The sequence below is a fragment of the Sinohyriopsis cumingii genome, chromosome 3 (genome assembly GCF_028554795.1).
Source record: "Sinohyriopsis cumingii isolate HCF-2022 chromosome 3, ASM2855479v2, whole genome shotgun sequence".
Lineage (NCBI taxonomy): Eukaryota > Metazoa > Mollusca > Bivalvia > Unionida > Unionidae > Sinohyriopsis > Sinohyriopsis cumingii.
The window spans coordinates 54,752,166-54,824,254 of NC_142963.1; the positions used below are offsets into that span (position 1 = coordinate 54,752,166).

At 37.1% G+C, this 72,089-nt stretch overlaps 2 protein-coding genes across 13 annotated transcripts in view; one reads left to right on the forward strand and one right to left on the reverse strand.

Moving 5' to 3' along the window:
• The first annotated feature begins 24,356 nt into the window (after positions 1-24,356).
• Positions 24,357-48,781, forward strand: LOC149802884 (18S rRNA aminocarboxypropyltransferase-like). Of its 10 annotated transcripts, none has more exons than XM_089952349.1 (8): positions 26,533-26,596; positions 30,244-30,386; positions 32,297-32,432; positions 35,090-35,303; positions 36,804-36,997; positions 38,308-38,493; positions 41,553-41,625; positions 45,235-48,781. In XM_089952349.1, exons 3-8 carry the CDS (start codon positions 32,297-32,299, stop codon positions 45,602-45,604), a joined length of 1,173 nt encoding a protein of 390 aa, XP_089808475.1. In that variant the 5' UTR covers positions 26,533-26,596; positions 30,244-30,386; the 3' UTR covers positions 45,605-48,781. The 10 variants fall into 10 exon arrangements, with proteins under 10 accessions (XP_089808478.1, XP_089808469.1, XP_089808468.1 ...); XM_089952348.1 differs by having other exon boundaries at positions 26,534-26,596; positions 30,244-30,382; XM_089952352.1 differs by lacking the exons at positions 26,533-26,596; positions 30,244-30,386 and adding an exon at positions 24,357-24,456.
• A 6,747-nt stretch (positions 48,782-55,528) lies between these two features.
• LOC149802885 (netrin receptor UNC5C-like) overlaps positions 55,529-72,089 on the reverse strand; it is a 265,894-nt gene continuing 249,333 nt past the window's right edge. For all 3 annotated transcript variants that reach the window (XM_089952355.1, XM_089952353.1, XM_089952354.1), the window contains 4 exons: positions 68,255-68,425; positions 64,764-64,891; positions 62,480-62,581; positions 55,529-61,760 (listed from right to left, as the gene is read on the reverse strand). In XM_089952355.1, the coding sequence (XP_089808481.1) occupies positions 61,589-61,760; positions 62,480-62,581; positions 64,764-64,891; positions 68,255-68,425 (573 nt within the window). In that variant the 3' untranslated portion in view covers positions 55,529-61,588. The remainder of the gene's footprint in view (positions 61,761-62,479; positions 62,582-64,763; positions 64,892-68,254; positions 68,426-72,089) is intronic.

The window sequence follows — 72,089 nt, forward strand, 5'->3', positions numbered from 1 at the left end:
GTGTGGAACTTCAGTTTGCAGAAGAACTGAAACAGACAGTGAACGTCATCCTGTATGCAGAATTCGATAATACCATAGAAATCAACAGTTTGAGAGAAGTCATTCTAGATTATTAGAAGCCATGGAAGACTGTTATCCCTCTTTACCTAGTGGAGAAACTTTAAAGATGGAATGTGAGGAGACCGTGGAAAAAGAAGAAGTGATCATGATGAAATCGAGATGGCCAGAACAAGAAGCCCATTTAGTCTCCTGTTTTGCCAAACACTTGGTCGACAAAATGACGGAATTGATCAAGAAAAATTGCTATGGATGTCAAAACGATCATCCCAGTCAAATTCAACACGATAAATGCCTGATGTTGAGTCAAGAAGAAAAATTGGACGAATATCTGGACGAAGCTTGTAGTCTCATCTCGGACAAAGACGTGTTGCATCAGTGGTATAAAGACTTGCGTGAACATTCTTGTCCACCATTAACCACTCAAGAGATCCATCGTATCGAAGCTCTCCTGAATCAGAGTGAGGAAACAGAACGAACAGCTCTCCTGAATCAGAGTGAGGAAACAACAACTCTAACATTTTTAACAATAATCCAACATGATAACATCTAACATTTTTCAAATCACAAACATTTTTTTCTCAATTAACCATCTACTTTAAACAGGGCTGACAACGTTGTGAATGAAATTGTGATTTCCACTGTTGGAAATCATTAGGCCATTGATGGACACTACGTTTCCTAGCTTGACAGTGAGTGTCATGAGAGGGATAGTAAGAAATGAAAGAGCATCAATCCAACATTCTTATAGCTAAACAAAAGACAAAGGCATTTTTTTCCAAACACAACATTTTTTATTCAAAAATCACTTAACACTAAACAACAACTCTAACATTTTTAACAATAATCCAACATGATAACATCTAACATTTTTCAAATCACAAACATTTTTTTCTCAATTAACCATCTACTTTAAACAGGGCTGACAACGTTGTGAATGAAATTGTGATTTCCACTGTTGGAAATCATTAGGCCATTGATGGACACTACGTTTCCTAGCTTGAGACAAAAGATAAGCATAATGGTCACAAAACCATCGATCTACTTTCACATCATTTCTAGCAGAAGAACGAGGATCGAATAACAAATTTAATTATGTATTTAACTATTCTCCGTCATATTTTGCTGAGTGCAATCTACTCTCAGTATATTTACTAGGACGATATGGATTACAAATAAATACATAAACAAATAAATAAATAAATAAAAAAATAAATAAATAAATAAATAAATAAGGCTTATGCATACTTAATTTTGTATCTTGCGCACCGAACATACAATATGTTAGGACTTTTCTATTGACCCTTTCTGCGGATTCGACTCTAACAGTATTTGAAAGAAATTTTGTACCTAATCTGTATATTTTAAAGAAATTTTGTACATAATCTGTACATTTTAAAGAAATTTTGTACCTAATCTGTACATTTTAAAAGAATCACGTACATTCAGTCTTGAAGAGAATAATGCTTTCATAATTGGATTGAAACGCAAAGATGGACCTAATAAACCAATATATAAAGTGCTACAGTTTAACGTTTGTTCTGTATTGCAGGCAGATTTTTCGCGGCAGACAGATGTAATCTGACAGATGCAAACTTTGAACGCTTAATGTTTGTTCGTTGTAGCAGCTACAATTGTTGATGTGGATATGATATAAACAGTGCTAAGTAGTGCTCATTTGGCATGTTAATTTGTATGTAATTGTCAATAAACATTTACAAAGAATTAAAAAATTTGTTTTTCAGTTATACAGTGTATGATATCTGCCCAGAACAATAAAGATAACAAGCAAATGCAAAGCAATTATAATCGTAATTGTAATCGTAATTATCCCTTTGTAACCGTAATCACGGTACCACATAAAGCGTATTCGTTATCGTAATCGTAATTAACCCCCCGTAACCATAATCGTAATCATGGTTTCCAGATAAAGCGTATTCGTTATCGTAATCGTAATCATTATAACCAAACAATCTGTAATCGTAATTGAAATCGACCACCTGTAATCGACCCCATCCCTGGTCGAACGTTTCTACTCTTAATACAAGAAAACAGCATATAAGTCAGACAAATTTGAGTCTTTGCCACGCACGTATGGCACGCGTACGAAACGCAGCTTTTGCGGATAAATAAATAGCAAAATTACTGCAGCAGCAATGATGATTAGAGGTCCAATAACCAACAGTCTAGGATCTGAAGGAGGTAACATTATAATGGAATCAGTTTATTATACATTTGGATGTATAAAAAGGAGAAAAAAATTTTAACAAATTTTAAACCATGGAAAATGAAGAAAAAATGGCTTAATGATTCAGTATTTAAATAACTTGTGGAATGCTTTTATTTTGATTCATCCACTCATTAGATGTGTCTATGTATTTACTCGCCCACAAATGAATGCAAAAATTGAAGAAAGAAACAAAGGTCAGCATAAACTTAATGATTTCTACCATCTTTTCGATGAACAGCTCAAATACCAGTATATGTTTCTTAAATTTCTGATGGGTGCTAGTTTGTTTATTGCTTGCAAGTTTTGTACCAAAGTTCACCTTCAATGCATAACCTTTCAATAGTACAATAAACGGAAACGTTCTGTAAACACACATTTCTTCACAAGCAAGAAGATATACTGCAATGAGTTACCTGCCTCAGTACAACACTTCTTTGTATCACCTACACAAAATTAAACCTGAACATTTTACATAAGCATTATCAAATGTATGTCCAAGTATAATGACTGTACGGCTTATTTTTCGCCTAATTTGAAATGAAGGTAAAAGATGATCGCAATTTATTGGGTCGCAATTTTGGTACAATGCTTGTGAAATACACCGTATCCTACAGCACCTTCGTGATACACACAATCTGGATTACAATTCTTGTGAAAAAACATCGTATCCTACAGCATCTTCATCTACAGGCAAATGTGAGGTTACCTGGTTCGTTTATGAGAAATAGGACTAAATAGAATTATCAACGATAGCTTCTTAAAACTGCGATCATGGACAGACTGTGCACATGATCCAGTCCTGAAGCTATACAGCTTGCAGTCGATCATTCTAAATTCAGAATGCCTCTTGACTTAACAGATTCTAATAGATCATTTTCTTTGTGCTCTTGAACAAGATTTCAGATTTAGAATAGTACTTGGAAGAAAAAAAACTTTGAGCTACAGGAAACAAGGAACATGGCCTGAAACATATTTGCCGAGTACCAGCGGAATCAAGTACCGTATATACTCGTTTATAAGTGGTCAAACTGCAAACAACAAAGATCCTGATCTGGCGCTGGATAATGCGCCTGCATATCAGGGTTTATGTTGTTTGTTCTCTTGACTACTCCTGAGAAACTGTTCAGACCCATTATGCGACGACAGATCTGGTCTGAGAAGTCAGTTGGACTCGTCTTATGCGCACCTATAAACGGTACTTCGTCAGTAAATGATACAGAAATGCAATTACTTTGTTATCGCTATAACACAAGGGAGATATTTATTGACATAGCACCTAACGCGTATTTAACAAACATCACCTATGCTGAACCCAGGATGAACTTGGTTGATAATTTGATACTTTGATTTTATCTTTTTAATTTTTTTTTAAAAATAAAATAAAAGGGGTGGGGGCGGTCAGAAAATTATCCTGAAAGTATTTCAACTCAACAAGAGAAGAGAAATCTCGGTGACTGTTAAGTTCTATTTATTCTGAATGGTTTTAATTGAAGCCACAGTTAACAGTTGCCGCTAAGAAGTTTTGATGAGCAAAACAACTGCGCTGAAATTACTAACACAAGTGTTGAAATCATTTGCACCGACAATACGTCTGTTTGGATTTCTCTGAGAAGTATGCGTGAGAGCATAGTGCATGGCAGTTGTCATAAATAAGCTTTCATTCAACAAGATCTTCACTTGCAAATCATCAAATGAAGCAAATTCAGATCTTAACAGAATGTACATTTATTTTGTTTCAGATACTGAGGCAAACATTTAAAGAATCAGCTAAAATCAATTAAATGTTAGGCATAAATAAATTTAACTAAGACAGACTGAATATTTTTTTAACCTTTCTATTCAACTATTCTGTTGGAAAATATTTACAATAGAAAATTGTTATTAAAGAATGAAAAGAAGATTAGATGGATACGGTTACTGACTGAAGTTTATCTAGGTACACAGAGTTTGTTTCTGATTGAGGACTGTGCCAATTTTGACGATCGATAACAGAAGGCAACTAACCTAACCAAACTAGCTTTCGGTTACGGATATTAGTAGTGAATAGGGATAGTATAGGGTCTATGGGACTTATCATTAAAAACACCCCTGGGACAATATAGGGTCTATGTAAATTTAACATGGAGAAAAATCGTGGGACAATATAGGGTCTATGGGAATTAACATGGCCAAAACCCATGGGACTGTATAGGGTCTATGTAAATTTAACATGGCCAAAAACCCTTGGGACTGTATAGGGTCTATGTAAAATTGAAACAGGGAGGGTCTCCATTTTTTAAAAAAAAATAAAAAAACAAAATAAAAAAAGGGGTAGGGCAATGGAAAGGCTATCTCTTTTCGAGAAATATGGGGGCCCTGAAAAGGGCCTTTGGGTTTTCTTCTTCTTCTGCTTCTAATTTCTTCTTTTCCTCAACCAACCTCTTATTTTATCTCCAACACTCTTTCTCTTCTTTTCTTTCTTTTTTTCTCCTCCTCTTCTTCTTTCTTCCTCTTCTCATTTTCTTCTTCTTCTTCAATTTTTTCGTTCCATGTTCTTACTCTTATCTTTTCCTCTTCATCCTCCTTCTCCTCCTTTATTTCCTTCATCACACCACTGATCATGTCCTTTGCTTTTCTTAAGTTGTTAATTTCCATTTTTACTCTATGCGGACTATAAGAATAGTGGTCTTCAACGAGTCGTACGAGCATTTGTTCTATCATGCCCAGATTGTCAAGGACGTCTTGCAATGATTGAAATTTATCTAGGTGGTTTGAAGCCATCTTCTATGTAGAATGGTTTGAACGACGAATACTGTGGGTTCTTATACTTAAAGCGCGTACGTGAAGGAAAACATCCCCCTAAAAACATACAATGGATCTTACCTAGATCATGACCAAACAACGCGCGGACGTGAAGGAAAACATCCCCCTACTTTCTCATTTCATATAATATAACCCTAACTATACTCTTCACATACGCTAAGAAACCCATAATCTACTATTCACACAAACATACCTGAGCTCTTACAAACACAAACACACAAACACACAAACACATACCCTCACATTTTTTAAAAAGAGTTAGTGTTTATTTTCACACTACTCTACCTACACATTGGCAAATCGATAGTTATTTCTTTTCTAGAGTATTGGATAGCCCTGAAAAGGGCTGGTTTTTTTGAACTCCAGATGCAACTATCTAATGATTGCACCTTCCTGGCCTGGCGCCACACACGCATCTTCTTCCCCAGTCTCCTTTCACCTTTCTTCTGGGGAGCGAAGAGGGAGGATGATTCGCTTCATCACCCCAATCCTCTGTCTCGGGAATATTGAACGACATCCTCTCTTCTCTTTTCTTTTCCTCCTCTTCCCTCTGTCTTCTCTCCTCCTCTTCCTTCTTTATTCTTTCTTCTTCTATTATAGCCTCCGCAGCCAGTTCATTGACCAGGCGCCTTACATATTCCAGATGTATCTGGAGTTCAAGAAGTTTGCTTATTCTGCTACTATTCATTCTTGTGTTGATCAATCAACAAGGGTAGCTAGACTGCCCAGCGAGTTTCAATTTATAGTGAAAGCGCGGACGTGATGGAAAACATCCCCCTAAAAAACATAAAATTGATCTTACCTAGATCATGACCAAAAAACAACAACGCGCGGACCTAAAAGAAACACTCACTCACTTTTTTATGCTACCCATCACTATTGTAAAATTTTTTATAAATCACTTCAATAGACTATCCACATACGCAAAGCAATCCAATCTAACCCTAAATATACACCTCTAACAGCCAAAAAAAACAAACATCATTTTTAATCTACTACCCATACCAACTTACGTAAGCACTTACAAACACTAACACACAATCACATACCCTCACATTTTTTAAAAAAAGAGTTAGTGTTTATTTTCACACTACTCTACCTACACACATTGGCAAATTAATAGTTATTTCTTTTCTAGAGTATTGGGTAGCCCTGAAAAGGGCTGTTTTTTTTTTTTTGTTTGCTATGGCATTCTTTTTTAGTTTCTAAGAATGCGATGTCCTCTGAGGATAGACTTTCTGGCGATAGGTCTGCTTCTTCGGAAAGAGAAGAAGAACTCTTTGGTGTCGATACGGCAATCGACAAAGCCTCTGTCAGCTTCAGGTTGTTGCTGTTGTTGCTGCTGTTGCTGCTGTTGCTGCTGTCTCTGAAGTCTGTACTTCTCTGTCCATTCTTCTTTTTCCCTGTTCATTTCTTCTCTGAAGAGCTCTTCTATCAGGTCTTCAGTGATTTTTAACATTCTCACATTCTCTATTTCTTCTGGCTTCGGTATCAGACTGTGTCTGACCCTATGCAAATTCACGTAGGCTTCGTTGAGCTTAGCTAGTTTGGAACACATCTTCTTAGGAGGATGAGTCGACAATGGATGGCTAGACTGGGAACAACCCCGGTTCTTAAAGTCAAAGCGCGGACGTGAAGGAAAACATCCCCCACACGGTTTTCGAGTCGCAACGTTCAGTGAGTGTCATGAGAGGGATAGTAAGAAATGAAAGAGCATCAATCCAACATTCTTATAGCTAAACAAAAGACAAAGGCATTTTTTTCCAAACACAACATTTTTTATTCAAAAATCACTTAACACTAAACAACAACTCTAACATTTTTTAACAATAATCCAACACTATAACATCAAACAATTTTTTTCAAATCACAAACATTTTTTTCTCAATCTACTTTGAACAGGGCTGACAACGTTGTGAATGAAATTGTGATTTCCACTGTTGGAAATCATTAGGCCATTGATGGACACTACGTTTCCTAGCTTGAGACAAAAGATAAGCATAATGGTCACAAAACCATCGATCTACTTTCACATCGTTTCTAGCAGAAGAACGAGGATCGAAATGAGTCACTAAATGTTCTAAGGAATAGCCCAGGCTGCGATGATGCAGAAAATACACACAGTACTGTCCACACACCAAGGAATCTGTGCCTTGTAATTTCACATTATTGAATCGGGTGGTTTGAGCATTTCTTCTCATAAAGTCGATGATATCGTCTTCCAAAGGGGGCAATCCGTACGAATCGAAATATTCCACACATCCTTCTTGAGGAAAGTAGACGGCTACCCATGATGGTCTTTAGGTTTGCGATGAGGGAGTTCATCTTTAGCACAGACGACAGGATTCCAAGAAGCTGTATACGAACTGTGGTTCAAAAGGTAATAAAGTTCCCAGGTATCCATGTTTTGTGTGTGCTTTTTTCTTCTTCACAGGTAATAATAAGTCGTCAATTCGATCCTGACTTTTTGCTTGAAAATGTCTGACGAATAAACGGTTATTCGTTCTGTTTCCTCACTCTGATTCAGGAGAGCTTCGATACGATGGATCTCTTGAGTGGTTAATGGTGGACAAGAATGTTCACGCAAGTCTTTATACCACTGGTGCAACACGTCTTTGTTCGAGATAAGACTCCAAGCTTCGTCCAGATACTCGTCAAATTTTTCTTCTTGACTCAACATCAGGCATTTATCGTGTTGAATTTGACTGGGATGATCGTTTTGACATCCATAGCAATTTTTCTTGATCAATTCCGTTATTTTGTCGACCAAGTGTTTGGCAAAACAGGAGACTAAATGGGCTTCTTGTTCTGGCCATCTTGACTTCATCATGATCACTTCTTCTTCTTTTTCCACGGTCTCCTCACATTCCATCTTTAAAGTTTCTCCACTAGGTAAAGAGGGATAACAGTCTTCCATGGTTTCTAATAGTCTAGAATGACTTCTCTCAAACTGTTGATTTCTATCGTATTATCGAATTCTGCATACAGGAGGACGTTCACCGTGTCTGGTAGAGCATTAGTAAACTGAAGTTCCACACGAATCTGGCCGGATTTTATAGGGTGGAAATGTCCCTCGTCGCTGCCTTGGTCTGGAGTGAAATCGAAAGCCCACAAAGCGTAGCCTCCTGCATAATCGTCGTACTTAATACCGTGACTGGTGTTGGTTCCTAACTGTCCGGTAGCTTCGTACAGGGACAAGTACGATCTCAAGTAATTGTTCTGGGCAAAGTTAGGCTCGAAAGGTCGGGTACACAAGGTCTTGCCGTCGCGACTGACTTCAATCTTGGACACATTGTAATGTTTAAACTCAAAAGGATTTTCATGGTAGGCTCCGTTGAAGGCTGAATTCTTGACGATACCAACAATCAAACGCTTGGGTAACTGTCCTTGGAACAGATGATCTTCGATCATGGATCGCTGTCCAGCAGGAATGGTGAAGGTTTTCACTTCCACTCTTCGTATCGGATACTTTGCGTTCGTTCTGCTCAACGTCTGACTGATGTCGTTACCTACTTTAGGCAACACTTCCACACGACGCACGTAGAGCCTGGCTTCTTGGATGATGGTTTTGTAAGTGGCATCATGAGCAGCCATCAAATGGAAAGCGGCACTGCTCTGATTCAGTCTCAGGCGGATGTCTACCCCGTTTAGCAAATACTTTTCTTGCAACCACATGTCTAGATGCAAGCGATCCGTTAGTTCTAAAACACGATTTCTAGCAATTTTCTTTTGTCGTTCTACAAATCCCGTTGGATTTGAAGCATCCCCAGCAAGTGTAATGCCGTTGAACTTAGTCGCCTGGTCAGGTCTCCATACCACGCAAGCATCCAGATGACTGTCCTTGGCATTTATTCCGTACGTCAAGAGATTCTCCAGGTAGGCTCGATAAGGGTAAGTATCCATGCTGCTGCTGACTAGTTTGTTATTCAAGTACAAGTCCACCTCGCTAAACAAGGAATGCATGAAATTGTTGACGGGAGCTACTGCTTCATCAGCGTCTATGTTAACGTTGGGTGGTTCGATCACTTTCACTTTCAAGTATAGGTAACTACTATTCAGATCGATGTAATCTTCGGGCTGTCCTTTGATTTCAAACTCGATGGGAGCGGAATCAGTCAATGAGGAGACGGGATGAAATTCCACCCACTGGGATTCTTGCATCGTCATCATGGTGGGGGGCATGGCAAACAGATCCAGTTCCGTCTTGGAACAAGCGCCAGACTCTCGGTGCATCATTTTTTGTTGCTGTGTCTCAATAATCGAAAACGTCTAGGTCTCGAACGGTTCTTCTTTTCTTGGCCTTTCTAGCCTGAAGTCTGGTGAAAGGGTGTTTTCTTCGTCGTCTCTTTCTGCCTTGTCCTTGCTGAATGCCAGACTCGGTAGCGTGCAGGGCATTTATAGGTGTGTCTCGTCGGCCTAAAATGTCTTTGCCCGTTTGCAGCAAGACATTTTTGCCTGCCCTCATGAAGGCTTCTTTAGGGTTTTGTTTGTCGATGATGACATTTTGGAGAAATTCTTTGCCTTGCGTCAGTGCCGCATCTTTCAAGGCGTGCAATCCGCGTGTCACCATCGGTTTCAACACCGGGGCCACCGAACGAAAGGCCGATTTTAACATATCTCCTAAACCGTGTCCTCGTTGTCGAGCAACCCCTCGGTACACTGGATACATGACTTACTTACGAATCGTGAGAGAACCGTTTTCGAAAATGGAGTTTCACCGTGACTTTTCCTTTGGTGAATGGAATATTTTGTCCCAAATCTCCTTTTATAGTAATGTTGACCGTGTCCAAATACGACTTGCTGACGGGCAAATAGTGAGGATGGACAAATTCGCGGTGGACGTGGTAAGTGTTTCCACCTTCCTCGTCAGCGTTTGCGGCAGAATCCACTTTGAAAGGAATGACACGCAGTAACGGCACGGAGGTGTGTCCCACCACGTTGTATTCCACCACATCGGAATACACAAACATCAAATTCAGTCCTTGGTTCAGTTCTACCGGGGTATGAAAATACTGGCCAAAAGACTCGTTGTTGTAAATGACTGATAATTCCTTTTTTTCTTGTTCTATTTTCTTCCTCATCTTCATGTTACCGCCCAACATGTCAAACAATTCATCAAAGAAATAGAAACCCATGATTTTATCCCCCTCAGGAAATTTCATCAGGAAGCGACGAGCTGTTTTGTGGTATTCTAGGGTGACACTTTTGTTCTTGACAATGTCAAAAGCTTTCCCAAACACACCATTAAACCTGGTGGCTATGGTGTTGACCAAATGTTGGCCACTAAAATAATAACCTGGGGGAATGAACAAGTGATAGTCGGTCCACTTTGGATTTTTTATGTTAGGGATTTTATGCTTATATTTGCTATTGGTATCCATCCATTGTTGCAATGGCTCGTCATAAACTTCCACCGTAAAAGTATTTTGATTGGGAAAGACATTGAGGACTTGGGTCGGGTGAATCATTTCTACTAAAGCCACTTCCCAATGGGCTTCGTGATCTAAGGGGACGGCCTGAGGTAATTTGGTCGTGTAACAGCACAACGTGTTGTTGGGAAACACTTCCATGGAACTGTCACTGGGTAAGGTTAAGTAAAATTGGTTTTGGTGACTCATAATTCCAGAGTTCTGTGGCTGTCCAAGGGGTTAGTGGATGTCAGAGGCGTGTCTCCGCCCAAAATGGGGTTCTGGTTGTGGTTGTTGTTGGAGTGGTGACTGGCACTGGCACTGGACACAACGTTCCCGTTCGAGGAGAATTTCAGGGAGGGATTGGGAAGCAGGTAACCGATGCAACTGCTCAATAAAATGGTCCACAATTGTTTGTCTCCTTGTTGCAAACTCAAATTGGCGATGGCTGCCCCGATGACACAATACACCACGAAGATTTGGCAGAAAAAGACGATTTGCGTTTTAGGCACACGTTCTCCACATCACACCCACAAGGGTTGTTTTTGTAAATCTTGCACAGAAGAACTAGGTGAAGAAGGAGTGGTCGACGTAGCTGCGTCTGCTGAGTGAAAGGGCATGATGGTCACTTCTTCTTTTTATAGTCGATGACTTGCGAAGCGTCGATCCAAGAATCAAAACTGGGTGGATATCCTTTCCAACGTACTTTGACTTCTTTGACACGTCGTTTGCCCACTTTACGGGTTCTGCGTTCGAGAATGCTTTCGATGTCGTACACGTCGTCTTCTTTTTTGGTGACACGTTGTAACTCGGGCAAATAAAACGTTCCTTTGAGCACTTCTCCGTTCATGTCTTCCAATTTATAGACGGTAGGATGACGGCCATGCACTCGTTCAGTGACGCGAAACAATTCGGTCGTCCAGTTAGGTAAGTAACCTTTGTCGAAAGTGCGTTTGGTTTTGCCAATGCGCACCCAATCTCCTACGGCCAACTCTCCACTTTTCTTGGGGACAGCCCTCGTCGGGGACGTACCGAACAGGCGCTCAAACACCAGCACTTCGTTGTCGGGAGTCACGTCTTGCGGGGCACGTCCGATGCTTCGATGGTAAGATTGGTTGTACGCTTGCACCAGGTGCGGTAAGATGTCGATGTACTTCAGAGTGTGGTGATGCGTAAAATATTTCCACATGCGTTCTTTCAAAGTGCGTTGAAAACGTTCCACGATGCTGGCTTTGGTTTCGGGATTCTCGGTGGTAAAAAAATGAATGTCACGTTTCTTTAATTCTTTTTGGAAAGCTTGGTTCAGAAATTCGGTGCCTTTGTCCGTTTGCCATCGAAGAGGGCGACGACCGCTTTGTTTCAACACCCGTTGCAGGGCTCGCACTAACTCGCTGCTCGATTTGGAAGTCAAGGGCACGACCCAGGCAAATTTGGAAAAGACGTCGATGACACAAAACAAATATTTGTAACCACGATTGTAGCTGGCCAAATGAGAGACATCGGCTAAATCGGCTTGCCATTGATGATCGATGCCTTCCACTCGGGTGCGACTTCTGGCAAACTTGCGTCGAATGGGTTTGTGTAAAGTGTAGGTAGCTTGTTCTTGTAACCATCGTTGCACTTGAGGTAAACGGAGACTTTTCAGTCGCGTTTTGGCAGCACGATACAATTTTTGAACTCCTGCGTAACCTGCAGGATGGGAGGGATCGTAGTAAATGCTGGCTAAGACTTTTTCCATTTTTTTGTGTTGGTTGGTGTGTTAATAAGACACCCACTCTTGGAGGATGCTACTCTTTTTCTCTTGGGGTATTTTCTTGGATTGCAATGCTTTGCGTGTGCGGCCAGCAATAGGTGTTGAAGAGGAGGATGTCTGAACGGGGGATATCGGTTCTTGTTTCACTTCTGTCTTCACTTCTGTCTTCACTTTCTTTTTCTCTTGTGATGAAGAAGGGGTGGCCATCATCTTTTTAATCCATCCAATTCTGGAGGTAGGTGGTGTTGTTAACTTGCGTACTTTTTCTGGTGGAGTTTGAAACCCTTCTTCTTCTTCTTCTTTTCCTTTTTCTGTCTTGACCACTGGTACCGGTACTGGTACTGGTGATGGTGCTGGACTTTTCATCAAGGTCTTAAAATCTTTCAAAGTGGGTAGAGCTGTTTCGTCTAAAGCTTTCTGGTGAAAGAGTTGCAATCGTTGCAAGAGTTGACCGTACTTTTGCGATTTTTCTGTTTCGGACAAATCTTGGCGATCCATCAAGGACTGCAATTCGTGTTGTAACTGGGACATCTCGCTCAAATTGGGATTGGGAGGTAAATGCGGGGTGCGTTGTTCTTGCCACCGATGGTATTCCATCCATCGTTTGTAAGGCACTAAAGCTAGTTTTCGTCCTTCCATGGGGTTGTCAGGGGTCGATTCTGAGATCTTGGGACTTCCGAGGGCCTTTTTATCTTGCTCCCACTAGTCCTCCCAACATGGTTCCCAAGACTCCTTTCAGTATGGGACCTAACAAGAGAGGTAAAATGCCTCCACGTTGGACCAACATCTTCTTTTTTTGACGAATGGGAATTTTTTTTCGAACCATTTGGCGAAGAACGTGACGATGTTTGCTTAAGCATTGTTTCTGGTGTTTGGACAATGGGATCGTGCCTTTCAAAACGTTCAAACAACATTCGCACACGGTATCGATGACCTCTTTGGAGGCCGTTTGAATGAGTTTTTTTCGTAGGGGTGGAGAAGCTTTGGACAGGACAGATAACAGGTCCCCATGTTTGGCTAAACGTGGTGGCAGTCCTTTCCTTTTCTTTCCTTGGGGTTTTCTGGAGGGTGACATCTTTGAGTCTTTAGGAGCACCTAAAAACACTGATACCCTACTCGGTCACAGGCCTTTTTTATACTGGAACGCGTCGCCACTGATTGTCTTTACGGCGTATTAGTTTGAGGACAGGCATGACACGTCGTGCAGGGGTACGTAACGGACTAAATCGAGCCAGTTCTTGCTTGGACAAATCCAGTAAACTTTGTAACATGCCCGATCTTTCATGGACTTTGATTTTGGGAGAAGGTACTTTGTGAGCAGCAGCCACTGCCGCTAAATTGGAAGGTCCTGCCACTGGGGAAGTTCTTTTGGGGGTCATCAACGGAGAAGTTCTTGGTGTGATCAACGTCTCCAAGTACTCATCAGTTCCTGGTGACATCAACGGAGAAGTGGACAAAAGTGAGGCTGCCGGAGACGCAGTCACTGCCCTGGCAGGTCGTGGTTTGCGAGTGTAGGGTTGCGTCCTGGCCGAAGTGCCTCTCTTGCGACTAGTTTTCTTCTGTGGACTTTTCTTTTTCTGAGGACTTTTTTTCTGTTTCTTTTTCTGGGGGCTTCTTTTCTTTTTCCGGGGTGGTGTCTGGCAAGAGGAGGGTCCTGCCACTGGAGAAGTTATTCTTCTTGGGGACCTGGTCTTTTTCTTTTTCTTCTTGGGGCTTCGTTGGACTTTTGTCTTGGGGATAACTTTGGGGGCATTAGGATCCCATCTTAAGAGTGAGCGAAGGATGACCCCTCCTAGAGTACCGCTCCCTCCAGGTTTCAAAATGATTTGTTTTTTGGTTTGAGTGTCGATGCGGGGATCGGCCAGTTGGACCAAAGCAACTTTGTTTCGATCGAAAAAGCGTTTGGTTTGATGAGGAATCTGAATGATTCCTTGGAGTAATTGACGTGCTGTCACCGTGAACCATCGTAAGACTTCTTTGAGACTAGCTTCTAAGACACGAGCTCGTGTTTGTGGATCTTTTTCTCGACTGATGCCATACAAGGCACGAATCAATTTGACGGGAAGATGCGACTGAAGGGACGTCATGTTCACACTGTGTGAGACAGACGAAAAAGGGTCTGAGGTTTTTATAGATTTTTTTTTATGGGGAGTGAAATGAAGTCGAGGACGGAGACGCGTACAGGACAGGCCCTCCGTCTTGGCACCAGTGGTGAAACAAGTGGGTACGAAATCGCAAATCCTCGGGGGTCGTAGGTTTCAAATCGACGAGTAAATAGGCGTGTGGCGTTTGAGTGGCATCGTCGTACGCCTGAGTCAGCCAAGGCGTTCCTAACTGTTTGGCTAAGACTTGCACTTGCGATTTATCTCGAGGGCTTTTAAACAAGACCACGTAATGCGCATTGAGACTGATGGTGCGATGGGCTTTACTTTGTTGAAACAAATTTTGGGTGATGTAAACGACACTGGCATTACGGTGATGCCCTTTGCGCGTAAACCACAATTTAATTTCTTCTTCGTCTTCTCCTAACATGTCGTCGAAAATGACCAAATGGGTTTGACGGAAGTCAGAGACGATGCCGTCGTCTTCTTTAGGAATGCCTTCCACAAACACGATGGAATCGCCTTGACTTTCTCGCAAGAGGCTGTACGCCGATTGCCACTCTTTGTAACACCACACGATCCGCTGAGATGGCCGATCGATCAAATGATGTTTATGTTCGATCAAACGTTTGACGAATTCGGTTTTGCCAGAACCGCTAGGTCCAGCAATGAGCATGTTAAAGGGATGGCGAAGATACAAAGCCTCCCAACTGGCACGATCTAAGTGTTCGTCGATGACTTTGACAGTAGAGGAAGAGGGAGCAGAGACAGTAGAGGTAGCCATGGTGTGAGAAATGTCACTTGTGACACGAAAACAAACAAGACGAGTTTATATACTTTTTCAGAACACGTTTATGGAATGTTTTTTTTCAAACATGAATACGAAAGACAAAAATACATAAAAGCCAAAGGCTTAAGTACAAGGATAAAAGGCACATGATAACGATGAACGTGGAATAAACACAAGTGTCTGTACAACATGTTTTGGGTAATGTTCTAACCAGTTCTATAGTAGGGGGTAAGGTCACACAAGTGTCCTCCCGAAAGGGTCTTTCAGGTCTGTCCACGACAGTCCTGTCCTGGGTGACGGGTTCTTCTGGCACCGTCACTAACACGGGTTGAAAAGTAACTTTTTTCCTTGAACAACTCTCGTGCATACTGGGCCACTTCTTGGGTCCAAGCCTCAAAACCCCATTCTTTCCAGGCACGGACATCTGTCCAATGGGGATGTAAGTCACAAGCTACACACACATCGTCATACACGTCTTGGGTAGCTAAAAGTTGACGAATCTTTTTTTCCTGTTGAGGTCGAGAAGTATCCAGATGAAAACGCAAGGCTTTGAGCAAAAGGAGTTTTTCGTGACCATTTAAGGCCATTGAGGTGGTAAGTACTGATCGTAAAGAGTCCACAAAGAATCGGCTGGTAAACGAAATCCCAAAAAACAAGTCACTAAGACACACACCACTTGTCGTCCCAAATTGAATGGATACAGTTCTTGTAATAATTGATGGTAATGATCCACGGTTTGAATATGGTCATTGAGTTCCTTCCACGGAATCTGTTGGATGACATGTGACATAAACCGTGGCATGGCAGCCTGTTTTTATATTCTCTTTTTTTTGGATGCAATACACGTACTTTCTAGCCAGAGATCTTCGTTCTCCAGTAGGGAATCTAAATCTTGCATACTGTAACCGAAACGTCAGAGTTCGTTTAGAAGTTTCCTCTTCCGCTAAGTAGATTCCACGTAACAAATGTTGGTAATCCTTTACCTTGTCTTCCTCAATGTATTGCTGTAGGTGAATCTCGAAGTAACCATAATTATGAACATGTCGATCATTAGCGACCTCAAAGTGTTGAACAATGTCTGACCATTGAAAGAATTTCTGACGAATCAGTTCTGTTATACCATTCAGGTACCAGTGGTTAAAGATCTGGTGACGTAACGGATGCAATTGTTCTTTACGTTTCACTTGTATTTTCACCAGCTCTCGGTAAATCCTTTCTCTCAACTCCACAGGCAAGCCCAAAATGTTCTCTTGTAAAGTATCCATAAGTATATACACTGTTTTTGGAATCGTTGGGTGGTGACCAATAGCCTCGTTTACCTTTGTGCCTAATGTAATATCCACTCATAATCAGTCTTCTTGTACTTTGGAACAGAGCATAATTTAAAACCGGACGAATCACTTTGAGTTTGCGTTTCACTTGTATTTTGATCAGTTCTAGGTAAATGCGTTCTCTCAACTCCACAGGCAAAGCACGAATGTTCTCTAGCAAAGTATCCATGAATAGGTCATACTAAATCCTCTTTGGTCTGACACAAGAAATGTACTGTTTGCACAAACATGGTTTCACTTCAGTGTCGAATTTAAATCGTTGAGTCACTAATCTACACATTACAATTCGTTCAGAAGTTTCCTCTTTCACCAAGTTGACATTGTGTTCAAGATGTTGGTAATTCGTTAACTCTTCCTCTGGAATTCGATGCAGTACGTTTACAATGATGTAGGTAGAATCGTCCATACCAAACCAATCCTTTTTAAAACTAGACGATCGTTCATCAATGTCTGTCCGATGAAACACTTTCAATTGAATCAATCCTTGTATAGCCTTCAGGTACCAGTGGTTCAAACACCGGTGACGTAACGGATGCAATTGTTCTTTACGTTTCACTTGTATTTTGACCAGCTCTCGATAAATGCATTCTCTCAACTCCACAGGCAAAGCACGAATGTTCTCTTGTAAAGTATCCATGAACAGATTATTATGGTAAGAAGTTACTTCAATGTCTCGGTCCCACTAAAGGTAAGTAATGACAATTCGGTGACCATCGAGCATGTTCAACGTAGGCCGAATCTTGCGGTTCCCAGTGGTGAAGTGACACACCGCAACTGAAGCACTTGACTTTATCTCCTTCGCCCAAGTAGAAAAATCCGGCTCTGGCTAATTCTTCAGGGGTCGGTCCTCCCAGATACTTAGGCCATTTTCCTTTGAACGATTGAAGACGATTTTCAAAGTCGCAGTATTCCGACAAACGCACAGGAAACGAATATTCGTCTTTCACAGGTTCGTTTCGATGAGGGTTGAGTGACATGGGTAGGAGTTTACTCAGGGCTGGATGACATCCGTAGGGGGGTAGACGTGAAGGTGAACATTCCCCTTTAAAACGAAACCCAGTAAAATGTCCAAGAGGACGAGCAGCATCGCTTTCGCATCCCACAGGTTTGACACGCACAGCATCACTTTCCATGATAGGGGTAGGGGCACTAAAGTTCCCATGATGCTTTACGGCATCGCTCAGGTCACAAGGCACAGCATCGTATCCATCGCAAGGCTCACAATCGCACTCGTCTGCAAACTCCGTTACGCAATTACAATGGTAACCACATGGACAATCGCAGTTTCCTTCCGGACATTTTCCGTCGCAATGTCTGGGTCTTATCCATCCAATATTAGTCACACTAGAGGAAGATACAACTTTTTTACAATCCCCAAACTGGAACGATGTCTCTTTCAAAGTATTCATCTTGTTCGCTCGGTCTTGGTAGTCACAATGAACTATCGATCTTGCCTAGGGTTCCTTTTTTATATACAGACCAATACCGACGTGACCGTACGGTAAGGTGAAATGATTGGGAACTCGAACTCGCTTCTGGTATACAATTTGATAGATTTTTTCCAAGGGTCGACTGACGATGTGGTGAGTGGGTAAGCGTACAATTTTGTTCGGTTGGTAGGTGGTCACTTTAAAGTTTCCATCCTCTCCCGATTGCAAGGCTTCTTTCAATACCCCAAAGTTGACCACTCGACTGGTACGATAATTCAGAGTCAGTCCTTTCACTTTGCACGTCGTGTGCACTTCTCCTTGTTTGTCACGGTATTCGTAGCCATAATTTTTGGGACCGCCACTGACGAAACTTAAAATCTTGTCGTCGGGATGCTCGTCTGTCCAGGCTCCTAAACGGTCTCCTTCGATGTTAGGGTGATGTTGAATCGGGTGATGGATGTAAATGCAACTGTCCGTGTCAAAGTACAGGACGCGTTCCCCTAACAGTTCTAAAGCTTCGTACAATTTTAAGCGAGCATGAGCTGTCACGTAAGCCGCAATGATGACATTTCCAAAAGGGTCGTCTTGTACAAAGTCCAGATCTTCTTCGTAATTGACCAAGATCAAATTCTCTCGAACGACGTCCACGTGTTTCATGTATTTGGTTTTGTCGTGAATCATCTGGAAGTAGCGGGAAGGTTCTGTCAAATATTCCGTCTTGGGTAAACACGGTCGTTGTGCCATTTTACCCCACAAGCAATTTAACATCACTTTGACAAACGATCGCCTGCCTTCGTTTTTCTCGATGTGGTCTAAAGTGATGCCTTCTTGTTCGTAGTATTTCTCTTTGAATTTTATTTGGTCTTCGGGAGTGTGACACCAGGAAGGATAGCCGCTGGCTTCTTGCTTCAGTTTCAAAAAGGCATCCACGTAGTCTGCGAAAATGCCTTTCTGCGTGGGGTCACCCTTGTGGTATTGTTGTGTCTTGGGAAAGTGACAAATTTCGTACACTTCTAACAGTTGGTATCCCATGTCCAGAGCTTTGAACAATTCCACGCTGACCCAGGTTCCCGTCAAGGCACGTTCTTCCTGGCTGTGATGGCAAGGTTGGTCTTGGTTGCACGTTTCGGCACAAGTACGGCACAAGGGAAACATCAGTTTGCCTTGACAATGGTGAGGTAACACGGGATGGTATAGGTTCGTGGGAGGCAAAACTTTGCACTTGATCAAGCCTTCGTATTGTCGAATGTTGACCAGGTCGATGTGTTCCGTCAGCAATTGCGGGTGCCCTACAGGAAAGCGACAATATTTGCACACGTAGGGATACAGCGAACACACGTCCAAGTATTTGATTTCTTCTCCTTTCTCTTCGTCGGCTTGGTACAGCAAACAGGTGGCATTGGTCCTTCCTCCGTACAAACTATCCCTCGGGTTCAGCGGGTCCATGAACTGGTAACTTTCCACGAGGCGTTTAAACTCGGGATCGGTTTTCATACGGTGATCGTACTCGTGTTCCCACATTTCCACCACTTGGTATCCTTGCTGTTCTAACTTTAGGCGCCGCTGACAAGTGTCCTGGTACAAGTCTTCCATGGTTCGTTGCAAAAACTGATTTTTAGTGCCACGGTCAGGGTAACAGACGGGACATCCGTGAAATAAGCAACCGTTAAACTCGTACACGATCTTGGGGTTTTCTAACTCCCAGCCATCGACCGAATACGTTCCGATGGTCTTTTCGCCCCCTCCGTTGCGGGCATGCTGAATCCACTTGTCTTCCTTGTCGCACAAGTAATGTAACCAACGTAGGGCTTTGACCGAGTATTGACGTTTGACATAGTGGGTCGTTTGAGGACTGATGACAGCCACGGTGTTTTCAGGCATGAATCGTTGTCGACACACTAAGGAACACGCTTTGGCAATGGTGCAAGCTTCTTTCAAAGGATCGACCCCTCCGTGTTCCATGAACAGTTCTCGAAATTTTCCACAGCAACGCCGTAAAATGTCCACGTCGGAACGACAATACTTTAGCATTTCTTCCTGAAAGTCGAAAGGGTCCGAGGCGTGAGCCTGGTACCAAGCGTAGAAAGCTTCTCGTTGTTCGGTACGCATGTTGTCGGGGTCGTAATAGTGAGCCTCGGGTAAATGGGGTAGAACGGCATGTTGATTGGCTTCCGTATTGAAAAAGTGTGGAAAATAACCTTTAGCCATTTCTGTCATTCCAAACGTTTTAGGCATTCGACTCAAAGGCATGGCCAAATAGCTCATCGAATCTTTAAACTGCACTTGTCCCACTTGCATGAAAATGATTTTGGCTCCGTTCAAAGTCACTTTAGGACGCTCGGTGCCTTGTTCCGTATAGTACCTCAAAAGAAACTGTCCATCGTATCCGGAGAAATTGTGAGCCATCACCGTGGCATGACGATGACAATCTCCGTAACGTTCGATGTCCTCTTGGCTCCACGTCTTGTCGACGGGGTCTAAGACCCATTGGGCAAAATCGGCTAGCGTGTTCTGTCCCCGAAAGATTTTTTCACGTCCTCCAGGAATCTTGCTGCAGTGAGGGCAATGACTGAAAATAGGTTCTTGAATGCACTTCTCGCACGCTCGATGAGCCACGCAGAAATTAGGAATGTGAATGCCGGTTTCTTGCATGCATTCGAAATCGAAAAAGATGAAATTGCCTTTCTTCTTGTGACCGTCCTCTTTCTCTGGTGGGGGTTGGTATTTTTGCACGTAACATTGATGTTCCAAGTCCACGATGTGGTGACAAATGTGACATTTTTTCTTTCCTGAACATACGTGTGCCTTGGTATTATTGGTACGTATGACTTGTTCACACGTAGAGCACAATCTCAGCAGTTGACAAGCACATTTCTTCTGTGAACCTTGCGTTTTCAGATGTTGTTGGTAACAGGTAGGGCTGACAAACGTGCGCAGACAAGTTGAACAAGGCACTGGTTCTTCTCTCAGACAGGGTGAAGAGGCCAAACATCCTGTGCATTTCGATCCACAATGCTTGTGTTGCTCTCGATTATTATAACCATGGTCACATTTCTCACAGTAATAACCGTATCCCAGGAATCCGGTGATACTGGTAATGGTATCGAAATGGTCATCGTGATGATAAACATGAATGTATTTTCCGTCCTTAAAATCTTGCCCTCGAAACAACATAGGCCCTCGCACTTCTTGAGGGTGCACTTTCAAGGTGTATCGTGGAGCTAGGGCATCTTGCAATTTTTGCATCTCAGGAATGCCACAGGGTGTGTCTTTGGACAGGCCAGCTTGTTGCAACAGGAGTTCTGCTTCGTTTCGTTGTTTGGCTCGGTCGGATTGTTGAATAGTTTTCCAGGTTCTTTTCCATTCTACCGTGTCGTTCTTGTTGGCATAGGTTCGTCCCACCACGATGGCACGGGCTAAACACATCTGGTCATGAGGATTGTGAATTTGGACAAGGCTACGCTTAATGCTGCGAAGGTCGTTCACCAATAACATCTTTTTGCGTCCGGTCCCTTGAGGTGGAGAGACGTGGGTCATGTCCAATGTGGCTTTTCCATCGGTGATGTCAAACTGGTCATTAGATTGTTGCACGTGTTGAATCTTGTCCATGACTTTGGAAGCGGTCAATTCTGCAGGGGTGCTAAACTCGATCCAAACAGGGGATTTCAAACCGTCGTGTTGTATGGAAAGTCTCAAGCGATCGTCTTCTTTGGGTTGACATTGTTGCTTGAGTGCAGTGAGCAAAGAATCCCACACCCCAGTGATAAACACTTCTGCTTTCTCTAACGGCACTTCAGCCTTGAAATCTTTAAACTTCACTGTGTATTTGTAAGCCGTAGTTCTAAATTTTCTAGAGGAGCGCTTTTCCGTCTCTCGAATGGAATAGTACTTTTCAGGGTTAACTAAGGGTGGTGAAATTGGTTTAGAGGGTTCTGATTCTGGTTCACTCATGTCCTCTTCAAAATCACTGGCATGAATTTGTGCCAAGATTTCAGCCCTGGTACGAGGCGATAGATCACGTTTCTGCCTCTTACTTCTTTCTTCTTCTTCTTTCTTCTCGAATGAATTAGATCGTTTCATCTTGAAAGCAAAAAGTCAAATGACTCAAGTTCAAACACCATGAGCTACTTTATAGTCATAGCAGACCAGCGTATATAAAAGGGTGTGTGTCTTGTCCTTTCACTATTCATTTCACTCTCAAGCCGAGCACAACGATGGAAGAGACTAACCAGATGGAACGTTTCGTCAGAGCTTTGCGAGGGGTCATTAGAAAATTCTCTTCAGACAAGCCTACGGACTACTCTCCTTCCTTTAGAGATAAAAGTCAAGATACTTGCTATATCTGTCAGAAGAAAGGGCATTGGTCTTCAGAGTGTCCAGACCGTCAAAAAAGAACAAAAACAGGGACTAAAAAAGACAAAAGTCAAGATACCTGTTATTATTGTAAAGAAAAAGGACATTGGTCTCCAGATTGCCCAAAAAAGAAACAAGAGGAGTCAGAAGAAAAGAGGGATTCTTCAGAAGAAGAGAGGGATTCTTCGGATGAAGAGAGGGATTCTTCAGAAGAAGAGGAAGAAAAAAGACAATTCTATTTACAAGAGGCAAAGAAACAGGAGAAGAAGAAAAGAAGAAGGGAAGAAAATGAGGAAAAGACGGTGAAGAAATTCAAAAAACAGAGAGACTAAACAAGGAGAAAGAAGAAGTCAATGAACTTTTTTTATTAAAGTGTTGAGTTGTGAATTGTGAATTGGATTGTAAAAAATGGATAAAAGAATAAATGAATGATATAAGGTAAGAGTCTTTTAGTTTTGATTTTAAAATAAGAACGTACACTCACGCACTCATACACAGACACGTACTATAAAGGTAAAATGGGTGGGTTTTTTTTTTTTTTTTTTGAGTTATTGGCAAATTGAAATTGTATTTCTTTTCGAGAAATGTGGGTGGCCCTGAAAAGGGCCTTTTTTCTCTTTATGGTGTAGGGGTGAGTTTAAGCAATCAACTTTAACTGCCTTATGCCTTTGCCACGGCCAAGGCCTACTTCTGAACTGCGTAATGTTGATGATGATTGGGTTGAAATCACTAAGGGTGGTACGGTAGGCTTAGTCACAGGGTTGACGTGTTTAGCTCGGGAAGGTCGTATTCTCTTCGGTCGTAATAAAGAAGTCTGACACATTTGTTTTAGACTTCTTAACTCCGCTAAAATGTCCAACAGTACCGTGACCGTTTGATTTTCACCCTCTTGTTTCTTTGCTGCTACTTCTTCTTGCTGTTGTTGCTGTTGTTTTTTTCTTACCTCTTCTTCTTGCTGCTGTTGCTGTAGGAGAAAAGCTTGTTCCGCTTCCTTTTGTCGTTGTATAAATTTCTCCAATTCTTCTTTCTGTCTCTGTCTAAAATTCTCCACTTGCGGTAATGAAGAAGGTAACGAAGGTTCCGGAACAAATTCTTGCGAGGAGAGAAAATCCACAAAATCCCAATTCACCTCTTCTGAAAGTAAGTCCGGGTTCCCTTGGGCGGTCTCCCCTGCTGGTGCACCCCATTGGATCGTTTTCTGAGTTTCCGTCATGTTGAATCACTGTCGCATAGATTGACTGCACACAAGCGCTAGCGAATCTATATAGACTACGTGACGTCACAGACTGCTCTCTTCGGATTGGATGCGGGCTGACTGAATTCTGTAACGCGTGTTCGGATTGGTGAATGAACTCAATCCGTTTCAATCCTTCCTGTACCTATAAATAAGCGCCGTTCAATGCATTGATTCACCTGTTCTCGTGGCTTCAAGATGTGGACTACAGTTGAGTCATCCACCCTTGTGTCTTCCATGATGTTTCGGACAGACTTGCTCATGTATGTCCGATCCAAGTGGACCGTTGTCCACAGGACAAACACCAGCCTGTGGATACGTAGGATCTACGTCGAAAGACAAGGATGCCTGAAAAGAGTGCTGGTTTACGGGCCAACAGTGAGACGCAGCCTAAGGACAAGAAGAAGACCAATGCGGTGCCCTTTATGTTAATGAATACATTAACATAAACCCAAAGGCCCTTTTCAGGGCCAGCCATATTTCTCGAAAAGAGATAGCCTTTGAATTGCCTACCCCTTTCTTATTTTTTTTTTTTTAAATTTTTTTTAAATTTTTTTAAAAAAAAATCCCATGTTCCATTTCCCTTGACGCTATACAGTCCCACCCTGTTTAAATTCCTTTGACGCTATACAGTCCCCTATTCCCATGTTCAAATCCCCTTGACGCTCAACAGTCCCACGATTTTTCTCCATGTTAATTTCCCTTGACGCTATATGTTCCCACGATTTTTCTCCATGTTAATTTCCCTTGACGCTATATGTTCCCACGATTTTTCTCCATGTTAAATTTCTCTTGACGTTATATGTTCCCAAGGGTGTTTTTAATGTTAAGTCCCATTGACGCTATAGTATCCCCCTTCACTACTGATAAGTATTGGTATGTGCTGACTGTGTTGGATGTCGTCTAGAACTGTTTGGGTTGCTCGCTAAGGATGCTCACTAATGGAGCTAACCCAACAAAGGTCCGGTGAGTAGTCCTTGTGACATTTTGCACTGCCCACTCTACCAAGTGCCCCCTATCTTCATCGGGTGGGAGCAGCCCCAGTCCGGGTGATGACTATTTAAGTCGCCAATATAGACGGCTGGGTGTTCAGGAGATGGAAGCATATTGTTATCCCAGTGGGAGCTGTGCGGTTTGTAGACATTAGTCATCTTGTACTCTCCAACCTGGATCACATCGCAGAATTACGAGGAAGAAACTGTAGAGGCAAAACCAAAGTATGTAGGGCGGTTCAGATGTGTTTCACTGTGATACTTTCGGTTGATTGTTACGTCTACCAGGTGTTACCTTCTCACGTTCTAAGCCCATCTGTGCAAGTAAGGAATTCCTGGCATTTTCTTTTACCTTCTCAGTAATTGATTTACTGCCAATTGTGAAGACTTTTTTTTTCTAATACGCTGGAGGAAAATGCCAACAATTACCAAGCATTACCACTCCACCCCCACCCCATCTTTTGCAGATTTTCACTCTGCACCAACGCCGATAACTAAGCGTCCTTGCTATTTGGAGATCTGCTATCCAGTCAGTCTGATTAAAATCAGATCTCGACAGATCTACGTGAGTATCTGACAGACATTGATAAAAGTTCATGCTTTGGTGACTTTTGGCATTTATAGTCCACTTTTTTTAGTATTCTATGTACGACTCACATAGTTCGTATAAGCGCTCTGAATTACATTTTGCAGCTATATGTATCATTTTGTAGAATCTGATTATAAATACCACTAAATGACGTTTATTCGCTTTATTTCGCTCATTGTCCATCAAAATTTCAGTGAAGATTATTGTATAAATTCCTCGAGAAAAGCTTAACGGCAAATTCAATGATAACGTACATCGCCATTTTCATAGGCAATTACCACAAAGGGTGATCTTGCTTAATCCGGTTTCTGTCGCGTGCTATGATCTAACAGTGAAAGCACCGGCTGTTGCGAATAAGTTGTACTACATACACCGACAGAGACGCGACAATACCGTCGTTTATAAACGAAGCTTGGAAAAACACCGGCCGGGAAAATAATACGGCACTCTAGTCCAATAAATTGTTGGTAATTAAGTAACTTTGCATATATCTTATGCATGGTATGTCGTGTCTTATATTTCAGTAGAAATGCGGCAGTAAAGTCATTATTTTAGGTCATTTTTGCATTACGCTAAATTATAATTTTTAAGAAATGTCGTATGTACAAGTTAAAAATAAAACGTACTTACAAAAAACTGTATGTTACCCCTCTATCCCATTCATAGTTGAACATGTTAAAGAAGATGAATGAAAATGCGCGCGACTTCTTGTTCACGCTTGATTTCCCATGCACTAGTAACTGTTCAATCCAACATCAACTTTCTTTACCTAGTCTGATGCCGAATTGCTCTTATAAAAGCCCTTGCATATTTTTAATTTCGTCTAGAAATTGTTATGAAGTTATTGTGCAGATCACCAAAAAAGCACGATGAATAAACTTTGTTAGTACTTTATTACGATTAAATTTTAAAACTAAAATAATTTTTTAATTTTTACCAGTAATTGTGCTTACATTACCCGTGTGACTTATACTGAAGATAAAGCATTGCAAATTCATTTATGATAGAGTCATCGTTATATGTTCCGAATGAATCGCGTCATTTTCAGAAACGTGAAAGTTGTGATTTGACTATGTACAGGTCAACAGTAATGGCCTCTTATTGGTGTATATCAGATGTACACGTATGAATGTGGATATACTATTTTGGCTATCCGATTTAAGAAAGTATCTCTATGCCGACCAACTCGACGGACACGTATGTGTTGAGTGTCTCACAAAATAATCTTAACCTTGGGCCTCATTAGGTATTTTGTTCTGATAATTTGCAAAAGTCAATCTAATATATGTCTCAGGTGTAATTTCAACTAAGTAAAAGTCTTCGCAACAATATTTTTTTAAGATTTTCTGCAAAACGTAAATTTGCCACTTGCTTTGTTAAAAAATCTTCCGTTTCGGAGGTGCGTAGGTTTGCATGTTATCAAACTCTTCAATTTCGGAGGTCTGTAAATCTTGCACGTAAATTGCAATCACAAAATGATTAGACACGAGTGATCAGTTTTCAAAGACACTGAAACGTATGATAGGTAGCGTTTGAGAGGTGCATAGGAAGTGAGGCAGTCTGTAAATCTCATGATGTTGAAAATTATTGATTCGTTTATGGGATAACAATAAACATTCACTTTACTACAGCACAGGGCTTGTTACAAGAGAGTATCGGATACTGAGTAGAGAACTGGGGGGGGTGGGGTATCCAGTGTTGTCGGTTGGCGCCCGCCTTCCGTAGTCCAACATGTAAGACCTCGACGCTGATATTTATCTTTTGGGACGCCCAAAACATAAATATCAGCATCGAGGTCTTACATATAGGACTACCCCTCTCCAAGCCCTCTTTCGGTTGATGGATACTCTTAATTTCGTGTGTGCCCCTGTGCTCCCTACAAGGAAGGTGGCAGTTTTATAATGTCATTATTCAGCGAACGTTATTTCTGCAGCATGCATAATTTCTTAGACTTACTCAAAAATATCTTGTGTTCTAAATTACTACGAGGTCCAATTTTGCTCGGGGGTCAGAATTCAGTTTTTTCTCTAGTACATAAAATGCAAAATGTGTTTGTCTTTTTGTTTTGTTCTTATTGTTTCTTAGTTACAGTGGTGAAGCTTAGTAGTGTGGAAGTGTGATTTATATTTTAATACAGAAGTTCAAATTCATGGTGGGGGGCTGAGTGGTCTAAAGTGCTCTCTGTTACGGATCACTGCCATCTCACCTCTGTCTGCGTGGGTTTGAGTCTCAGATTCGGCTAATGTGGGTATGTATGTGAGAAAGCTTGCCAGTAGCTTCTTGTGGGTTGGTGGTTCTTTCCATGGTTTTCCTGGGTTCTTCCTCCACCATTAATACTGGCCACCGTGTATAGTCTATTGTGTGTTGAAAAATGGCGTTAAACCCTACAACAACAACAACAACAAATTCATGGGAAGGACTAGCCATCTGTCCAGTGAGCAAAGTCAAGCAAAAAAAATTAAGAACTTGACAGATTTTACTTTTGTGAGTCTCAGTAGCAAGTAGGTATATTTATCCCTGTACTACAAAACGCCATATTCACATCAGCCATGTTTTTAATAATTTATGACATCCATTGACATAACAGCAATACCCTCCATAAGGGAGCTGCAGAAATAACATTTTCAATTATGTGAAAATTTCAGCAAGATCCTCATGAATGTTTGACCAACGGTACAGTCAAGTCTGAGAGGAGTTCAGAGAGTTGTGGCATCTAGCTCGGTATGATTACCACAGGGTTTGAGTGCTAAACTATGCACTTAGAGAAGAATCACCAGTTTTAAGAAGCAAAATTCTGTACCAGATGTTTGAGAAGACATCAAAACAAGCCATAACTGCTTAGAGTTTCTAAAATTTTACTTAGAGAAAGGTCAATTCAGGCACTAAAATTTCCATATGAGTGAAGTTGTCTGACTATTATCCTAACTGATTCTAATTAAAATCAATCAAGCAAAGGCATCACCACCTCAATAACAGTCTAGCAGTTTGTCATGGGCCTAGTCCATATATTAATGTCAGTTGGTATGTGTCACGCTGACTCTGACAAGATTACCTCAGTTATGATGCAGTACTCATCTCTCTAAATTCATTACGTTACAGCCATATATTTGTGCATATAAGTCTAGTCGAACTGCAAACAACAAAGAGCCTGAATTCCTTATCATAATGCATAGCTGCCAACCCTCACAAATTTGGTTTGAATTTTACTTTTTCAGCGATTCACACTACAAGCCAAAAATTAACGAATTCTCCAATTCTCAATTATTTTAAGTCTTTAATAAAATAACCGATTTTCTGTTGAGCGCTAGTCATGATATTCACAGTTGCTGAAGCGGTCCGGTACTGCTGGTCATGATATTAGTAGATCTACATCCGATTAGTACAGTTGGCCCGGTAGCAAGCATTTTAGCCTATTTTAATCCATATGTATAAGAGTAGTTTTACAAATGCTTTTGAGAGAAACTGGGGCCTAACCGGAATTTTGCTCCGCGCATGCGTCACCAACACTGATTTGAGTTACCATTCAGCATCGCATGTAAGATCTTGAAAATGTCTTCACCACCAAGGAAAAAGAAATGTATTGCTATAAAAGGGAAGTTTAATTTGGAATATTTCAAAAATTGGCCGTGCATTCTGCTATTAAACATTGACATTCATCATTCTTTTTGCACTCGGTGTGCCTTCACAGAGACAATGTGAGGAAGCACATCAGTTGCAAAAAACACGTAGAAGTTGGGAAAATTAAGAATTCGCAGATTTCAGCTCTGGAATATTTTAAGCCATCGGCGGAAGACCTGCAAGCTACCAACACTGAAGCATTATTTGTGAGTTTTCTTGGCGAACGCAATCTACCTTTATCAGCTGGAGACCATGCTAAACATTTGTTCCGACAAATGTTCCCAGACTAAAAAAGTCGCTTCCAAATTTTCCTGTAGAAGAACCAAAAGTGCTGCAGCTCCTGTGCATTCCTCACAGCAACAGTAACAGCGAAAGAGTATTTTCTCTAATGAGGAAAAATAAGACAGACTTTAGGGCCTCCTTAGCTGCAGAAAATTTGTCAACAATTTTAGTCACCAAGATCAACCAGCAGGCAAGAAGTCCGAACTGTTTAGAAAACAAATTTACAATCAAGCAATTGAGGAAGTTCAAGCCTGCCACAGTATCATGTCTTGATAAATAAATATTTCTGCATCTATTTAGTGTTTTAGTTTTATATTGCGATCTTGATATAATGTAGTATTGACGGTCAGAATGGATGGAGTTATTGTCATGGTATTTTTCACAAATTCATGTCCAAATTCACGACTTTTTATCCCTATTTTCACTAATTGTGAACCTGGAAGGTTGGCAGCTATGATAATGTGCCTGCTGATAAGGATCTATTTGTTTGTTCTATTAATTACTCCTAACAAACTGAACAGACCCAGATCTGCCCATGCATTATGTGATGGCAGATCTGGGTCTGTACACTTATTGCTGAGTATGAATCTTTCTATCCTCAGATCTTTTGGTGATTGTCGATGATCCCTCTTTTACTTAAGTCAAATTGCTTTCACTTTTCATTCAAAACTGAGAAAGTCTGACATTTTACACTTTTTGTAACAACCTATTCCTTCATTAGCAACTAGACTACACTTTCAAACAAATTTGTAGCTAATATTCAAAGTGCACTGTATTTACAATATATACATGACTGATAGATCAAAGGTTTAGACTGGCACACAATCAGGTTTTTATAGACTGGTCCCCTTTGAAATAAATTTCATAATTAGAGTGAAGCCATGATGGCTAGAATTGTTTTTATGTTGTGGTGACTGGACATTGTGCTAACTTGAGCTGAACTATTTGCTGAACAGTACAGTGCTTCTCAGCAGTTATCTTTTGTCATCATTGGTAATAACCATAAATTATCAAAGTTGCAAAACAGCATCTAAGGAACACACAGTGGTAAGGATAATTGGATTGCTTACCTCTTTGTGTGGATTGAAGTTAAGTACTTATTATTCTGTTGAACAATTGTGGGTGAAGTTAATGTAGAAATCAACAAGTATTTGTGAGGTTTCCATCTGTACACCTCAGTACATATATGAATGTATCTGCTCATCAGGTGTATATTATACATTTTTTTATGACACAAATATTTAATTCTAGTTGTGCTTTTTTATTTTGCAGGCTGATGGTGAGTAGCTAACAGATCTCATTGCTGAGAAACCAATCATTGAAATTTTCCATACTACTATTCAGTAAAGAATAAAGTTATGCTCAGTTGCCTGTTTAACTTGCTGACAGTTGTTGGGCTGGAATAAACTTAGTAGGTGACTGTCTGAAGATGAAGCTATGTTGAAATCTAATCATCTTTGATATTACTTTGTTAAGCTGTTTATTGGATAAAGAAATTAAAGACAGATTGATATTGTGACATTTGACATATCAGATGATACATGTTCAGTTTCTCATAATACTGTAGTATCATCAATTTTCATGGTGGACCAATTTTTGTGGTTTTCGTTGTTTCCCCGAACCACGAATTTAAATCCCGAACGAAAAATGAGCCAGGTAGGATGATCCCCCCCCCATTTTCTTATAGTGTTTCTTTCCTAGAGATTAACACAGCTACTAGTATTTGATAAATCAAGGTCAATACTGTAATCTGGTAATTAAATATTAGCTTTCACATGTGTTTGTTTTATTTTTTATTTTAACCTTTTGAAACAAGAATTATAAATCATTTTATATTGTTTCAATGCACACATTTGATAAGGTATCCAATAGCTGAAATTTTACACTCACTGCCTTAAATGGATATATGAAGTAAGTAAGGATAAAGAGAAAATAGAGAAAAAGCATGAGGTATTAAAACAATAATAATACTGAAAATGAAAAAAAATATAATACAAAATAACAGTATATGAAAATTAAATTTAATACTTATTCAGATCGATCCTTTATTCGAGTACAACTGTTGTTGAAGTGTTGAAATCCTTCTGAAAGCACATTTCATTTTATCCATGCATTTTTAATCCAAAAGAACAACAATCCTGTAAAATACTATAACTATTTCTTGAAATACTATTATTAATGAAACACTATGTACATTCACTAATTACAGCAGTGTATTAAAGTTCACACTTCAGCTCACCTGTCTGCGTGGGTTCGAGTCTCAGGCTCGGCCAATGTCGATATGTGAGAAAGCTTGCCAGTAGCTTCTCATGGGTCGGTGGTTCTTTCTGGGGTTTTCCTGGGATCTTCCTCCATCATTAATACTGGCCACCATGTATAGCCTATCTTGTGCTGAAAAATGGCGTTAAACCCTATAACAACAACAACAACAACTCACACTTCACAGATTTTTGGACAAAACCACTGTATTGACATTATGTAAATCAAATCATTGGTACTCACAAATGTTTCTCAGGTAAATAATTCCCAAATTGCAGAATTAAACAAGTCCACCTTTCCCAAAACCACTGATAATTAAGTCCAATCTTATACTCAATGTCACATGAGCTGTAATTATCCATTCAGCGTGAATCGGATTGATTAATGAGGTTGCAAGGTTTACTAATACTGTGCACAGATCGTCACCAGTAACATCTTTTTCCATAATGGCGTCCATGATCTATTTAGTGTACCACTTGTGGAAGTGTGACTTTAATTCTTCTTTGTACTCTTTATTTACTATCAAGTCTAGTGGTTGAAGTCGGTCTGTACAAGAGGCAGTTAGCAAGTCCAGGAACCGAGGGGGGGGGGGTCTAAGTTGAATTTTACCACTTTTAAGCCACTGTGTTAATGCCATGATCATCAGAAAGTACTGATGGTGCAACTTGTTGGACGGTGGTTTAAGTATGAGATCATTCATATATATTTTTAATTTTTAATAACCAATTGGCCTAGTGTTGTTGGCTGCATCGGCTTCCTTTGATGTTGAGCACTCAAACAAAAACATGTCAAAAGGGATTAATCTTGACAGGTGTTCCATTTGTATTCATAGAGATGGAAGTATTGTTTTAGTTTTGTTCGCTTCAACTAATAATATTCACTTGGTTGAAAACATGGTGTAAGTATTGAACTTGCCAGGTCTTTGACTTGTGCTCATACAGGTGGTAGTATTGTTTTAAACATTAAAGTGACTGCCATTTTATTCTTTTTTATTTTTTATTGTGGTTTTATACATTTGTAGAATTATTACAACTGAAAACTCCTTTTCCTTTTTATTATTTTCTAGATGAAAAGAAACAAAAGACCATCTGGACATAAGAAGTCCAGCTTCAAGGAACAACACAAGTTTGACAGACGTCAACAGAGGTGTGAGAAACAAAGTGACAAGAGGTTTAATGAAGGCCCTTTGGAGGAGGATGGAGGTATTGAATAATATCAGTATCATATCAAATTTTTTATTTAATACTTGCACTGGATTGAAAAAATTTTGTTAAAAACAAATTTCACAAGGTTAAAGCTCATTATAATGAATACATACTAACGAGGTTGTAAACACTATCACTGTTGCATGTATTTAAATACTAGAAGAGTTATCTTTAATCTTTGGGGTAAGCCAGTGCTCAAAGAATTTTTTTTTCAACACAGGCACAGGGCTCATGACTTTAAAAAAACAACACAAGCCCTGTCTTAAAATCCACAACCCCAGACTCCAGTTTGCAGAGGCACATGCCTTAATGCTATAAATACCATTGCGTTTCAGGGTTTGGAGAGAGCTTCCTGCGGAGTTTGTAGTTTGTATTGTATACACATCTTTTTAAATCCAACCTCTCCACCTCGGTATAGTTTGGTGAACTTGACAAATAATTTTGGAGGAACAGATATGCCAAAGGCAAAATGGTTTGGTATGCATATTATGTTAATCGAACATTCAATACTGCATTCACCTCAGCATTTGTTCTTTACTTGTTAAATTCCCCTTTGGTAGCCTTACTGAATTTTACTGAGTTCACTGTGAACTCAATCCCGTTTTATTGAGCTCTCCCAAGTTTATTTACCCATGTTGGGATGCCCGTACATTATTGTTCCAATGCCTGTTTCTTGCAAAATAGTTACTTTTGGTAGCTTTAACCTGTTTGGGGTTCAGTAAATTGCATTGGTAGGGAAATTCCTACCTGACCTAGTTTTACCTAGCTCATTCATACATGTATGTGGCACTATACTGGTGGGTCTCAATGACGTAAGGGGAATCTCCATTCTATTGTTTAAACTTAAATGTATTTTACATAAATTGATGTGGATTCTTAGGGGTTTTTCCATGTAGTAAACTCATTTCTTGCGAAGTAAGCATGTAAAAGCAATCAAATTTGAATGAATACATGAATAAACAAGTCATTTAATCTTATTTCACTATGTGTCTTTATTAGTATATTAGTATTCCTTGGGCAAACAAACATCATATGTAAACTATATTAAATTTCTCTATTTAATGTTTGTTATGATCAGGTTTATCTAATGAACTCTAAAATCTATATTCTAAGGTAAAGCACTTACCTGTGAGAAACAACATGAATTTAAGTACATGATTTAGGTAGATTTATAGAGTTGCAACTCCCAAGAAATTACATGGGATGCAACTACATAATGGCTGAAGGTAGCCAAAATGAAACTCATCACTGCTCTTCCAAAGGTCCTGGCATAAAAAGAATTTACATGTACACAGACCATCTAGTTTCAGCACAGTGTTGAATGAGTATTGTTGCCCTGTATATTGATGCAGATCATGTTGAAATCGTTCATGCATGAAATAAATTGAGTAATTTTAAGTATGTGTCTGATACATATGAAAATTCACTAAGCTACTGATTATAATAGGAAAATAAGGTTTTCTGTACATGAAATTTAATTTAGGACAATATGCCTTGACCAGAGATCTGAATCATTGTAATGGGATGAACCCAGGTGGGATTGGATCTTGCAAAGATATATATCAAAAGAATGAAAATGAGATGTTTGATTATGGTGTAAGATAACTCATTTATGAATATCCAACACGTAACTTCCATCTCTCACAAAGTTAACAACTAAAATCCATGTGCTGCTAGTGTACAAAAAGTTCATCAATGGATTGAACATAACGATGCCATTCTTCATTGATACAATTAATGCATGGTTTATCAAGAAACATCACAAATTGTATCATTTGTTACCTGATAAGATCAATGCTTGGATTTATAGACACTTATGATTAAGGTATGGATTTATCAGTAGTTTGTCATTATGGTGTAAAATCTAATACTTTCATTAGCAAATATAATGGGGTTATCTCATGGTGTTACAATGATGACCATGAACAAATCTCCACTTATGATGAATAGTTGAGGAATAATGTTTAGTTGACTCCTCTCTGCCTGCTGTAGGATCCCTTGGGAATCCCTTACCTGCAGACCTGCTGGTACAGAATCTTTGTCCCTTCACAATGAGTTATCCATCAAACCAATATCACTAAATTCACCATTGATTACAGTATCTGGGATTAACAATCCCCCAGAGTTCATTCACTCCCCATAACAGTTAAAAACACAATAACTAGGACATGTAATGATGTCGATGTACCTAAAACATGTACTTTGATATAGATACAATGATACACATTATGCATGCATGTAAACTGATCTTGAACATTTTAAACTCTTCTTTCATAAGAACTGCTGAATGAGATTGCTAAGATAATGAACCTGTCCACAACAAGGATGATTACACTGGATTACAAAAGCTCAAATGTTTCTCCCTGTTTAGTGCAAATAATTCATCATGTATGTCCAGATGTTAAAGCATCTTACCCGATTGTATTCAATCCAATAACCGAAAGTTATTTTACATAGATATGACTTTAAAAAATTTATAATATATTTCAAAGTGGGGCAGGTGTGTATAATATGTCATTCATATTAATCTTGTTTAAAATCATGAGAGGAATTTTCCCCACAAATTTTTAGTTTTAGAATGGATCCTGAAATAACTCTGTCAATTATTCTGAATTGAGAAATGCAGAAAAATTATCATACACATATTGTTTCAGATAAGGATGATGGAGATGAAGAGTTTCCCTACTATGCTCCAGAAAAATTTCCAATCCCGTTGGCCATGTGGGACTTTGAACAGTGTGACCCCCGGAAATGCTCTGGTCGGAAGCTTGCAAGACTTGGCTATGTTCGCACATTAAAACTTACTCAACGGTTCAATGGTTTGATTCTCTCTCCTGTGGGAAGACAGTGTGTTTCTCCAGCAGATAGGTATGGCTATTCAATTTCCATACTCATCTTGAAAATAAAGAGCCTGTATGTTTTGCGTTATTATTTCTTCACATAAAAGCCCATTTACAGTAGAGACCCGTTCTAATTAGTTCACCTATATTAAATCAAGGAGAAATTTTGTACTACTGTACACCTGGCATCCATACCATTAAATCATACACATATGTTTAGTCTTAAAGTGTCCTGTGCATTCCTTCTGGCCACCACAGATTTTAGATAGTCTTTGTTTATGCCCAAGGGGATCGGAGATAACGATCCAGTGTCTCTTTGTAGCACCATAACATGTACTTTCGCATCACAATCACATGATCTCCACCCAGTATTCGACTCATGTTAGTCCATAGTCAGTTTATTGCCACAGTCTTCACTTACAACATCAATAAATCCAAACTGCTAGTTTCTTACTTTGGTGATTTGGATATAAACAGCCATCTTCAATTGTAATAGAAGGCTTCCATTCCACATTCTCATTCAGCACCATCATGGAAGTGAGAATATAGGACAACACAAAGAACTTCCCAATCTTCTGTCGAAGTTTAGTTTCACATACCCAAAGCTCTGGCTCAGGCCGAAGAAGAATAGGTCATGACTGTTTAGAGCTTCAGTGGTTCACCTCTTGTAAGACCTGCTTCCTGAGTGTGTTAGCTACAGCAGACAGATTCAGTGAAATACGTGTCAGTGAACCCAAACTACTTGCAGTTCCAGTGAGAGGGGTCAAAGTCACTAATGATGGCCACTGCCTTCTTTGTTGGGAACAGTTTCCTGTTCATGGGCATCTATCTTTTGTAGTGCAACCATTTTCTAGTCTGGACCCTTCAGCTCAAAGGCATCTATAGGACCAGTGAAAAAGATACTAGAATTCTGCTCAAGTAGTAACTGAAATGCACAGGAGTTGGCACCAATCCCTATATCAAGGGGACATCACTCTGTCTTACCATCACATGTTGCTTGACAGCATTGAAAATGTTTGGCTGGAAGAAAGATTTGAGGTAGTGGTAGTAGCCCTAAGGTATTATAACTGGGAAAGTATTGTCTAAGAAATATTTTACTGGAAAATTTGGTTGCTCAAGAATGTCAGATGGTTTCAGTACTCGTCAGTTAAGAAAAATAAAGGGACAATGGAAACAGACTTCTTTTGAATTTTAGGAAATTCTTTTTGGCCAGTACAGCAATGGTCCATTCAAGGTACTCTTATTTTTCAAAATATTTCTCTTTTTTTACTTGTTTGATGCATGGATGCAGTATTTTGTGTATGCATCTACTCATTCAGTCCTCAGATGAATGTTACGAATGCTTGTGTGGAATGTGGTCCTCACAAGATTTCCTGAATATACGTCCACAGTCTGGATGAGTGGCAGGGGTTTATTTATATTGGCAACCATTCCTTTAGCTTTCAAAAGAAAATGTTCATAATGGATGTGTTTTCTATGCAAGTTTCCTATGGAACAGGTTTAATTGTACTTCTTTCTTTTTTTGTAGAGAGATTGTGGCTAAGCATGGCATTGCAGTTGTGGATTGCTCCTGGGCAAAAATAGAAGAAACACCTATTGCCAGACTGAAAGGCAATAATTTACGTCTGCTTCCTTTTTTTATTGCAACCAACCCTATCAACTATGGAAAACCATGTACTCTGTCATGTTTGGAGGCTTATGTTGCCACCCTGTACATAACAGGTTTGTAAGATATCAGAAGTAGTCCCTTACCATAATGTATCATTTTTGATCTACACAAATCATTTGTTGCTGTTAAATCAGAAATAATTGGGGAGAATTTTATTTTTTGTGACTAATATCCACGAAATTATATACCTCATGAAAAATAGTACTGTAGAGTGGCTGCTAAGGTCAGTAGTGCCCCTCCACCCATCTTAGTACTGTAGAGTGGCTGCTAAGGTCAGTAGTGCCCCTCCACCCATCTTAGTACTGTAGAGTGGCTGCTAAGGTCAGTAGTGCCCCTCCACCTATCTTAATTGTCCACAGTGTTTTACCCCAAGATGAAGCAAACCTGTCCTAATGGTCACCTTTACTCAGTGGTTACCTCTTCACAATGGCCATTCTAATTTTCCATTAGCAAATTTCCCATATAGATGTCCTATATGTAAGTGTTACCTACTAGAGGTATGCAGAAATATATAGAGTATGAAGTATGGGATAGAGATTTGTACAGCTGTTGGATAGTCCATTGAAATTTCATTGTGTCAAATATTATGTAATGGAGAAACAACAACATGCAGTGAATGTGTGAAAAATGCAGTAATGCATACATACACTGATTGAAGTTTGGATTGGTTTATCTACTTTTAAACTATGTACTTGTGGCAATTTAAAATTGAAACATTTAGATTTTTAATGTGAATTGGGGCATTATTTATAGAAAAGTTGAATCAGAATTTACTTCAATTTGCCCTCCATGGAAATGTAAGGAGCAAGTAATGGAACCAACCATTTTGTCCTGGGTTGCTTTTGTGATAACATTCCAGATGAGAAGGAGTTCAGTTTATAGTTTTTAAAAAACAAGACTTTCTATTTGAAGTTACTTGTGACCAAGATAATTTTGTTATGGAGATTAAAAAAACTGTTGAAAATAATGGTATGTAAGTAGTCGGGCAAAAGTTAATCAGGTCAGTGATTGTAGTCCGTGATGGCAGATACTTAATTGCCAAGATTGATTAACATTGGCAGAATCAATGAGTTTCAGTCTTGTGACAAGGAAATAAAAATAGTATCAGGCCTAGTTTATATTATTAGCCAATTACCTGTTTTTAATTACAATGATTAGAACCAACCATAACTTTAAGACTGGTGTTATTCAAAGATGTTACAATGATTAGAACCAACCATAACTTTAAGACTTGGTGTTATTGAGAGATGTTTATGTTTTAAGTTTTCAAGGTGTCATGTCACAATATGAAATGAATTTGACTTACATATTGAGACTTATAGATGCGAATATTAGGTTTTACCATTTCATTATGTTCACTTAGGTTTTCCTGAGCAGGGAGACATCCTTCTGAAGAAGTTTAAGTGGGGTCATACCTTTACAGAGGTGAACAAGAACCTCCTGACAGAATATGCAGGTTGTTCGGATAGTGGTCATGTGGTTCAGGTTCAGAAGGAGCATCTAGATCAGATTGACAGAGAGAACCAGACTCGCAGGGAGGGCAGAGATGGTAATATATTTTGTGTCTGTGTGATTTAGATTTTTAACGTAGCTTTAACAATTTTTCAGTCATATTGCTATGATGTCTGCAGTGTGGCAGTTTATACTGATGTCTAGCACTGGGGCATCATGCCGCAGACATGTAGCATGATGTCCCACCCAGTCACATTATCCTGACACCAGGCCGACCAGTCCTAACTCTAACCTCTTAATGCTGAGCACCAAGTAAGGCAGCTGTTAGTACCATTTTGTAAGTCTTTGGTATGACTCAGCTGAGGATCGAACCCACGACCTCCCGCATTCGAGGTGGTTGCTCTGACCACTAGGCCACCAGAGCGGTTTTGGTAATATATTTTGAGTTTTAATATTAATCTTTAGCTACCAATATTGATAGATTGCATGGTTGTTACACAGGTCTCATAAAAAGATAGTCTTTGAAAACATTACGATTCTCTTGTTCATTAGAGGCATAATTTCCACAAGTTATGTTTGGATGAAAATGGTCATTTTACATATTAAAGCCATATGCCCCCACCCCCAGAATAATCAGTCTTTCAAAACATTAGGACCCTTACTTCCTCAGATACATATTCATAAATTTGGTTTGAAAGGAAAGGTTATATTCGGCATATTCCAAAATTTAATGCCTGCAAGTTCTTCATGAAAAGAGATTTTTTTTCAAGCCATACATTAAGATGATCATTCACTTCAACATCATTAAGCTTATTGGCTGATTTCGGTACTTCTGAATTATGTGACCAAAGTGGTACCATAGAAACTTTGGTCAAAGAGTTACTTACATTTTGTGGTCATATCTTCTGCAAAATTTAGATGCTTTTTGCTTACTAGCAAAAGGATGATTTTAACGGAGGGACTGGTTTGAAATTGGTTAGTTTTAGAATAAGTATGGGTAGTCAGGAATAATGAAATATTTTGAATTTATTTTTAGTGATCTCATACCGTTTCTTAATGTATATAGAATATCATGTGATTGGAATGCTTAAATATTGTTCTTGCTGTGTACTGTAAAGACATGGAAGGTTGAAGCAAAACTGAAGTGTGCATATTGCTTCCTTAAGAAGGAAGAGACAGCATTGGTGCAATTGTTATAACAGTCCAGACATTAGCAGAGGACAGTAGTACTGGCATTGGTATTCTATATTTATGTTGTATATGTATCTAATTTTGAGGTCTAGTGACAAGAATTGTGTACAAGGCTGATAGTGTCATGGAATAGGAATTGTGTACAAGACTGGTGGTGTCATGAAACACAACAAGTAACAGGAATTGTGTACAAGACTGGTAGTGTCATGGGGTCACAGCAAGTGACAGGAATTGTGTACAAGATGTAGTGTTTTGGGGTCACAACAAGTGACTGGAATTGTGTACAAGACTGGTAGTGTCATGGGGTCACAGCAAGTGACAGGAATTGTGTACAAGATGTAGTGTTTTGGGGTCACAACAAGTGACTGGAATTGTGTACAAGACTGGTAGTGTCATGGGGTCACAACAAGTGACTGGAATTGTGTACAAGACTGGTAGTGTCATGGGGTCACAACAAGTGACTGGAATTGTGTACAAGACTGGTAGTGTCATGGGGTTACAGCAAGTGACAGGAATTGTGTACAAGATGTAGTGTTTTGGGGTCACAACAAGTGACTGGAATTGTGTACAAGACTGGTTGTGTCATGGGACAGAACAAGTAACAGGAATAATGTACAAGATGTAGTGTTATGTGGTCTCATCAAGAGATGGAAATTGTGTACAAGATTGGTAGTTTCTCAGGTGCACATATGCTAGTAATTATGTACAAGGTTGAGAGTGGCAATGTTTCATAACAACTGACAATAATTGTGTATGAACTAGTTATGTCAGGGACTGACAACAAGTGACAGAAGCTATATGAGACTTTGGTAAGGATGCACAACATATGACAAGAACTAAGTATGAGACTTGAAGTGTCAGGGGATGGGCAGAGGTCTCAGAAACGCTTAATCATGCTATTTGGACGCCAAGGTTTTATCTTGGATGCCAAAAATCACTTAGGCGGGAGTCCTCCATACGCATGTAATAGGTGGGTGGCAAATTTCAAAGAGTTGCCCGTCCTGCTTCAGCCACCTGCTCAGTGGGAAAATGTGTTGATTAATTAGCTGTACTGATATTTACAATTACATAATTTAGTAGATGAAAGACCCATTGATGTACAGGTTGCCATTATAAGAGTACGTCAAAAGAACATGTTGCAATAGCTGGGCGGCAGGTTCAAAGGCTTTAACTGGCAGCTGGGAGGGACAATGTATTGATATTTACTGTGATTGAATTCAGAGGCAGAAAGACCCACAGATGTAAATGTGGTCATTTATAAGAGTACATCAAATAAACAAATTTATATTTTATTATTGTGTTAATTTCTGAGCATAGCAGAATGAGCAGTGCACAGGACCTCGGAATCAAGACATGTTGAGACTTAGACAAAATGCCATTCGCAAATTTGGTTAAGTATTTTGGGGTTAAACAACAAAACTTATGAAGACTAATGAAGAGTCAGAAGAGTACTCGAGATGCTAGAACTGAAAGTTCGGATGTGACAGTAGCTAAGTGTAAGAAAGTGTGTGATGCCCAGCTTAGTGCTTGGAATAAGACATTCTTTGGACTGACAAAATTTAGTCTCGCTCTGATGGACAAACAAGAGCATTGTCATTGTTATAAAGAATGTAGAAGTTCAACTCAGTGGCAACCAATAGTTCTTCTAATTTGTACAGTTTTTTGTGAGGGGACTGCAACTTCTGCTGGTGGGAATCCTCTTTTTGCCAAAATGGGAGTCATGGACGTTTTAAAATCCTAGCAAGACCTCTGATGGGGTCATCACATCAAGTGACGGGGAAAGTGCCCCTTGTACATGACAAATTATTTTTGATATACCTGGATATTTTTCTTCATGACTGTCTCTAGTAATGTCAACCTATATTTGTAATAACAGTCTATTGCATGCATTTTTTGCTTAAATTTTAATGCTGAATTTCTGCCATTTTCTCTCATCTATAAGTAATAACTTTTACTTTATTTCAGACATGATGAATATAGATCTGACTTTAGAGTACCACAATCCCAATCATTCTAATTTTCAACAACCAGATTATGGGTAGGTTTGTATTTTTTTTAAAAATTTGAATGGTTCTTCTGGACTTCAATTTTCAGTCTTGAAAGATAAAAATGTAGAGACATTATGTAATAGAATTGGATTTAACACATTTGGATGCTACAAAGTACTGATTAAAGTAGATTTTAAATGATCTTATTCCTGTTATAGTTAAATTCAGTGTTCTTTAACAAATTAAGGAGTCCCAGATGATATGTTTACAAACAGTTTCTTCTCTTCCAAAACATTCTTTTTATTATATATATATATATATATATATATATATATATCCACAAGATTTTACTTTTTTGCCATTTGTAATTTTGAATATGTCTATTATATTTGTTCATTGTTTTATTCACTATTTTCACTTTCTGGACACATTACAGATCTGGGTTGTTAAAGTAGAAAATAAAAGAAAATTGTGATTCATTTTCAGATTTTAATCTCAGTTGCTGGAAAAAGTATTTCATTTGAAAGCTGTAGACCTATAAATCTTTAAAATATAGGTACTTATTTGTATCGTAAAGATATATTGGTACATATTGGTTCACTGCCATATTGCAATTCATATCATTACATATTTTTCACTGTCAGTATTTTAACACTGTTGGTAAAACTTGTTAAGGAACTATTTCTGTTATACATCAAATGTTACTTTGTGGTATGAAAGAACACCATAACCAGTCAAATGCATGGTTTAGTAAAGGCTGATGGTCAGATAAGCCTGAACCAGTTCTTATAGTCTGTTGCAGGCTAAGAGCACCGTTTGTAATATCTTTGGTTTTAAATCCAAGGAAGATGGTGAAAATGATAAACTGTTAGCAGTATGATGTAGATGATTCATTAACCTGATTTATTTTCGAGAGACTGCTAGTAACCTCACCACACACAAGCTGACATAATCTGTATATGAAAGTTGATCACTACTTAAGGCATAAACTCATTTTTTATCTCAACATACACACAATCCTTCTCATTACTTCCAAAAATGAGAAGGAACATTTGTAGAACGTTATTTTTTATATTAATACTCATAGGCTCAGCAAATCACAATGAAATTTGGTATCGCATATGTTTTAAACTGGTCAGATTGGTAGCAAAACATACCAGTACATATTGGAATGCAATCATTATATCACAGTATATCATAATATGATTTCATCTGGCAAAACTCAATGCTAAAACTTGTAAAAACAATGTTTTACTATAGTAGAATTATTGTCAAATTCATAGCTGTCAGCTTTGTAGTTACCTTCATCTTCATCCAAAATAAAATCTAGAACAGCATGAATTCAGCACATTGTATAATTTGAACCAGTATCATTTTATACCCCCTGCTCCCTACCAATGATGCCACTCGACCAGAACCTGGACCCAGGCTCAAAACCAGAAATATTTTGCACACATTACATATCTTCCTACCTGTGGTTTAATTTTGTAAATGAATATGTCTCTGTATTTGAATTTTGAATACATTTGTTCTTTGACCTCCTAGTACAGTATGTTAGTGAGTATAGTGAGTTTATAACTGTATGATCTAGTAGGAAATACAGGGTTCCCATGCTATTGAGAAGGAAAAAAAGTTAGGAGAAAGAATGTTTGTTCCCAACTGGGAAATGCTTTTAAATTGTGCAAATATTGATGAAAGTCAGATGCCACTTGATGATGGAAAAATGTTTAATTGAGTCTTAATTGAACTGATTGTGAGTTCAATTTTTAGAGCTCTTTTCAGAATTTTCAGACAGGGTTTTACATCATGTATAAATTGGGGTAATTATATATTATACATGAAATTCATGTACTTGAATCGGGACTGGAAGGTCTAATTATCAATCCGATTTGCTATTTAGGGGTAAGGTTGCCTTGTAAAATTTGAAATCCTGACTTCCAAAAGTCATCAGTAAATTTATTGTCTATTTAAACATTTTATGAACTAGCAGTCGAGTATTATAATACACCGGCTTTGTTCTCTTGCACTTGTGTGACAATAATGTTAAAATAGGTGTAATCTGTGATACAGCAAAGATCTTGAAAGAAACAATCTAATGTCACCAAGGTTAACATCTGGGTGATTATATCACACATTAACCTAGTGTCATTATGAGCATTATGTCACTGTTTACTTCTGGATTTACATGATTCAGCAACCACTAATAATGTAAATCAGAATGGATTAGAGAATGGTCAAGCATCATCAAAAATGTCTCATAATAAATTGTTCCAAGAGAGATGGCTCTTGGGATTTCCCTGGTTTTTTAGATACCAATCTGGTGCTATGAAGTGCAAGACTTGCTGTGACTGAAATGATCTGATAAACTTGGCAATGTCAGGTCGCTGAACTTCTAGTACTCATTTGGCATCAGTAGTCAAATCACCACATTTTATGCTAAACAAAACTTGAAACTTATATAATTTGTAAGTGCTTCATTTCAAAATTGAAAACAAACCTTTTTTAAAATCTTTTCTTCATACAAACATTTGCAGTTAAGTAGATTAACGTAAACATTTTTGTTCAATAAAAAAATAAAAATGAGTTACAGTTCAATTTATATGAACTGTTATGCTTGTTTCTAGTAATACATTGTGTGGTTTAATACATGGTCGCTTCTTTAATTACATTTTTATAGGAAATCCCATAATAGAAACTACTTTTGTTTTAAAAATGCACTTTTTTCATAGCCAACATGTTAATTCATTTGAGTAATGGTTATAAGTGAATCTCAGAAAAATGAATTTCATCCTGGAAAGAAAAGCGGAAAAAAAGCTGGATATTTTCTTTAAAAAAGGTGGGGGGGGGAACCTTGAAATATCATAATAGATGTATGTACAGATAAGTATACATAACGGATGAATGTACAGATATGTATGCATAGTAGATGTATGTACATATATGTATGCATAATGGATGTATGTACAGATATATATGCATAATGGATGTATGTACAGATATGTATGCATAATGGATGTATGTACAGATATGTATGCATAATGGATGTATGTACAGATATGTATGCATAGTAGATGTATGTACATATATGTATGCATAATGGAAGTAAGTACAGATATGTATGCATAATGGATGTACGTACAGATATGTATGCATAGATACGTATGCATAATGGATGTATGTACAGATAGATATACCATCCTCAGCATTTAAAAAAAATTAACATGAGGATAAACAGATCAGTGAAAACAAAGTATGTCTCAGCCTCTGTTTTTCGGCAGCAAATTTCAAATCTGGCTTCATTGTTTTGCAATTTACAATTTTCTCAATATCAATAGCATTAAGAATTAACTTTTGTTTCTGTCCAATTTGATCAATTTATAAGTTATAACAACCTCATTTATCCTTAAGGCCATGTGTCTATAGTATTGTTTGGTTTGACTCCTTTTTATATGCAGTAGACTTGATAAAATGAAGCCCACTGTACACTATTTTGTTAAAACAAGAACATTATATAAATTGTAAGTTAGAATGTTTTGTAACATTTTATTTCTTTATAACAAGAGTTTATTCTTGTTGTTTTTAAAAAATCATATTCCCCTGACTAATCATATATCTATTTCCTCAGTTCTAGGAAACATTAAATTCTGTTTCTTTTATAGTACTTCAGAAGAGGATGAGGATGAAGATGAAATTGAGGAGAAGGTTGATAATGGTGATGAAGAGGAAGATGAGGAGGACGATGGAGTCGAAGGGGAGGATGATATAAATGTTGAGAAGAAAGAATCGGGGGAGAGTAATTTTATGGAGAATGAACATGATAGGGAGGATCATATTCCTGAAGAAAATAGTAATACGAATACAGTTCATGTGGAGAGAGTTTGTGACAGTCAGTTTTTGACTCCATCTGAAGATTTGGACCCTGTGACATCTGTTGATGAATTGGTTGTTATCAGTAGTTTGTCGTTATTAGACAACTTCCCAGATCATTCACCCACAGGAGTTACAGAACCATCCTCAAAAGAGACATGAAAATGCTTCAGTTTTACATATAGATGTTTATGGCATGTATGATATATGAGAAATTATGGATTTTTTGAAAGCTCGCATATTTTCCTTGACTTGAATCTGTATGTTTTTGTATATGATCCATCATCAGTCAAATTTGTCTCTGTAAATTATTCATATCCTATTCTACCGTATCTATTTATCTCTGTCTCTGTATTAAGAACAGATAGGTATAGCAAATTTGAGAAGGATGCCAAGTCCTCTTTCATTCTATTATGTCTTTACTTTTAGGTATTGAAGATCATCGGATAGTTTGACAAGGTGTTCATTGGTCAAGAAAATTAATAATTTTCAAAAACTTTTACATTAGTGCTTGAAATCAACACATCTGGTATTTGATACCATTCATCTTTCTATGCCTTGAAAATTCAGAAAGAAAGAAATTCCTATGATATATTGTGTTAAAGTAAAATTTATTCCAGACTTTTTGCAGTACCCTGTAGTAGTATCAAAAGTTACATTAAAATAGAACAGTGATAATGAATTTCACTTGTATTAGAGTTTTACTTGCAAAAATTGGGCTGAAAAGAAATATATTTCAGGTTTGATTTACTACTGCATAGTTGCATTGAAAATCTTTTACATTGAAAATTATATATTAATGTGCATGGCTGCTAATTATTACTGATCCACCAATCTGGTACATTTATTACCACTGTTTGTCAAACCTTTATTACCAATTTTTTGTCAAACCTTTATTACCAATTTTTTGTCAAGCGTACATTACTGGGAAGCAAGACAAAATGTCTTTTCTCTGATGACCTCTTAGTCAACACTTCATTAAGGTTCTGGTTAAAGTTTTTCATTTGCAAATGCTTCTTAAACGCTACATTGATTCTCATACTGTTTGACAGGCATTTTGAAGTCAAAGTAATTAATTCTGTGACGTGCGTGCTCTCAGCTCTTTAAATTGGAGTCAGTATCCCAGAAAGAAAATTTGTGTTAATGTTTTAGTTTGTTTTTCAGTTTGCTATTATTTCCCAAACCACTTGATTCTTGTCATGCTTGACGTTAGTCATTTTGAAAAAAACAATTTATTTTATGACATGCTCACTCACCACTATGACCTAAGGGTCAAGATAACAGGTATAGAAACTCTGCATTAAGGCTTTTGTTTAGAGTTTTTCAATTTGCTTATATTTTCTAAATCCCATGATGGATTTTCTTATACTTAGAATGAATCATTATGAAGCAAAAACTGTTAGTACATGCATGCTTTTGCCTTGGTCACTGTCATAGTTATGAAAAATTTGCATTGTGGTTTTGGTTTGAGTTTTTTCATTTGCTTATATTTCCTAATTTCCTTTTATACATGGGATGAATTATGATGTTAAGTCAGTTTATTCTACAATATGCACTGTTACCAAAAGAAATAAGAGATTTACATAATTTTAGTGGTGGGGGGGGAGATATAAACTTCAGAATAAGTATTAGTCTTTGGACAGTTTTTTAAAAGGGAGGTAACTTAAACAGGTGAGATAAAATGGCCAGTAAAAGTTCTTGTCCTTCAACCAGAATTATATGGCATTGCTATGACTGGTCTATGTTTATATTGTTCACTGTGGTGATTTCATTGTGAAAGATATTAGTGTCTATACTGCAGTATATACCATATACACTTACTAATTGCACAGACCCAGTAGTTAGGAGAAATCAGTAGACCAAACTACCGGGTACACAGATGCTGATTATACATTAGTAAATTAGTCCAGGACTCGTTGCATGGAAAAAGTTGCAGTCCCAGGCCAAAACTTGGAGTCCCAATGACAACACTTTTTCTCCATGCAGTAATTCAGAACATTATATTTGTATTATCTTGTCACCAATATGTATATCATGAGATTGCTAATGCTAACAAAATTGTGAATTATTTAGAGTTATAGTAAACAAATGAAATATTAAGGCAGTTAATAACTATTTTGATTGTGATGTTACAGCTACAACAATTCTCAGTGCCAAAATCAATAAAATTTCCAAGGAACTGAAGAAGAAACATTCTGTTCAATTTTTTCATTTCATCTTTAATCAGTACAACATTCTATAGTCACATTTTTCTGTTTTCGTATTTTTTAACAAATTTCTCCACAAAGGTTTTGGATTAAAATCCTTATGTTCTGGACCCGTTCCTTGGGTTCCCAGTGCATTTTTCCTTCCACAGTCACAACACCATGCACATAAAGCTAATAATGGTCCATTGTTTTCTTGTTTTTCTGCCTACGAGATTGTAATATTCCATGATTCAGTCCATGAATCTCCCTATCTCTTTGGTGTTCTGGTTTCATCATCAAAACTAGATCTGTCTACTTATTTATGTCAGCCAGTCTCATGAAAATTATGCTGATCTGTAGCCTTGCACTTTGCCCCAAATAAAATTTAGCAAAGTTGCCATCCAAAAAGTACAAATCTTAATCACTTATAACCCCCAAAACAGCTGATTTTATCGCAATTAATATGGGAGTTTTTATTCCTCCAACATAAAAACTAAGTCCCAAAATCTTGGCACATTTGTCTAAATATGGTATATGATAAAATACAGGTATTCCAAACATCACAAATGGATTTAGAAATATGTGGACTAAAGCAGCAGAGTAATGTTTATCAAAGACATGTGTCAAATTACATATAATTGGTCAGTTTGTTGATTAGGATTTGACAGTTGATTAACAGCCTTAATCTCTTTTTCTGCTGTGATCAAACCCATCTGACTTCACTGGAACTTTGACATCTCATTCACTACTGATTGATACTTGTTTAGTAGAAACGGGTCAAATACAATAGAATTTCACCAACAATAAAACTTGTTTTCTGATGATTCAGCTGTTAGAAATGTTACGTGAATAAATAGTTTTCCTTTGTTACAAAATGAAAGGTATGTGTACTTTTACGCTGATTGCAGTGCCGTGTACAACCCAACACAAGTACATATGCCATGCCTCATAAATCTCAATATGGCTGATGCTGGTTTCTATAAAGATGAAGTCTTCACAAACGAAGTGCATTGCACACAAATGCCTTGGTGCATAATTTTTATAGCCTGGAACCTGTAAGATTTTTTTCTTCCCGAAAGAGTCTTTTTCAAAGCTTTACAAATATCCTTGTACATTACATGTACGTGAAATTCATAAAGATTATGTTTTATTTATTTTATGTTGATTGTTTCTCACAGCATTCATTGAGCACTGGTCTGGATGTAGACTTTTTAATTCTACAAGTCTTGATAATATATATTATCTATTTTCATCAGAATTTTCTTAAATGATTATCATCGCTCTTTTACCATGAAATACACGATTTCCAGAACATGCCTGTTTTACATGCCCACAACAGTCTAGCACATTTGTCCATCCATGTGCCAACTATTTCTTTTTTAAATAACTTACATACCTTCCCCAAAATTAAGGGGGAGGCAGAGGTCAAGGTAACTGTGATATGAGTGAGGAGAATGAAGATAACTGAGTTAAGTTGTGAACCTCTAAAACTGTGTCTTGCAAGGATACAAAGAATTATGTTGATTTTGGTGTTGCAAAGTCAAAGTCACTAACAATCATGGAAGGGAAACAATTTATGCATATATCGCTTCACTGTACTGATTTGAAGAGATGCCTTGAGAGTACAAGGGAGGTTATTGATTTAAGGGACAACATCAGTATAGCCCAAAGCCGACAAAATTACATTCCAGTAGTCCTGCTTCTGCATTGCATACGGGTGAAACAAAATTTGTTAATTGTACTGAAAGTCACAAGACGTGTACAATTTTTGTGTTTTTTGGGGATTTATGACTAGCCCCACCTGTTGGTGGCAAGGGATGTAATGGGCAGTAGTTCTTACCCTTTGTCTATGTAATGTAGATAGAAAAGGTGAATTTTCATTTTTCAGAGAGTTGGATTTGGGAGGTAGTTAGGCTTATATTCCTTATGTTAATATGATCAGGTAAGTATTCTAAGAGAAACATAATTTACTGAAAGATTTGCTTTTTTAAATGACTGTACTGAGTTCTTATACTATGTGGCATACATATTCTTTTTCATTTACTGTTATCTTCTTTACACACATTTGTTAATATTTGCCACACTATTGCAAATTTTTCTAACAAATATTCTTTCACCTGTAGGTAAATTATTTTAAAGAATAACTATTGATGTCCTGACTTTTGAGTTTTTCACCCATAACAATGGACTTTAAATACTTTCAGATTTTGACAATTTTCAAATATTTTCAGTCCAGATCATTCACAAAAAATGGAAGTGGCGTGAGAAAGACAGATCAGTCTGGAACTTGAACATTAGGCTGGTCTGGGTTCATTTTCTTTTACATGTATATTTATTGTGATTGTTCATATTACTGAAGCAAGCATACCATATTTGAAAATATAGTCAAGAAACTAAATTTTGCACATATCTTTTTTATGGTAAATACTTTGATATAACATGATATTCATTCGTAAGTCTTTTGTAAAATTGTATGCTAGTAAGGAGTTGCTTTAACTAAATTAGAATATATATATATGTATATATGTGTGTATATATATATATATATATATATATATATATATATATATATATATATATATATATATATATATATATAGTTTTATATATAGTTTTATGTGTAATATGTTGAATTATTTTTTTGGGGTCAGAAATCCAGCATAGATTTTATTTATACCACATAAAAGTACATATAGTTACACTTTCAACAGAGTTAAGATAAACTACAGGAAACAATTTATGGAGGGCACATCCCTGTCTAGTGTCATTGATAAAGAATGTAGTTCAGCAGTTATTCACAATCTCATGGAAAATAATTTTATTTCTTTTATGGTCTTTTTTTTCCTTTATATTGATGAAATAAATAAAAGAAATGCCAGGGATTTAAATGTGAAAGTTGGTTAAAAGAAAAACTTTGAGCATACAAAAATAGCATGTTGATTTCCCAAACAATGAATGTGTGGTCTTTTTATGACTGATGTGCGCATTGAAATGCCTGGGGAACAGGCAAACAGAAATGACATATCAACAAGGAGGTAATTAAAAAAAACATTTATTTACATTCTACTAAAAAGTCTATTCTGAGTACTTACCATTGCTAATGACCATAAGAGACTTTTCTGTCTCTTTGCTTTTTAGTTGGCTGGTGTTTTAGTTCCACAATGACAGTTCCAGAGATTCTGCATGCCATGGGCAAAACTAGGGTTTGGAGCTTTTACATAAATGTCCCCACTTAATGTTGTACCTTATGGCAAGGTAAAGCAGAGGGAATGTTTAAATTTATGTAGAAATTAGTGATTAATATTTTTTCTCTTTATTTCTTGTTTTATTAATGATTAATAACTGGAAATGTGCCATTGATCAATATGAAAGAAATAGTTTACTGTATAAACCATAATTATTTTGTTTGCCATGGATGAATCACAGTGTATGTCATCAACATGTCTATCATTAAGGGAGACAATACACTAGCATATTATGCCCTGTTTTTATACCAAGATTATCCTTGAATGTCACAACTCTCTGACAGTAATCCAGTCCTCCCTTTACATGCTTGCTGTGTGTTATAGCACCTGTTTTATCTGCTGAATAAATAGACATAATTTACGTTCTAATGTTTTCCAGAATTGCAACAGTATTGGTATATGAATGAAATCATTTTTTTACGATCATTTTAAAAACTATTTTACTGTATGCTGCTTGGATAAAAAAAAAAAACGAATCTGCATATTCTACAGATTTTATAAATGTATAAACAAATGGAGTTTTTCAAAATTAATGTACTTGAGTTTCATGATGATTAGAGAACTTAAATGAAAAAGATTGCATAATCACTTAGGCATTAAATGTAGGTCATGGTTGCTGAATTTTACTAGCCGTGAGAAATGTAGGTCAGGAGTGTTAATTTTAGCTGTGAGAAATGTAGGTTGCTGATGTTTACTAGCTGTCAGTAGAACTTTTCCAGATGAAAGTTTCATTGCTTTACATAGAGCTCTATCTTAAAAATGGGGTAACTGCAAACAACTATGGTTATGAGGGTTGATCTAACATTTGTGGACTTTGTACATTGTAATAAATTTGAGCCAGCTGTATAACTGAAGCTTTAGCATACTTTACATATTGGGATTGGGTCACTGATTAATTTTCCATAGAACTTGATGTGTTCAAAAATAAAACTAATTTCTGCATTAGATTGCATACAGACCACATATTCATGATACATTTTGGACTCAGAGAAATTTTTTCAGCCTTGAAAAATTCGTATTCTGCATTTTTGGAAACCTCATGCTGTTAAACAAGGGCCTTCTAGGTCTGCACCTAATAATATAGCATCACACCTAGGGTTTATACGTTTTTGTCGGTAGGAAATTAAATACAGGGTATCAAAATAAAAGCAAATATTTTGTAGTACATAGACTGAAGTTTGGGAAATTAGTACAGTAGAAACTCTCTTAAAGGACCACCTCTTCTTCCAAGAAATTATGGTCTTTCAACACAGGTGGTCTCACATAGCATTGTTTTTCAAAACAGGTTTTACTGTAATGGAAAAAATTAAATCCATTTACTAGCCAATTCTTGCATCTCAAAACATTTAGTGCTGTATTTTTCATTCCCAACCACCAGATTGGTTCTCTGGCTGTAAAATAATTAGTTGTCCTATGCCTACATCATTTTTGAACATGTGTACAATTTTATAAAATTATTGCATCAAATTTATAAACTAGATTGGTTACTGTTGGCCTGATAATAAAACCCAGAGCAGTTGTAAATGTCGTAAGTCACAAAACATTATGTCATGCAGTGTAACTGCTAAACGGTCATTAGAGTATTATTTTTAGTGTACCCAGATGGCCAAGTAAGTTCATGGTATGGCCCTGCTTCCATTGTGTGTCATGTGTTTCATCATGCCTCCATCAACAATTGCTTGCTACCCCAATGGAGGCCATATCTCTAATCTAAATTGGATAAAACTTGGAATGTGGGCTTATATGATATTTCAGTACTGAGTGAGATCCATGAGGTGATCTCACATCTGTTGAGCTGGGCTTTTTGCTGCTCTGAAGATCATATTTTTGACCAGATTTTAATCAAACATAGATGATGGCTTCTGGCAAGAAAATTGATAAACTGATATGTAGATTGATAAACTCCCATCAAGAATAACGAGACCATACTAAAACTAGATGATTGTGACCCAGTTTTTATGCTTGAGTTACATATGTATTTTCAGCTATCATTCCATAACACCCTCAATACATTTGACCCAATTTTACCTACACAAACATTGGCGTGTTGATACATCTCAAAAGAATTACTCAAATTTTTAAAAAAAATAGGTCACTATGACCACACTCATGACTTTTTGAATTTTCAGTTATCAATGAGTTACACAATATCTTGGATCCTATTTCAACTACAAATGAAAATTGGCATAAGGATGCATCTCAGAGAATAATTCAACCATACAAAAATTAGATCGGTGTGGCCCAATTTTTAAGCTTTAGTGACTTTGTATTTTCAGTTATCCATACATTACACTTTCAGTATCTTAGAGCATACTAAAAGAGTGAATTTTACCCAATTTTCATGCTTGAGAATTTTTAAAATGATATGACCAAGGCCAAGTGAGGTAATGGCATGGCCTGTGTCCATCAATTTGTTACCACTCTGGAGGCCATATTTTTTTATACCAGTTTTCATAAAACTTGGTATTAGGGATTATACCAAGATCTGTTTTGAGTTTCATAATGAGCTTGATTCTTGCATATTAATGAGGTGATCTTGCATCTTATTGACTTAGCATGTGATCACTCTGGAGGCCATATTTCTGATCTGAGTTTGAATATACTTTTATCATGACAATGTTGGATGAAATTTACGAGTGAGGTCATGCACATTAAACCTTGTACTTACAGGAGTAGGAAAAGTAGATCATGTCACCTACTGCAGTTTTGCAGTGTGTAGTACTCTTTCAAATGAAAAGTTTGATGATCGCATGCGAAAGGTCACAGAAATGGAAGATAGTGCAAAAAAGTGACATTTATAATATGGTTAACAATGTATGGATAGAATATAGGATTTGTTGTCTCACCTGTAAAGTGAGACATGGAGCAGTTCTTGGCATTATCATGACATCATTGCTATCAAAAGTTCCCAACAGGTAAAGTTTGAAGATTTTCTTGTGCTATCACATAGTTTTGTCATGGCCAAAACACCATTGCTTGTTATGATGCAGGACCCCTAAAGTAATGAACTTTTCCATGTGTATGTTCATACATCCATTTGTTTGCATGTAACATGTAGTATTTTAAGGTTGCATCTATCAAACTATGTTTATTACTTTTTTTCAATCAATTTTGGATTTTCACAATTGCAGTTTCTTGTAATCAGCATAACTAGGGAACTACGCAACATAATAATACCATGTGTGAACACTTTTAGGTGTAGATTTGCCTTTTAGGGGTATCAGCTCTTGTACTTCACTTTTTAGAGTTATGGGCAAGTTTTTCAATGCCATATCTTCTCTAATGGAAGAATAGCTTGCAACTCATTTAGCTCAGAACCATTACACTCAATGCAATTTGGTGTGATCACTTTTTTCTATACCTAGTTGTACCTTGTAAGGGTTTCATCTCTTCTACTTCATGTTTGGCAGAGTTATGGGCCTTGCATGTCAATTTCACATCTTGCTTGTGGCGAGCATAGCTTACCGAGTATACTCACCTATAAGTCGAGTCAAAATGCAAACAACAAAGATCCTGATCTGCCCTATTATAATGTGCCTGCAGATTAGGCTCTATGTTCTATTGATTACTCCTAATAAACTGCACAGAACCAGATCCATTGGTGCATTATATTATGCTACACCTAAATCTGTGCAGTTAACTCGCATGCAAGTATACACAGTAAGAACCATTGAATATGCTTTCATGCAGTTTGATGAAACACTATCTACTACATCTTGGTGTACGATTTAGGAGTGCTGTCTCTGCTTCATTTTGACCAAGTTAGAGATCCTCTCAATCAATATCACATTAGAAGTTGCTTTTAGCCTGCATAGCTTGAGGAACATTTCAACATATCCCGACTCAATTTGGTGTGAAGTCTCCAGTAGGCAGATATGACTTTATGAGGAGTCTTGCTTCTGTTTCATCTAGGACAGAGTTATAGTCCTTGTTGATCGATTTTAAATCTTCCCATTGGAAGTTGCCCGTTATCAAAGGTTGAAAATGTTGCAATATACCTGATACCTGAATATCATTTGGTATGCCAGTTGTCTGCCTTTGGCAGAGTTATGGTCCTTTTTGTGTCTTACTGCAGGGCAATTTGTGACTCAGTCCCAGATTTTTGTAGAACACTTTGTTTTGATAGATAGATAGATGAAACTACTCTACATGACTGTTTTCAAGTCTTTCTGAATTCTTTTCTGGTGTTCATCAGCATGCATCTACAGTCTTATTTATACACGAGGGTTTGGTAATGCAGCGCCATGAAAGGAAACTACAAATGTGAGGACACAAATGCCCCAGCCAATATAGTCTCATTGAGTTTTACTTCAGGTGGGAAATATTTTTAGTTTAATGGGCAATAATTTGGTCAAATTTTTATGGAAAACAGAATTCAATAAGTGGGTATGACTCGGGGGTGGGGGTGTGTGTGATAATTATGAGATGTGGCAGATACTGAGACATATATCCCTCCTACATTGAAATTGAGATGGGCACAAAAAGAACGAAGAATAGGATCTTTAATGCAACTTGCCATGCCTGTTCCACACCATTTGGAGACTTTAAATAATGTGTTAATAAGGAAAAACATTTAAGTTCCTCAGATGTGGTAAATGGGAGCAAATAAAAGAGCGAGTTTGGGAAATGTCAAATACAAAGCAAAGAAAACAGTGTTTTAATTTTAACTCAGTTTATTTGTATATTTACAAACAATATTTCATAAACATGTACAATTTAGAGTGTGATTTACACTACATATGTACCATATATACTTGCCTGTAAGTTGGGTCCAACTGGAAACAACAAAGATCTTGATCTGCCATAGCATAATGCACCAGCAGTTCATTGTCTATATCGTTTGTTCTACTTATTACTCTTAACAAACTGCATAGACCCAGATCTTCCAGCACATTATGCAGTTCGATTGGACTTTTATGCAAGCCTATATGGTACAATTTCAAAAGCATACTACTTTCAACTTTATCTCACACAAAGTTTACATCACATGCAACCTTCTGAATGATAGTCTTCCAAACGTACAGGAATTAGATTTATTTGCTAACCCTAACTAAAACTGGGAAAACAGAAAGATGAAGTTTCAGTTGTGGTAATGCCATGATGCCCCTTTGACGAGGTCTGAATATGAGCACATCTACAGACAACTATGCCTTTACTGTAGCACAATCAGACGAATCGACAATTCTTATTTTCTGGTTGGGTTTTAATGGATGGATCCATTTCATTAAAAATGTATAGATGTCTTATGCATTCTTGATATGGCCCTAGAAGTCTTGATGGACTTGACTGTTGTATATTAAAGACAGAAGGGAAAACAAAGTACAAAGACTAGTGGCCAAAAATATCGGGGTAAGTAGAATGCCATCTCCTAAAATTTCTTCTAATGATGCTGATTATGCATGTCATGAAAAAAAAATCTATTTTTTTGCATCTTCATCCATTTTTTATCAAACCAGAATTATTTTTGCAACACTGAGCCCTTTATGCCATTATGATTTCTGCCAAAGCTGGTTAAATTCTACTATATAGCTAACTGAATTGAAGTTTCTGAAAGATTTGTCCATTTCTTGTAATGCTGGCCAATGATGTCATTTCTATAAATCTGAAAGATTTGTCTATTTCTTGTAATGCTGGCCAATGATGTCATTTCTATAAATCTGAAAGATCTATTTCTTGTAATGCTGCCCAATGATGTCATTTCTATAAATCTGAAAGATTTGTCTATTTCTTGTAATGCTGCCCAATGATGTCATTTCTATAAATCTAAAAGATCTTCAAGGTATCGTATATCATTGCTTATAGGTCCAACTGTTGACTGTGTCTGTGCAGTTTGTTATGAGTATTAAGTAGAATAGACAACACAGACCCTGATCTCCAGGTACATTATGATAAGTCTCTTTGTTATTTGCAGTCTGACTCAGCTTAAAAGCAATTATATATGGTAGAAGTTTTCTGTTAAATCTGATGAAATTCTTTTTAAGAGGTTTTGAAAAGCTTTAAAGTTTTGTTTTTTATTTTTAAGAACAAAAGTCATATTTGACAGACGATCAGCAGCATTTGGAAGAATCAAAAATCCTTCATGCCAACATGCTTTCTGACAAACATAGCCAAATTTTGTTTTATTTTTTGAAGTCATATTCAGGATTTTCAATTTTTAGTTTGACAATCATATTCGATGGCAAAGTGGCATTGTTTTGTACCAAACTCAAAAGCCCTTCAAATCAGGATGCTTTCTGTCACATTTGGTCAAAGTCTGTTGAGCGGTTTTTGAGAAAGATTTTCTATTGTAAACAACTGTGGCCATATTTTACGACATTTATAAATATATATGCATAAATATCATATATCCTCACTTATAAGACAAGTCCAACTTCAAACTGTGCAGACTGAAATGTGAGTCTGTGCAGTATTTTTTTTTAACGAGTAATCAGAAGATCAAACAACATTTACTATGGTGTACACACGCATTATGCTATGGCAGAACACGATCTTTGTTAATTGCAATTTGATTAGACTTGTGAGTATATATGGTTTGAAAAACCTTAATGCCAGAATGATTTCTGTTGTTTTTAGAGACAATTATTTCACAGGATTTTCTGGGTTATTTTTGTAATGGTAGCCACAGCTGATTCGCTAGATTACTGAACAGTGTTTCTATAAAATGGTGATATTTTGAGACAACTTTTGATTTAAAATATATTTATCATTTCTGTTCTCAACTAGACCAGTATAAAATGTAAATATACTTTGTCAATTTTTTTTGCAGCATTCAAATCTTTAACAGGTTATAATAAAAGAATAATTTAGAATATGGCTATTTCTAGTTTTATCAAATTATACCCGCTAGTAGTCTCCTCTAATCCAGAATTAAGAATAGAATCGTACATGTGCACATGAAATCTGTGAAATCTGCTCAATTAATAAATGAAAACTTTGAAAGTGTGTGTTTTGGCATCACTAATTAGTTATTTAAATTTGTAAGAGACAAACTTCTGCATCTCCAATGACTGGGGGGGGGTTTACCTACGAAGATATGAATATAATTATTATATATTAAAAAATAACAGGCAGATCTTCATACAAGAACTGTGTCCATAATAACATATATAATGGAAGACATGTTTAACATAAAGAAATTTAAACTTGTAGATCTAAATAAGCAGCATTATTTGTGTATTGTACATAAGCAAACAGACTAAAAATTAAGAAAGAATATTTTTATTGCATTACAGTTTGAAGCATTTAAATCAAAGTCATCAGGGTATTGTTCCCACTGGTGAAACACGTTCTGGACATTTCATGCAAGTCTGACTTGATAGTACTTGATCATCTGAACAGAGCCACATGATTGAAGGCACCATGATTAAGTCTTTGTCACTTTGTAGTTTTACACACACTCATAGGTATAATAATCATCTTGATGATAAAGACATTATTGTATCATTGGTTCGTGTTTTGCAGTGCTCACAAAATACCCAAAAGATTTTTAAAAAATGAAATTTGTTCAATATGAGGATTAAAATACACAATTATTAAACTATTATCTTTAGCTACAAAATGATGCATTTTGTGATTGTTTTCCAAACAAAATGTTTTAAGTATTCTGGCATTTATTATGCTCATCTCTAAAAAGATACATACAGTGTCTTTAAACTTATTAATGTATACTTGTATTAAATCATTATATGTATTAACTTGTTTATGAAGTACAAGATACATTTTCAGTAGCAGTTATTATTGTTGTAATATTCCATGCACAAATATTGTTTATGAAAGAAATAATTTTCACTGAATAAAATTAAAAGAAAAATGTAATTTGGAATAATGATCAAGTTTTGACATTCTGAACTAAAAATAAATTAGCTTTTATAGATACATGTTGTATTCATCTCAGAAAGCATGTTTTCCATGTAGGCTGATTTTTAATACCTCGTAAAATACATCTACATAAATCTTCTGGAATCCGATAAACTTATAACACAAAGTCATTCTGATCCAAGAGTAACCATATGCATTAGCATTACATGTAAGACTCATTATTTTGTGGTACTGAAATGTACATGGCATTCCAATACAGATGTACCAAAATGAAAATTAAATTCATAAAGAGCTATGATTTTGTAGATAGCACCATTTTCATTTGTATTTAATGGGGGTGAGTAGGACAAAAAGGATTAAACAAAAGAATATGAGACAATGTAATTTAAAAAAATGAAATTTCATTTCTTGATTATATAGAATAAAGAAATAGTGGTCTTAGCTCCAATGAGATAATTAAAAAGTCATTTATTTAAATGTATGGTTTTGACCAACTTGACCAAAGCACATCCATAGCTGGACTGGTATCAAGTCTAATTTATGCATTAAGCACTTCCAAACTGGACTGGTATCAAGTCTAATTTATGCATTAAGCACTTCCAAACTGGACTGGTATCAAGTCCAATTTGTGCATTAAGCACTTCCAAATTGGACTGGTATCAAGTCTAATGTGTGCATTAATTACATCCAAACTGGACTGGTATAAAGTCTAATCCAAATCTGTCTGGTATCAAGTCTAATTTATCCATAAAGCACATCAAAATCAGACTGGTATCAAGTCTAATTCAGATCTGACTGGTATCATCTAATTTGCCATCACATAATAAGCAAGCTAATCAGTTTACTCTTTCATTTATTATACATGTATGTTCATTATATGCAATTTGAAATGAAAAGCACAGACCCCAATCTGCTAGCTCATTATTCAATGTCTGATCAGGGTCTATTCTGTTCTTGGTTGGTTGCATGGGTGAATGTGCAGCTTTTCATCATGGCATGTTTTAATATGTGATGTGAATGATGATTTTTTAATTACAGCAGAGGCAGATTTAAAGAAGGTTTGTATGTGTTCTGTTTGGTCACAGCCCCCCCCCCCCCCTTTGCAAATAAAGCATACTTTTCAATGTCAAAATGATGAAATTTAGCCATCTTGTGAATAACAAACAACCCTTAGAAAGTAAAAACTTGTATCTGCTCTTAAATATACGGTATAATATTAAATCTTGTAAGATTATCTATTTACAAATAACTGACAAGCAGAATGCCAGCCGAGATAAGGTCATATAAATGAATATGTTGAGTACATTTTGATTTTATGTCTATGGAAATGATCATTGCATGTGCAAATGACTAGAAATTGAAATAGAACTGTGTACTACATGCTTTGTACAAAACTTCGTAAACATTGACCAAAACTCTCTGTACATTTGTACAATCATCTTATATTTAATATAGATTTGTATCATCGCACTCAAGAAAATACACTATAAGCTCCCACAATGAAAGTGGAAAAGGACTACATATTGTTCCCATCAAATGAAAAAATTAGACTGGTTCCACAACTTTCCTGTTAGTAGAAATAATTTTCATACAATATAGAATCAGGTTAGGTTGTGTCACACAGTGATATATTAATTATGTAAAGTCCTATCTTTTTGTGTACCTTCAAACTCGGTGATGAAATTCGTGTAGAAAACGTAAAAGTGTTAATCTCTGAAATTAGGGTAAACTGTGAAGTAATAATGAATTTCATTTGATGCTGTGTACACTTTATTTTGACCAATAATTTTTTTTTAAAAAAAGATCTTTTTTTAAATAAAGAGTACTTTCAATTCACTATTATAATTTCAAATATACTTTGCATCACAACTAAATAAAGTGCTTCTGGCAACCAATGACTCTATATATCTCTAACCTTACAAAAAAAATTAATAGCACAATAGTGAAGGATGAATTTCCCTCTAATAGCTCTGGTAATAAATAGGTTTCATGTTTGCATATTCAAAAAATAACAACAACAAAAATGCGAAAGTCAACTTTGACCAAAGAACCAAGCGAAGAATGTAACACAATCTGAAAACTTCTCCATGAATTACAGTTCACTGACAGTTATCAAGGGAAGGAACATTTCTCCAGGAATTGTTCACTAACAGACATCATGGGAAGGTTTCATAACAGAAAATAAGACAATACATCTCAGACTGTATTTGTTCCTCCATGACCCAGATCATTGCAGTCTGTGTCATTTGGATGCTATTCAATTCCTTTGTTATGCAATACCATTTAAAGTCAGCAGTGTTGCTAAAGTAAACGTTACTTGCCACTTATTATCACAGCATAAAACTGCATAAATGTCACAATGTAAAGGGAAATGCTTGAAACTGAAGTCACTGATAGTATTTATTGACTGTGTCCTCAACAGTTGAATCACCTGATTCACCTGCGTATAGCTGTAGACTCAAGTTACTTCCCTTTATCACACACACACACATACAGCAGAATGAGTTAATTCCCTTCCTCCATTGTCCATGCCTAAAAAGGACATGGGGGGAAAAGTCCATTTTATTACACGTTTTGTTTAAGTAACTGCCATTCTCTTGCTGCATAGCATTAAGAAGCTAAGAATAGGTGATGGGGTCCCTAAAGGTCCTGAGTTCTGTATAGGTCCTGGGTTACCTTAAAGTGTTGCATCTTGGGGGAAATTGTCAGCAGTTGTTCATCCTTTGCATATCATGAGATTCACAATCCATTATGTAACATGGAATAATATGTTACAATGTAACACAACAGAGCATGTTACAACTGTATCACAAATTAATGCAAACCAAATGCATAGGCTATGCAGGGCAGATCTGAGAATAACTTCACACGACTCATCCTTCTTGAAAAGAGGTCAATCATAACCAAGAACCGATGTCCTTTTCTAACACTGCAGCTGCATCCATACGTCCCATAACACGTAAAATGTTCATTAGATCTGTGACGGCAGTCTCTTCTCTGTGAATTGCTTCCCAGAGGTTGAGTATATGTTCTGTAGGACTTGGCTTTGTTGCAAAATAATTGATATATCTGTAACGAGATGTTTATTTTTAAGTGCAGATAAGTAGTGGCCTTTTCTAACACAGTGGTCATATTTATGGATAGTTTCTTTTGTAATGTTAATTTTTATACTAAAATGTATGCATCTGCAATTACTTCAAGCTAAAGTTCTAATAAAATAATGGAAATTCAATGGGGGGGGGTAAATAAATTTTTCATGGATCATAATGATCAGATAAGAATTTACTTGAAATACATTGCAAGTATTATCTAATAATCGTAAGCAGCATGTGCAAATGAATGAATGAATATATATATATATATATATATATATATATATATATATATATATATATATATATATATATATATATATATATATATATAAACACACACACACATATACATACACATAATTCTGGATTGATGCTTCTTTTTATTGTCAGTCTTTGTCTTTATTGTTCTCTTAATCTGGAGTCTAGTTTGTATTATCACTTGCAGAAATGCAGACAAAATCAATTTCTGCATTATACAGTAAAATGTAAATTATATAGATGCCACTTCACCGATTTTCCTATTATACTGACTATGTAATCCTGATACTCTGTTGATTATGTACAGATTTATCAGTTATGCAGAATACTCATTGTTGAGACAAATTCCAAGTCTTTCTATGGGACCAACATTACATTGTATTTTATGACCAATATTTTCATTCCACCATGATCATTATCAGTATGGTTATTTACCTGTCTACAGTGAGGGCCTGAGCTAACATCCTCCAGTCATTTCCTCTTGCATTGGGTGTGTCAAGTAACATGCACAACTGGTTGCGTATGTGTGAAGGCAGCCTGAAGGTAAATGCAAAATTAGTTTACATGCATGGCAGATAACAGATTAAAATCACATTATGATTTTAAAAGTTTGAAAGCAGTTACAATTTTACAAATCAAATTTAAATCTATTTTTCATTGCTTAGCTGTCAATTGTCACATAATTTAATTGTCCCTTCATGAGAATTACAAGTCCAACCACAAAACAACACAGACCACAATCTGCCACTAAAGATGTCAATGGGTATCGAGGTACTTGCCCACTGATAATAACCCTGGTAATAAAATGAGTCACAGGTCACCCATTTACTGTATACGAGTTTTTTACTGGGACTGTTAAGGCAGCAATCACTATATTGTCAACCTGACAATCCCTTTGACTCAAATATGTGTACTTTTTCAGTATCAAGCAGAGGTCTAACTCTTCCATTAAATAATTGACCTAAATCCCATAGGTTGTATTTCCATGTGACAACATTTTCATTGCACTGCAATTGTGGTATAGTGGCAAGTAACAGGGTGGTTATTTGATTTTGCTGCACAACTGACACGTGTTCAGTTGTAACCTTTAATAGATTTCACAAAGTGTTACTTACAAATCTCAAGCTCAGTCTCTCACCATCCTCATATGTGAACAAGGCCAAGAATTACTAGACCATGACGATTTACTAGACAAAAAATGGATGATTTCAAAACTTTATCAGACAATGAGGATGAGGTCATTTGTACCAGATGGCATTGCTTAGTGACAGTTACTGGACATTGTGAACTCAAAAACTGCAGACTTTACTTCAGGTTTGTACACATTTATTTCCCTTTGATCAGGTAACCGAGTAACCGATCATTAGGACTGACGTGTACCCAGCAGAAGTTTTCTAAGATTCTGACAGCTACCATCACCCGCAGATCAGGGTCTATGTTTGTTTTACTGATTACTCCTAACAAACTGCATAGATCCAGATCTGCCATCACGTTCATTATGCAAAAGCAAATCTGGGTCTGCAGTTTGCAATTGGACTCAACATATAAGGGGTATATCTATGGTATTGGGCACCTGCATTACAATTAGATCAAAATTACAATGTGGCAAACTTGTAAAACTCAGAAAAAATCCTGACATGCATTATCATTGGTCTTAATATCTTACTAAAATGTCATCTTCCAATGTTTTCTTCCTATCTACAGCTTCCTTTGCCCAGTTGTTAGCATGTTGGGCTCGCGACCAAAAGGGTGTGGGTTCAAATCCTATCACTGGATCAGCCTGAGTAAGCTACCATGGTGTGTCCTTGGTCAAGGCACTTTACTTCAATTTCCTCGACAATAAAAATAACCTAGTTGTGATGCTGTGCCATAAAACACCAAACTAAACCAACCAAACTAAACCAAAATGAGTGCCTCTCCCTTTCTGTATAATAATCTCCCTCCAAATGGATGATCCAAGGGTCCATGTGACACAGTACATACCTGGATATGATCTGGTGCTTTTTCCATAGGTTTTAAACCAAGAAATAGTCTACCACAAATATGGTTTTGTTAAGGAGTGAAAACCGTAAAATAAAGATGGAAACTTCCTGACCACAATCTTGCTTCTTTTAAACCAAGAAACAAACACTTTGGTTGGAATTATGACATTAAAATAGATCAATGACCAAAGTTAAATGTGTTCTTTTTCAGCACCGCTACTAAATTACAAACTGTATAAAGTATGCTTATTTTTCCGTTTTGAAAACCAACTGGTATTTTTGGATGGAAGTAAAAAAAAAAGGCAATGGATAGTATATACTTGCTTATACGTCCAGTTCAATTGCAGAATAAAATAGACACTGATCTGCCATAGCATAATTCACCAGCAGATCAGGGTCTATGTCATTTGTTCTACTGATCACTCCTAACAAATTGCATAGACCCAGCTCTGCTGGTACATTATGTGATGGTAGAACTGGGTCTGTGCAGTTTGCAGTTGGTTTTGACTTAAAAGTATATACATTATGCAAGAGAATAACTGTGGACGGGCAAACCACCCTCAACTAGGCGATACTGATTGCGGAGGGTCATTGCACCTCAGCTAAGATATCCTTCTTTCTATACGACCCAAATAACATTCAACATAAAAACCAAATAAATGTAAACAATCCACCTGCACTTGTCTCACATTATATTTGAGAAGAAAAAAAATGAAGAAAACATTCTTTAAACTGACCTAAAATTTTGTAGACAGGCATCTGGCAGTGTTACCATGGAGCTGACCCCAGAACTTGAATTTGTTGTTGAGGTCACTGTGGATGCCCTGCCCTTCAATGTTGACACAGGGGTCAAGCAGGTGGGAGGCTACAAAATAAACAAATCAATAAATAATCAAACAAACCAGATTACAACATTCAGCTTGGTGTAATCTATTTAACATATGATCATCATTCATATCTAGGAGACGAGAAATAAAATTCAAGCTTTAATTTTCTTTCCATGTCTTACATTTTATTTTTAGTATTTCCTTCAAACTCCATGACTGCTGAAAAAGTTACATGTGTTTATAAAGATTAATAAGGCAGTGGTGATCGCACTTAATGACCTTCTCTTGTGTATTTTCATTGCTTTATAGCTCCCTGACATGAAACATACAGCTCATTTTGAACATTAACAATGAAGATACTGAAAATACAATTAACATGGGCTCCATTGAGTATAAAAATACAATTAACATGGGCTCCATTGAGTACAAAAATAGTTAACATGGACTCCATGGAGTTCTACAATGCAGTTAACATAGGCTCCATTGAGTATAAAAATACAATTAACATGGGCTCCATACTGACAATACAGTCAATTTGGGCTCTGTAGAGAATGGACAATCCAGTTAGCATAGGCGCCATAGAGTACAGAAATTACAGTTAACACAGGCTCTACAGAGTACAAAAATACAGCTAAAACTGGCTTCATAGAGAACAACACTCGGCAAACCAATTGGACTTGGAGCTGTGGCAACTTGGTGGTCAGCATGCTCAAGATGCAATGAGAGGCATATGGTTAGAATCTCTTGCTTACACTCAGCTGGATTAGCGGCAGTTTCTAGGCAATACATTTAATCAAATTGCCTCAACATGATACAACCTTTGATGTGCTGATGTACCTTTAAACATCAATCATTCAAGCAAGTAAAAAGTACTATGATACATGCCATGCGAGTTTTACACAAATACAACGATGACACTGCCACAGACTGGTTTGCTAATGCAGTTTGGTCCAACTGCAAATTACAGACTTTCAGTTCACAACGTGCTGTAAGAGCAGTACATCTGTCAACCCATATGTATTACCTATTTTTCGAATACCTTTTCCTATGTTTTCAAGTTATTTGGCCGTATTATTAAATTCATACAGGCAAAACAAATTATAGTGAAAAAAAATGGTTACAATTTGCTATTTTATTTGATTTATCGATTTGGTCAAACCAGTGAGCTTTACGAATGGCTTTTGCTCTTATGGGGAACAAAAGATTTTGATAAAGTGCACGCATGCGGAAAATTGAATGTTGAGATAAAGAAGACAGAGAGCTACTAGTAGCAACAAGCTGCCACCTAAAGCAGAGAAAAAGAAAAAAGTTACTCATTAGCAAAGTAAGAAATGGGAGGAAAAGTACCCAGGACTCACTGAATCATAATCAAGAGGCACTCGGCACTCAAATAAGGTACTAAACCTAAAAATACAGGTTTGGAACCTCTTGAATTTGGCACTCTGACAAGGTGCATGACCCCTAAATACAGGTCTAGAACTTCTTGAATAAGGCTAACACATCAAAGGGTTGACAAGAATGGGTCAGGGTCTACTGTATATACTCGCGTATAAGCCGAAAAATTTACGAAAAAATGAACGCCTGGAAGAAGGCGGGGGTGGCTTATCTGCAGCCAATGTGTAAACTGGACAGTTTTTAGGTCTTTTTGTTGACTACTGTAATGGCTGTAAATCTTGGAACACGAAACAATCATTTTTCCATGTCCTAAGACATAGGCATGTACAAAAAAGTAACTTTCGGTGACCCAACAATTATTAAACTGTTATAATGTACTATGATTGATTTTGTTATTTTTTTGCATGTGAATATTTTCTGATTTCTCCAGCAAGAAGTTAAATGAAGGTAAATACAGACTTCATAATTTGCGGGCCGGTTGAGTTTACCAGGGAGACCAAGCTGAACTATAATGTGCAGTACTTACACAGTGCAAAGTGTGCATAGCGTCACTTAAATCCTTACTTATACCCAAACATTGGTGCAGATTTTGCTTTATTCATTGTTTCGACCAAACTGCATTTTTCCAGATAATATTTCAGCTAGTCCTTAATAGCTGTTTCAATTACGTTGAATCATGCGCTCACAAGTTACTCATTTTCAATGATATAAGCGATCCTACAAAATGAGGTAATATTTTTAAAAAGGTATGCATATTTATTTGTACAAGGCACAAAACCATTATAATTTACATGTCCATGAAGAGTGGTAATAATAAAGGCTAAATTCTCACAGAGATCAACTAAGATCAACATCAATCAATTTTAGTTTTGTGTTTTAGTTGAACAAACATAACTTTCCACACAGTGGAAAGCTTGATATTTCGGTGTCTCCTCTGTTGATAGTCGGCGAATTTGTCTTTCATTTTGTGACAGCAGTACAACCCTGAAACTGGCTTGTACTAAGAGGGAATTTTGACCGGTAACTATACCAATTTAACAATGGTATATATGGTATAAAAATACCAGGTGTTCGCTTGTGCAAGTTTCTTTCGCGGGAATGGAGCTATAGCATATGGAATTACAGCATTCGTAGTGATCATTCTTGGGACTGAAATTATTTGTGGAGGATTTTATTGCTGTGGTTTTTTTAATGATTTTTGTATCATTGTAGAGGTTAAAAAAAATCAATCATTTACGTGAATAATGTTTAAACATAACATTCTCTTTAGTGAAGAAGCGAATTCTTTATACTAAAATAATTATTTTTTCATGACAATAAATCACAGATGATAACACAGAACATGTAGGACTTTTCTTATTTAGAAGAAATGAAAATCGAAGACATAATATAATAATCAGGAGTTCTCTGTAAAAATCAGAAGATATTATAAAATCGGGAGGTAGGCATGGAGCGACCCCAAAAATTGGGAGTTTTTTTCCCTCCTGGCATGAAAGTTGACAGGTATAGTGTAAGGTCGCTTACATCAAAGCAAACTACAATTCAGCTTTTACGGTATTGGCATAATTTTCAAAGCATTATTTCTGAAAGTTTATAATAAAACAGAAAATTAAAAAAACTACTTTTCAAACAAGTTTATACCATTTCTTGTTCATAATCATGTACGCCAACCTCGAGATAAATATACATATATTTTTTTAAAATACAAGTTTGCCGGAATAACTGCATTTGGAACTTACCTCGTGCATCTTGAGATGCCTCGGAGTTTTAAGTCAGCTTATATGCAGGTCATGCACTTTTTAGTGTTTATGTATGTTCAGTTTGGGGGTCGGCTTATACGTGAATGGACTTATATGCGAGCAGTGACAGTATGTTGTCTTTTTCTACTGATTAATCCCAACAATCATCATAAACCCTGATCAGCCATCACATTAAGTAAAGGCCAACAGGGTCTATGTTGTATGGAATGGTATCCAAGTTAAACCTGAATGTATATGACAACAAACCTCTTTGAAATTGGCACTGATTTTGAGCAGTTGCCGGTTGGTGAGTATTGCTTTCTGATAGACCTGGATCTTGCAGCTAATCTTGTCCTGAACTACTTCTACCATTTCCACAGAGAAGGAACAGTGAAGGTTGTTCTGGTTTCCACTCCATATGTGACGGAATGGAATCTCCTGGAATACAAAAATAACGAGGAATATTCAGTATGCATTTAAACTGAAACTATATTTAAAATCTCAACTATTAGGTGGACCAGGAAAATGTTACCTATTTTTTAAAACAGTTAAAATTTCTGCTCATTTTGTTTATCCAATTAGTACCAGTAAGAAGCAATCTTCAAGCAAGCAAAAATGACATTTTTGGCGAGGGAGATATTTTTTTAATCATGTTTTCAAGGCTATAAAAAAAATAGCCATGGGACAAAAAGTTAGAATTAAAGTGAATACAAAGATTACTGTAAAGACGATTCAAGCAGACAGGAGAGAAGGTGACTATCTCCATTAAATGAAGGGATTATTAGGTTACTGTTTACAACACTATTATAAACAAAAGCTCTACAGCACCTACAGAATGAGATTCAACCACATCATCTTGTAACATGTCCACTCATTTTTTACCTTAGTTTAAAAGAAAAATGCAGATAAAAAAGTTCCTCCTTTTTAATATATTTATCCTGATACTAAACATAAAATACTGTGTGTGTGTGTGTGTGTGTGTCTATATATATATATATATATATATATATATATATATATATATATATGTGTGTGTGTGTGTGTGTGTGTGTGTGTGTGCATATGATGAGGGCATTTTGTATACGTGTTTAAGATAAGGGAAATCTGTACATGTTATAGAGGCATTTTATGTATGTACAAGATGGAGGCAAATTGTACATGTAGAGGCATTATGTATATGTACAAGATAGGACAAATTGTACATGTGGTAGAGGCATTTTGTATATGTACAAGATAGGGGCATATTGTATACATTGTATGGGCATTTTGTATATATATATAAGATGGGCACAAATTGTACATGTTGTAGAAGCATACTGTATATGTACAAGATAGGGTAATATTGTATATGTTGAAGAGGCATTTTGTATATGTATAAGATAGGCGCAATTTGTACATATTATAGAGGCATTTTGTATATATATAAGAATGGGGCAATTTTTACATGTTATAGAGGCATTTTGTGTATGTACATGTGATAGGGTTATTTTGTACATGTACATGTGATAGGGTCAATTGTGCATGCATATGTGAAAGGGTCATTTTGTACATATACATGTGATAGGGTCAATTTGTACAAAGGGTAATTTTTACATATTTTTTATGTGACATGGTAATTTTGAACATGTACATGTTATGTTGTACATATATATGTGAGAGGGTCATTTTGTACAAAGGGTAATTTTTACATATTTTTTTATGTGATATGGTAATTTTGAACATGGGGTCATTTTGTACATGTATATATGATAGGGGCATTTTTGTACAGTATATGTACTAGGAAAATTATGTACATGTGATAAGGGCATTTTATAGATATATACATGATTGGGTCAATTTGTATCTATGCAGTTGGAACTAACTTGAATGAACTTAATCCTCCAGAAAAGGACCAGAAGAAAATTCAACTTTGTACACGGTATCAAATGAAAGTTGTCTGCCCTTGTTTTTATGCACTGTGCCAATTTCTTGCAATAACAACAGGCTCAGTAACAAGAACATGTCCCTTTCAAAGCCTGACTAATTAAGGATATTTCAAAGGCAATGAACCTGATACACGTATTGAGATACATTTTGATGTAAGTCTAATCTGATACACATTTTTAGATATATTTTGATTCAAGTCTAATCTGATGCACATTTTAGATATATTTTGATTCAAGTCGAATCTGATACAAATTTTTAGATATAATTTGATTCAAGTCAAATCTGATACACTTATTTAGATATATTTTGATTCAAGTCTAATAAAGTTAAAAATATTATCACTTTCATAACTGAAGAAAACTTCTTAAATAAATTTAGAGTAAAAGATATGGATCTAAAATACACCAGTGAAGTTTTATTCTGCCGTAATTCTTCAAAAAGAGGTTGATCCATTTGATGTTAAAAACTGGAGGAAACTTCATCATGGCATTTCTAGGGAAACTAATCCTATGTTAAACCATTTATTATTACCGTTTATACTCACTTAAAAATCAAGTCCAACCACAAACTGCACAGATCCTGATCTGCCATCACACAATGTGCTGGCAGAGCTGGGTCTACGTGTTTTGTTAGGGGGCAATCAGCAAAATAAACAAAACATACCCTGATCCATTGCATTATGAGACATCAGACCAGGGTCTATGTTGTTTGCAGTTTGACTTGACTTGTAATTGAGTATAGATGGTACTCAGGTTATCTTTCTAAGAAAAGAGACTGTTTCCAATTTAACTTATCTTAAGGTGTACTGGTATCTAAATCCACTGAAACTGTATGTAATTCCTATCCCTGTCTGTGGGGATGCATCATCTTAGAGGAACTTCAGGTCTAAAGAGTGCTATGGATTTACCACCCATTGGTACCATTGATTTAAACCCAACATTAAGGAATATAAATGAATTTTTTTCTCAACAAATCAGCATGTTTAGATAACAAAGGCTGAAGGCTGACTCCATGAAATATACAAATCTGATAGAACTTGACAGTGTGAAATCAAACCAGTATGCCAGCTCTTGAGCAGAACTATCCAAAGTGCATCCTGTGTGCTTCAAATTTGAGCATTTTCCATTTTTCTCTCTTTGTGCTCTGACAAAAGGGGAGATAACAGTGATAAGATCGAAGTACCACCAGCCTTAGGCAATGAATGTTACCCTCTGTCCTGGACCTGACATGGCCTAAATATCCACTATCAATATCCAATTCACAGGCCTAAAGATATACTTTTATCTGATCTTTGTTTTGTCCACATCCTTTTTTATTCTGAATTTGCCTTTCCATTTCAGGACAGGGTATCTGTATAACACTGGATCATTAACAGCCATTTATCAAACTCAATAATGGCTTGATCAATATAATGTCATTCATTTTTCTTCATATCCTGGACAAAGGCTGATAAATCCAAATTTTCTCCTTTCCTTGCTTGTCACATGTGTTGAAGATTAACAATTTTTGGCAACTTTTAATCTGGAGATCATTAATCTGGTGTTTGTTCTGTCAAAGAAAGTTCCAGCCACACATGGTGTGTTTTAATCTCTTATAATTTGCATGTCAATTTCATGAAATCAAAGACATTAGTATTGTAATTTTCATGATCTTGTGGAAAAGCAAGTCTAATGTAGCAGAAAAGTGATGTGTGTACAAAAAGATTTTTTGTCAGGAGGAATTTCTGCTATCAAAATGGCAAACTGCTATAAGCCTTTCTTGATAACTGACTCCTCAACTCTGAACAATCAATCATGACATTTTGTTTAGTCCCAGCAAAACCAACATCTGTTTAAAGAATTAAAAGTCAAAGATCAATAAAAATGTATTACATTCATTTAAAAGCCCACTTAGTGTGTCTTCTGTTCAAACTCTGAAAACCTATATCTTCATGAATTTAAATCTTTCACATCTGTGGTATTAGTCTTTTATTTTAGGAAAATGATCACGTTTGACAACTTCTTCACCCCGAGAGTGCATTCACTCTTGCATATATAAAAGTAAATTGAAAACTACTTAAATTATTCAATTTAAAACTTCTATAAAATTATAAACTACTCACTTGAAAACTTTAATTTATTAAATGGAAAACACTGTAAATGCACACCTATTTATTATTAACAATTATTTTACCGAT

Coding starts and splice junctions, on each gene's coding strand:
- LOC149802884 (XM_089952342.1), top strand. CDS start 24,898: ATGCCAACAATTACCAAGCATTACCACTCCACCCCCACCCCATCTTTT. Junction 32,433..35,089: donor CCCTTTGGAGGAGGATGGAG/GTATTGAATAAT, acceptor ATATTGTTTCAG/ATAAGGATGATGGAGATGAA. Junction 36,998..38,307: donor TGCCACCCTGTACATAACAG/GTTTGTAAGATA, acceptor ATGTTCACTTAG/GTTTTCCTGAGCAGGGAGAC.